Source organism: Pseudophryne corroboree, chromosome 8 (genome assembly GCF_028390025.1).
Source record: "Pseudophryne corroboree isolate aPseCor3 chromosome 8, aPseCor3.hap2, whole genome shotgun sequence".
NCBI lineage: Eukaryota > Metazoa > Chordata > Amphibia > Anura > Myobatrachidae > Pseudophryne > Pseudophryne corroboree.
Genome location: NC_086451.1, coordinates 49,024,094 through 49,096,182, shown reverse-complemented (window position 1 = coordinate 49,096,182; position 72,089 = coordinate 49,024,094). Strand labels below are relative to the sequence as shown.

The following is a 72,089-nucleotide window of genomic DNA, read 5'->3' as shown; positions in this document are numbered from 1 at the left end:
TGCGGACAACAGGTGTCAAGCCGTGTGTTCCCTTTGTCAAGCTGTAATAAGTAGGGGTAAGGACGTTAACCACCTCGGAACATCCTCCCTTATACGTCACCTGCAGCGCATTCATAATAAGTCAGTGACAAGTTCAAAAACTTTGGGTGACAGCGGAAGCAGTCCACTGACCAGTAAATCCCTTCCTCTTGTAACCAAGCTCACGCAAACCACCCCACCAACTCCCTCAGTGTCAATTTCCTCCTTCCCCAGGAATGCCAATAGTCCTGCAGGCCATGTCACTGGCAAGTCTGACGAGTCCTCTCCTGCCTGGGATTCCTCCGATGCATCCTTGCGTGTAACGCCTACTGCTGCTGGCGCTGCAGTTGTTGCCGCTGGGAGTCGATGGTCATCCCAGAGGGGAAGTCGTAAGCCCACTTGTACTACTTCCAGTAAGCAATTGACTGTTCAACAGTCCTTTGCGAGGAAGATGAAATATCACAGCAGTCATCCTACTGCAAAGCGGATAACTGAGTCCTTGACAACTATGTTGGTGTTAGACGTGCGTCCGGTATCCGCCGTTAGTTCACAGGGAACTAGACAATTTATTGAGGCAGTGTGCCCCCGTTACCAAATACCATCTAGGTTCCACTTCTCTAGGCAGGCGATACCGAGAATGTACACGGACGTCAGAAAAAGACTCACCAGTCTCCTAAAAAATGCAGTTGTACCCAATGTCCACTTAACCACGGACATGTGGACAAGTGGAGCAGGGCAGGGTCAGGACTATATGACTGTGACAGCCCACTGGGTAGATGTATGGACTCCCGCCGCAAGAACAGCAGCGGCGGCACCAGTAGCAGCATCTCGCAAACGCCAACTCTTTCCTAGGCAGGCTACGCTTTGTATCACCGCTTTCCAGAATACGCACACAGCTGAAAACCTCTTACGGCAACTGAGGAAGATCATCGCGGAATGGCTTACCCCAATTGGACTCTCCTGTGGATTTGTGGCATCGGACAACGCCAGCAATATTGTGTGTGCATTAAATATGGGCAAATTCCAGCACGTCCCATGTTTTGCACATACCTTGAATTTGGTGGTGCAGAATTTTTTAAAAAACGACAGGGGCGTGCAAGAGATGCTGTCGGTGGCCAGAAAAATTGCGGGACACTTTCGGCGTACAGGCACCACGTACAGAAGACTGGAGCACCACCAAAAACTACTGAACCTGCCCTGCCATCATCTGAAGCAAGAAGTGGTAACGAGGTGGAATTCAACCCTCTATATGCTTCAGAGGTTGGAGGAGCAGCAAAAGGCCATTCAAGCCTATACAATTGAGCACGATATAGGAGATGGAATGCACCTGTCTCAAGTGCAGTGGAGAATGATTTCAACGTTGTGCAAGGTTCTGATGCCCTTTGAACTTGCCACACGTGAAGTCAGTTCAGACACTGCCAGCCTGAGTCAGGTCATTCCCCTCATCAGGCTTTTGCAGAAGAAGCTGGAGGCATTGAAGAAGGAGCTAACACGGAGCGATTCCGCTAGGCATGTGGGACTTGTGGATGCAGCCCTTAATTCGCTTAACAAGGATTCACGGGTGGTCAATCTGTTGAAATCAGAGCACTACATTTTGGCCACCGTGCTCGATCCTAGATTTAAAGCCTACCTTGGATCTCTCTTTCCGGCAGACACAGGTCTGCTGGGGTTGAAAGACCTGCTGGTGACAAAATTGTCAAGTCAAGCGGAACGCGACCTGTCAACATCTCCTCCTTCACATTCTCCCGCAACTGGGGGTGCGAGGAAAAGGCTCAGAATTCCGAGCCCACCCGCTGGCGGTGATGCAGGGCAGTCTGGAGCGACTGCTGATGCTGACATCTGGTCCGGACTGAAGGACCTGACAACGATTACGGACATGTCGTCTACTGTCACTGCATATGATTCTCTCAACATTGATAGAATGGTGGAGGATTATATGAGTGACCGCATCCAAGTAGGCACGTCACACAGTCCGTACTTATACTGGCAGGAAAAAGAGGCAATTTGGAGGCCCTTGCACAAACTGGCTTTATTCTACCTAAGTTGCCCTCCCACAAGTGTGTACTCCGAAAGAGTGTTTAGTGCCGCCGCTCACCTTGTCAGCAATCGGCGTACGAGGTTACATCCAGAAAATGTGGAGAAGATGATGTTCATTAAAATGAATTATAATCAATTCCTCCGCGGAGACATTGACCAGCAGCAATTGCCTCCACAAAGTACACAGGGAGCTGAGATGGTGGATTCCAGTGGGGACGAATTGATAATCTGTGAGGAGGGGGATGTACACGGTGATATATCGGAGGGTGAAGATGAGGTGGACATCTTGCCTCTGTAGAGCCAGTTTGTGCAAGGAGAGATTAATTGCTTCTTTTTTGGGGGGGGTCCAAACCAACCCGTCATATCAGTCACAGTCGTGTGGCAGACCCTGTCACTGAAATGATGGGTTGGTTAAAGTGTGCATGTCCTGTTTTGTTTATACAACATAAGGGTGGGTGGGAGGGCCCAAGGATAATTCCATCTTGCACCTCTTTTTTCTTTTCTTTTTCTTTGCATCATGTGCTGATTGGGGAGGGTTTTTTGGAAGGGACATCCTGCGTGACACTGCAGTGCCACTCCTAGATGGGCCCGGTGTTTGTGTCGGCCACTAGGGTCGCTAATCTTACTCACACAGCTACCTCATTGCGCCTCTTTTTTTCTTTGCGTCATGTGCTGTTTGGGGAGGGTTTTTTGGAAGGGACATCCTGCGTGACACTGCAGTGCCACTCCTAGATGTGCCCGGTGTTTGTGTCGGCCACTAGGGTCGCTAATCTTACTCACACAGTCAGCTACCTCATTGCGCCTCTTTTTTTCTTTGCGTCATGTGCTGTTTGGGGAGGGTTTTTTGGAAGGGCCATCCTGCGTGACACTGCAGTGCCACTCCTAGATGGGCCCGGTGTTTGTGTCGGCCACTAGGGTCGCTTATCTTACTCACACAGCGACCTCGGTGCAAATTTTAGGACTAAAAATAATATTGTGAGGTGTGATGTGTTCAGAATAGGCTGAAAATGAGTGTAAATTATGTTTTTTGAGGTTAATAATACTTTGGGATCAAAATTACCCCCAAATTCTATGATTTAAGCTGTTTTTTAGGGTTTTTTTAAAAAAACACCCGAATCCAAAACACACCCGAATCCGACAAAAAAAATTCGGTGAGGTTTTGCCAAAACGCGGTCGAACCCAAAACACGGCCGCGGAACCGAACCCAAAACCAAAACACAAAACCCGAAAAATTTCCGGCGCTCATCTCTAGTCTATATAAGGGGCACTACCAGTACAGTGGACATTGCATAATGAGCGCTACAACTGTGGGCATTGTATAAGAAGCGCCACCTCACATGCACCGAAGCCGCACGCAAATGTACTTCCCCTTCCATGGTGCCCCCCCTATCATTTTCTTCTGGATCCGCCCCTGCTGCCCACCCCTCATAAACATTGTTCTGTTAAAATACTTCAAATTGTCTCCCCAGGTCATGTTCCCCATATAGATATTTTCCCAAAGCATATCCCGCTATTTTGTTTTTTTCTAATGACGCCTCATGTTCACAGAGTCAGTTTCTGCTGCTTGACTGAGGGTGCAGAAGAGGCATCGGAAGATCTCATTCTTGTGAATATGCCTCCATAGGCTTGAAGCAGTTTACACCATCTGAAGAAATCTTGAAACAGTTCTGCTGAATCTTGTATGGTTGGGAGCTACCTGATTGCACCACACTCTGCATAATGTACTTACCTGCAACACCTGGAATTTATTTTCAAATGTTAATAATTATATTAGTACAAGGAAACACTCAACACTTACTTTCAAGCTGAAGAGGAAGTCTTTCCAATGTGAAGAGAAGGAAACTGACAACCACGGCCTCCATCATAAGGGTTAGAAGAATCAGGACTGTATTAGCATAAGAAGCTGGATAAAGGGAAAAATAAAACCTTCAGATTTGGCTATTATAGAGGCAGGCTCATATGATGGCCATTAGCATTGAAACACAAGTTGCTTGTCACAGAGAAGCTATTCATTTCATTCATATCATATTTGCCTTCTCTACTCGACCCTTGGGAGAGCAGGAAACAGTCTTGGAACCCACCTCCATCGCCTCCCTAATGTAGTAGTTGGGATATGGGTTTCATGACATGATATGCTGCAAAGACCCTTCCCCGACATCATGATCACAAGACAAACAGTATTATGACTGGAATCACAGAAATCATATTGCCAGCCCCCTTGCAGCCACTTGAACTCCCCTTCTGAGACATTTTTATTACCATTTGCTGTTCTTTCCAGTGCAAATGATTGTTTTACATTACCAGGTATTTTATACTAGGAAGACAGTGGCTGCAATGAGCTCCCATGGACTGGAAGTCTGCTATGTGAAAATAATAATAATAAATCACCTCAATAATCCCAGCCTCACCTATATACAGTATATCCTGCTTACTCCTAAACGTAGCCCCAATTTACTATTTCCTGCAGATGCAAATTATTTTTAAATTGCACTTACCAATGGCAACTAAAAATATGTTGACTATTAAAAAAGCAATTGCACCGACTGTGAATCCTCCATCATTATTTGTAGCGATTCCTAGCAAAGAACCTAGGAAAAATAATATATATTAGGCTTTAGAAATCACAGAGAAAGATCATTGGAATTAGTCCTTGCAGTGTTCTCCATATTACACTAATAATAAATACTATATAGATTCCAGGAGACTTCTCTTTTAAATTTCTCCACAAAGTTACAATGAAATGTGAAAACTACGATGGTATTTAGATATTATTTGATATTACTGATTCATTCTTCACAGAAAATTGATAGCCTGGCTGGCAATTAGGGATGAGGAAACTTTATAGATGATACTTAAAGGAATTGATTTAGTGTATAGAATTGAAGTATATAAATCTTATAGCATGTATTCATTATGCCATGGGCTGTTTATATGTAGAAGAGTTGATTACATTGCGTTTACTTATAGATTTCTTACCTGCAAAACGCAGCCATACCCATGTCGCCCAGATAGCAGCATAACAAAATGGCAGAACTGATCCAAATCTTCGACCTCCTTGGACATCAATTCTACAGACATACAGCTGCATAATAGCACCAGGTATAAGTACCCAAGGAATAGACAAATGTGCTTGGATTGTATGGTCCAATGAACTCTGGATGGCCGCCAGTGCTGCTAATCCATTGCAGATGTAGAACAGGGGATCTGAGGAGCGGGAGCGGAGATTTTCCTTCATGTCCAATTCCTGCTCAGACTTTTGCAGGTTTCGTCTGCACCAAAACAAGGCATCCTGAAACTTGGCACTTGATATCACGATGTTCCCAATGGGTATTAGTACTTTCTCTGCAATTGAATTAACAAGACTGGCAAATGATGTGTAAAGGGAAACTACAGTAAATATGCTGCAAGTCACTCCAAAGAATATGTAAGCAGCTGCACTTGGTATCTGCTGGATTGTGGATATAGTCATGAGGGCAAATGCAGTATTGTGAGTCACTTCTAGAATGTCTTTATTTAATGATAAAAAGCAGAACACACATGCCGCAGCCAGAAAGAACCAGTCACCAACCATCAACTGTCTGCTATTGGAGACATTTCCAGGTGTGAGAACAACTGTAACGGTAAACTCTTCCCATGACTTCACCAGCCAGAAGGTACCATGGAAAGCAAATTTAGTAGCATGGTAAACATCATCCCGTAGATAACTGTAGTAGCTAGAACACAACTGAGAGATGACAATGATGCTGATCCATATGGAACCTACATAGAATGTCTTCATGTATCCAAAGCAGTAGAATGCCATAATGAAAGGAGAAATGGAGTCACACAGGTAACCTAGTGCCATTGGTTCAGCATACTTTGTATTTTTTTTCTTTTCTTCTCCGGTATTTTTTGAAGAGTTGCGATTGGCAGAACCCAGCAGCAGGACATTGAAAAGAGAATTACCAAAGCCTGGAAGAACATATTTCTGAGTGATGCCTTTCAGTAGAAGAGCTCCTGCCCCATAAAGTCCACATAGCACTATTATTAACTCCAGTACACCAGAGACTACCAGGGCCCAGCGACCAAACAGCCCTATCGCCTCAAAGATCAGTGTTAGTGTAAGGGCCCCAAATACAAAAGGCATAATATAGTTGACCGTCGCTGAGCAGAAAGCCAGGATGAACGCAATGAAAATATAAGCTACCAACCCAGCCACTGCACCCTCATTAACTGGAATCTGAGGAAGGGTTGGCACAGCTGAGCTATTGTGAGAAACTGATTCTGAGCCCACAATGATACGAGTAGCCCCATAGCTGCTCCACAAGGCAGAGAAGGCCAGGAATGAGGTGCCACTTAAATGGTCATACTTTCGAAAGGACAGGAATCCCGCAATGAGCTGAGTTACACCTCCAATTAGGATCAAGTGAACACCTGCAAGGTTAAAATGAGAAAGGAAATGACATTTTAGATTATATATGAAATGCTTACTGCTGTCTGAAGCCTTTCAGAGACTCCATAATCTAGAACGTGTTAGTCTCACAGAAATATTTCATGAATATTATTATTTAAAAACACGGACTTTACCTGTCTTTTTCAGTGCTGGTTTTAGAGGCAGAGAATCACTTAGAATATGATTATAGTGATAGTGTTAATCTGATAGTGATCTATATAGACAATGCCTGAAAAGTCTCTAAACGTGGATACTGAGTAGAGAGGCTCAGACTTTTCATGCCAATTTGAAATTTGATTGAAAATCCAGGACCTGGAGCGTCAAGATTGGGTGTTTGGCACGACTGAAGCCACAGTGAGGGAGATTTATCAAAGCTTGGAGACAGATACAGTGGAGAGAGATAAAGTATCAACCAGACAGCTCCTGTTATTTTTCAAACACAGCCTGTAAAAAGACATGTGCTAATTGGTTAGGACTTTATTTCTCTCCACTTTATCTCTTACCATGTTCTGATCATTCTCCTCCTGTGCATGAAAACACACCAGTATAGGGTGGGCTGTAGATTCAGGGGGCATAGTTTACTGGTCCCTCCATGTACAATAATACACAGTACTTAGAATAAATATGGTAATCATTCTTTTACAAAATGATATAGTAGTCCAGAAGAACTAAGGGACAGATGTATTAAGATTGGAGAAGTGATAAAGCAGTGATAAGTGGAAGGTGATAATGCACCAGGCAATCAGCTCCTAACTGTAAATTTACATATTGGAGCTGATTGGCTGGTGCGTTATCACCTTGCATTTATCACTGCTTTATCACTTCTCCAGGCTTAATACATCTGCCCCAATATCACTAAAGAAACAGACATATACGAGAGACAAAAAAAATCTATATTAGTAGGATTCAGAAACAAAAAAGAATACACAAACACCTAGATTACATTTTAGTATTTCCATTTCATGTAAATCATCCAGCTGGAACCTTACCTGCGAGAATGTTTTCCACTCCTCCAGCAGTAATAGAGGTGTTAAACAGAGAGAAGTTTTGCATACAAACGAGGAAAGCACTAACGGCATTTGCAAGGAGCCCCAACGCAGCAGGTTCACTGTAAAATACTGCAGGAAATCCCTCCATGATAATATGCTCTATTGAAATGACTTGCTGAAAACTGTTCTTCACCAATATATATATTCATCCAAATATGTATTCCATTAAATGTCCTGGGAAAAAAGGTTTGATCCATCATTATTACCATAAGCCAGCATTATATATTAGCTGTTCTGTAGAAATGTGTTTATATGCATACAGTCAGGAAAAAATACTGTATCAGCAAATATGTTGTATTTTACAAATTCTTAGAAATTATTTCATAAGCATGGTCCTTTACATTCCTATTGCTGCTATCATTCTAGAGGCTAGCAGGTAGGAACTGAAGGTGATGCCTCCATCATTATGGGATCTCTTTACCAATGAGCAACAGCACATTTCTGTTATATCAGGGGTGCCAATAGGGGAGGGTACCAATTACCTGGGCCCAGGTCTGATGGAGGGACCCTGAGGGCTCCCCGCCCCTTACCTGGCAGGAGCAGCTGCAGCTTTTCTCCTCAGCCCAGCACATGCTGCTGTCTGCTAGGCTGCAGTGTGGCCAAGAATGTGCTTCAATATATATATATTTTTTTCTGTATTTTTCGCTCCTCCTGTGAGTAGATCACACACCCTGAAAAGTACCTGGGCCCAGCCTGGCTCTCTACTGCCCTGGATATCACATGGCAATAGTTGTCAAAAAAGTTTGGAAACCACTGCCTTATGGTATTTTGAATCATGGCGCCCTAGAGTATCAGAAGTTTTTTCACGGCATTCGTATGCCAAAAGTTTGTTACGGAGAAATTCAGAAATAAAATGAAATAAGTTGTGTTTATATGACATCCTTAGCTACAGTTATATGGTAAGGAATAGGATTGTTCACGTATTTATGATTGGAAGTCACAAGCACTTCATTTTCCTGCTACATTGAGCATAAATGATTTGAATTCGTTCTGGACCACCAGCCCAGTGCGCCCCTGCAACTGCCCCGAGGCACCCCAGGGTACTATGGCACCCAGTTTGGAAGCCACTGTCATACGGATACAAGACAGGAGTAAATGATTGTTCTATGTACAGTTATGATATACTGGCTACTACAGATGGAACCCTGCTCATCTAACCCTTTACTAGGAGTAACTGAGACTGGGCAGTCAGACTTAATCCCCTGCTGTAATGACCTAATCCCCTGCTGTATTGTTCTCTCTGTATTGTATTGCAGCTGAGAACAATAGATATGCTAATAATCCTTGGTGCACCTAGGTACAGCAGAGGCTAGATGAGCAAGGCTCCATCTGTAGATATATCATCGCATATTTGGAAACTCATTATCAGCAGATCCTTTGTCTAACTTGTTCACAAGACAGGTGTCCCTGCAATCACTTAGACTGTCAGCAGACAGACTATTCTATGTGACATGTAATAAGTAAAACGTTCTAATATCTAGTATAAGTTTGCTGGTCACCTCCCTGTAGTAGCACGTTGTACATGGTTATTTTTACTGACCAATGTTTTCATTTTTTAACTATTTTATCAAACACAACCTCCAGGCATACACTTTAGCATCCTTCATTTATATTTACATTCTTCTAGAGTATTAATATGTGAAACTGAACATGGAAGGAGAAATATAACCAGTGAGAAAATCTAGCATGAGGAAATATGTGTGATATTCCAGAGATTTGTTTTACTTTGGATTTCAGGTATATGATTTTGGGAGCTATTTATCAAAGCTCGAAGAGAGATAAAATTGTGAGAGATAAAGTACCAACCAATCAGCTTCTGCATTACACTTTACAGACAATGGGGTAACTTTACTAAGATGGGAGTTCTATTTAAGATGGGATGTTGCCTTTAGCAACCAATCAGATTCTACTTCTCATTTATCTAGCACCTTTTAGAAGATAATACCTGGAATCTGATTGGTTGCTGTGGGCAACATCCCATCTTAAATAGAACTCCCATCTTAGTAAATTTACCCCAATGGGTCTATTTTACTAAGTGGACAGAGATAAAGTACCAGCCAGTCAGCTCCCTAATGCCATGTTACCAGGGAATACGTACTGCTTACTGGCAGATTGGATCCCGGCTGTCATGATCCCGACAGCGGGATCCCGTCCGGCAGTATGCCGGCAGCGGGGCAAGTGCTAGAAAGCCCCTTGCAGGAACGGTGTCTCGCTGCACTCACCACAGATTATATTCTCCCTCCATGGGTGTTGTGGACACCCACAGAGGGAGAATAGCCTGTTTAGCCGGTATTCCGGTGGCTGCATTTAACCGCATGTCAGGATTCCGGTGTGTGGTTAAATGAGCCATCGGAATCTGAACTGGCGGTATCATGATTGTCTCCCGCTACTGGCTGTGTTTGAAAAATGACAGAAACTGGTTGATTGAACTTTATTCCTCTCCAAGACTTAGTAAATAGATTCATGTGTTTGAAAAATGACAGGCGCTGATTGGTTGGTACTTTTATCTCTCACAAAACGTATCACTATCCAAGTTTTGATAAATACTTTGTCTTGAATTACACACATGCTGTATGATTTGTATTAGTTAGTTCAACCAAATGAAGTAATTATCATTTTATATGGTGGTAACTAGTGCAATAGATTGCTGCATGATTTGACCTGTGAATTGCAGGAGCCCTCATCTACACTCTGACCCTCATTCCGAGTTGTTCGCTCGTTAGTTTTTTTCTCAACCGAGCGATTAGTCGCAAACTGCGCATGCGCAATGTTCGCAGTGCGCCTGCGCCAAGTAAATTAGCACAAAAGTTTGTTATTTTACTCACGGCCTAACAAAGATTTTTCATCGTTCTGGTGATCGTAGTGTGATTGACAGGAAGTGGGTGTTTCTGGGCGGAAACTGGCCGTTTTATGGGTGTGTGCGAAAAAAACGCTGCAGTTTCTGGGAAAAACGCAGGAGTGTCTGAAGAAACGGGGGAGTGTCTGGGCAGGGCTGGTTCAAGGGCGCAGAGCGCCCCGGGCAGGAAAGGGGCGTGGCCTAATACAGGGGGCGTGGTGAGTCACGCCCCCTGTACATTGAAAGCGCCGCTTGAATGCTGAGCGGTGCGCGATGACGTCATCGCGCACCGCACAGCAAAAGGTCCTATCCACGAAGAGAAACTAGACGCTATGCGTCTAGTTCCCTTCGTGGAGAGGACCTTTGCTGTGCGGTGCGCGATGACGTCATCGCGCACCGCTCAGCAGTTACTCTCCACGAAGGGAAACTAGACGCATAGCGTCTAGTTCCCTTCACAGGAGGCGCCGAGGACGGGGACGGCAGCGGGCAGCGGAGGCGGACGGGGGACACAGCGGGCAGCAGTGGCGGATCTTGCCACGGTGCGGCGCCCTCCGGATGGCGCCAGCGCCCTCCGGAAGGCGGCGCCCCGGGCAAAAGTCCTGCTTGCCCGTGGCAAGAACCGCCACTGTGTCTGGGTGAACGCTGGGTGTGTTTGTGACATCAAACCAGGAACAAAACTGACTGAACTGATCGCAGTGTAGGAGTAAGTCTCGAGCCACTGAGAAACTGCTAAGAAATTTCTATTCGCAATTCTGCTAATCTTTCGTTCGCAATTCTGCTATGCTAAGATACACTCCCAGTGGGCGGCGGCTTAGCGTGTGCAAAGCTACTAAAAGCAGCTAGCGAGCGAACAACTCGGAATGAGGGCCACTGAACCAGTATTTGCAACAGGGCATGAAGCCGATCATTTCAGTTTGGTCACTCACTGATCTGGGGGGAAATTTTTGAAAAAGCAAAAAATCCACATATTGCTCATAAAAAGAAACATTTATGTAATTGCGCCTCCATTTTGCAAGCTGTATATGGAAAATGTCATTTTATAAAAAAGATTTTGATAAGGAGCTGCCTTGTTTAGATGGTAAATTCATTACATATTTGTAACTATTTGCACTGAAATAGCAACAGTAATTATTCACTTGCTTTACCCAACATTGTTTATTCTCATCTGAGCACAAACAGAGCCATTTTAATTACAGGTCAAAAGATGCAATCTTCCACTCCCCATACTAGGAATATTACTGCTCCTAGTATTTAGGAATAATTAATAATATGGTACAAGACACACAACAGATAATAGGGAGACGCTCCTCTTTCACACTGGATTTAAAGGTAAAAAGGCCAAACAAAATATATTATAGGCTGTGTCTTTAAATATAAATACTATCACTTACATTGCTCTAACAGCAGCCCAAAGCCATAGGTCTATATCTAAGTGCAGCTGTAACCTTAACAGAAACATATATGACATAAACCTAACTGAGGCTGTAGATGTTTTTGGAACCTTTGGGGTATATTTACTAAAGTGCAGGTTTTTAGAAGTGGAGATGTTGCCCAGAGCAACCAATTAGATTCTAGCTATTATCTTCTAGAAGGTGCTAGATAAATGATAAGTAAAAGCTGATTGGTTGCTATGGACAACATTTCCACTTCTGAAAAACCTCACCTTAGTATATATACCCATTAATGTTCTCTGATCTCTCACTACAGAATAATCTGTAGCAGTGGAAACAATATTGCTCTCCATATAACTCAGAACTTCTTACTTTTGGGAAACCATTGCAGCAGGTGTATGTGTTCTTGCCTCAGAATTGTGGAGAAACTAATGTCACATTGGTCTTGACCAATGAAAGTCTTAAAGGAGCCTTGACCACAAGTGCACCACTGTCCTGTCACACTGCCTGAGAATGGGGCACACTATACTGTTTCTGCCACACCATGCAAGCTTTTTCTCATTACTGGTATCTATATTTTAATATATATTAATCCCCAAATACTTTCATAAAAACAGTAACTGAATCAAAACTAAAGGCAGACACACCAGGTCATACAAACAATTTGTCAGGAAACATTGCAGTTATGTAATTTGAACATTGCACATATATACATAGCAATACACCAATAGCAAAGTCCTACCTTAAAATGCAAGGTGCAGAAATGTATTTGGGACCTGTTTTCCAGCCACTGCTTGCTGAGTGACTGTGCTGGAGAGACTGGTTTTATAGTCTCTACTACAGTATCTCTGAGGGTGGAGACTTTCTTAACTCATTAGAATTTCCAAAGTGTTATTGTTTCCTGCTGCAGATAACCTTACTCAGTAATATATCTCCATAGACTTCCTCATACTGTGTGACTATGCTAATCTATGATATCACCTGTATCAGGAGTTATTTATAGTATTATAGTTCTATTCTGGGAGAGTCAGCAATTAAATGAGGCAATGATGGGTTTATTTTTAATATGATTTTTTTTTTCCATTTCCTTACCTATTTCATAACCTAACATATGTTTATCATTACATAAATAAACCTTGTTGGTAATCACAACTACCATATAACATAGAAACAAAAATTAGAAGAGTAAATGGATGTGTGCAAAATTAGGTCAAAATGTTGTTCCTCATTCCCTGTACGTTATATATTTGGTGGTGTACTCAGGGTTACACAGTACCTGGTCTTTTTTGGCGGGATCCAAATTAAATTCTCTGATATAATTTCAGAAATGGATAACAAATGTATATGTATATTTAGCCAGGGTGTGGATCTTACTATGGATCTTGGATCAAATTGTATCTGTAGGTACTGTAAGTAGTGGCACCTTTTCCTCATAGAAAAAAACACTGTTTATACTATATAATTATGTATTAATATTCACTGAACAATAATAATAATAATAATAATAATAATAATAATAATAATAATTATTATTATTATTATTATTTTCTTTATAAAGCTCAATGTAGTTCTCAGTACTGTACATTGTGATATAAACAAATACAGTAAACTTGCAATGACATGAAAGAAAAGATAAAGATGACCTTGCCCAAGTGACCTTACAATCTACAGTAAGTATCAGTTGAAGCTTTGGTATGTACAGTAGCGGACTATCCTGTCATTGTTTTGGTATGTACAGTAGTGGACTATCCAGTCATTGTTCTTGGATACAACCACTGTGCTATTTCTTGCCTCCAGGCAGTTGTCACATACAAGTACAGTACTAGTCCTGGCTTTGGGAAATTGAGAACCACAGACAGCACAGCAGTTCCTGGCAGTAATTACAGGTGTAATGCTAGTTTCTGGTTGGTGGGAGTTAATTATTACAGGCATCGTGCCAGGTTCTGGTAAATTGGTCATTTCAGGTATAGTACCAGTTTCTGGCTCTGGGAATTTGGGAATTGCAGGCATTGTGCAAGGTTCTAGCTGAGGGGAGTTGGTAATTACACACTTTGTGCTAGGTTGTGGGAAGTAAAGGCATTGTGCAAGGTTCTAGCTGAGGGGAGTTGGTAATTACACACTTTGTGCTAGGTTGTGGGAAGTATAGGCATTGTGCAAGGTTCTAGCTGAGGGGAGTTGGTAATTACACACTTTGTGCTAGGTTGTGGGAAGTATAGGCATTGTGCAAGGTTCAAGCTGAGGGGAGTTGGTAATTACACACTTTGTGCTAGGTTGTGGGAAGTAAAGGCATTGTGCTAGGTTCTGGCTTTGGGAAACTGGCACTGTATAGCCATCTATAGTACTAGTTGGTAAATATAGACATTGCTGGTTCTGAGAAGTTGATAACTCCAGTTACTAGTACAATCTGTCGAAGTCGGAAAATATTACAGTACACACATTACGTACAAACTCCACACAGATGGCCTCTGTGTGCGTACTTGTTCTGCCGTGCGTGTGCATATTCGCAAGTTGCGTATGACCGCTCACACGGTCCTGCGTATTAGCGCGTGGTATGAGTAATTACAGTAGCATTTGTATTCGCATGGAAAAGCCAGAGAGACATATCTCATTTTCTTTCTTCTTTTTTATATAACAATTTTTATTGAAGAGAAGGCACAGTGGGTCATACAAGCATTATTTGATTGAAGACAGATCACATGAAAAGACATGATGTGAAGTTGTTTTGAACAGGATCGTCGTGAAAAGGAAATGGTTCAAAGTGCGGTATATAAGTGGGCACATAGGGGAGAAAACGATATATGTCAATCATAAAGAACATGTGGCTCCATTACCCATTGAGTGCATCTTGCATAATAAATCACGACAGTTACATCAATTACATCATATGGGCCTGAGGGAAACGAATGAAAAAAGAGTCAGACATGCCCCCTTATGTCGAGAGTTATAGGCGCAACAGAACAATAAATCAATCAACACTTGAACATTTTCCACTAGTAACCCATCCCCCAATATTAATTTTCTATTTTTATAGAAGACAAATATTAAACGAAATGTACAACAATTAAATTGCAAAATAGAGAAAAGTAAGGGGGGGGGGGGGATGAAAAGGAGACTAAGAAGCGAGAGATGGGAAGAGGAAGGGGTGGGGGAATAAACACAACCAAGACAAAGACATTATGTATCATAAGTCCCGAGAGGCACAGTAATCCTGCAGAGTGGTGAGAATCACCCATATTCAATAAATAATAATAATAATAATAATAATAATAATAATAATAATTTTATTTATATAGCGCTCTTTCTCCAACAGGACTCAAGGCGCTTGGAGTTATACAGTTTAAAAATATAAGGTCACATTGTACATACATCATTGGGAGTACAGTATTCAGGTAATCTGTCTAAGCAGGAACCAGGTAGTGGACTCAAAGATCTTTTAGATCCTGAGTTGAGTGGACTCATTATAACTCTGTAAAACAGCATCCCATTTCCCATAAAATCTAGGAGCTCCTGATTCTATGTCAGGCACTATAGCTTGTCTTTCGTAGAAAATATTATTCAGTAAAGATGCCTTCAATTCAGCAATAGAAGGAGAGTGTCTATGCAACCAGTGAGTAAGAATTCATTTCTTAGCTATGGTAAGTATAACAGTTAGAGCAGGGACGCTGCTCTTGCCCTTGACTATAGATCTTTTCTGGCTCTTTGCCTCTGACTGGTTGGCCACCCCTGGCTGAGGGCTAAATTTGAGTGCAAGAGGGGAGTAAGGGGGTCAATATCAGAATCAAGAGACATTGCAGTTGGTAATGAATATGCAAAATGGCGAGATTGTAGATACATAAAGAAATGACAATTTGGTAAATTATATTTATTAATCAGGGTAGAGAAGGGGTATATTACACCGCCTGGGTCAAAGATATTTTGTATAGATGAAATGCCCTTTTCCTTCCATGTAAGGTAAGTATGGTTATCAAGGCCAGGAGTAAATTGGGGATTACCCCAAAAGGTAGTGTGGGTGGAGTTAGCAAAATTCCTATGTAGACGCTTATTAATAGATTTCCATGCTTTATACTGTAAGTGTCGCAGAAGAGTACATTAGACTTTAAATGTGGGGGGATCAATGAGGCGGGTGCATGAAGTAAGGCAGCTGGAGAAAAGGGGTAAAAAAGGTGTTCCTCTACATCAGGGAGATGGTATACCGAGCCGCCAGAAAACCAGTCTACAATGTAGCGAAATATAGCAGCATTCGAAAAAGCAGAGATGTCTGGCATCCCAAAGCCTCCCTCCACCCTTGGCAATCGTAACGTGTGGCGAGATACTCTAGATTTCTTCCCTGCCCAAATAAATTTTGTAAAAAGAGAGTCAAATCGTTGGGTATCAGGCTTAGATAACTGCAGTGGGAGCATTTGGAGAACGTAAAACATTTTGGGAAAAACAAAATTTTTGACAACCACCACTCTACCGGATAATGACAAGGGTAAATCCATCCACCCCTTCAATATCTTTTCGGAAGAGGAATAGATATGATGAAAATTTGCAGAATAAAGGGCGTTTAGGGTAGGGGGAATCATAATGCCTAGATATTTAAGCGAAGAATGACAAATTGTAAATTGTGTCATGGAAGAGGATAGGGGGGTCGAGGAATTGTTAGAGCCCAAGGGGAGGAGCCGGGATTTATCATAGTTTACTCTAAAGCCTGAGAAGGAGCCAAAGTGTTCTATAATATGTTTTATAGCAGGGATAGAAGATTGGGGCTGTGAGATAAATAGTAGCATGTCATCAGCAAACAAACTGAGATTTATCTACGTTGCTCCAACAGTAATACCAGAATATAAGGGAGTTGTACGCAAGGCAATGGCCAGCGGCTCTATGGCTATAGCAAATAAAAGAGGCGAAAGAGGACATCCTTACCTGGTTCCCCTGTGAAGAGGAATCTGGGAAGAAAGATACCTATTAGAAAGAATTTGGGATGAGGAATCAGTATACAGAAGCTGGACCGCACGGATGAAGGCATCCGGGAATCCAAACCTGTGCATTGTATTAAACAGGTGGTCCCAGGTGACTAAGTCAAAAGCTTTTACGGCGTCTAAAGATAAAAGGGCATAAGACTCTCGACTCTCCGAATCCTCCAGCTACTGCATGATAGCCAGTACCTTGTGCACATTTATCGTAGAATGATGGCCCCATATAAATCCTGTCTGGTCTTCCTGGATAAGGGAAGGCAAAAAGGGCTTTACCTGATCCGCCATAATTTTTGTGTAAAGTTTGTAATCCGTATTTAATAGGGAAATTGGTCTATATGAGGTGGGAAGTAGGGGATCTCTGCCTGGTTTATGGAGAATTTTCAAATTGCGGAATTGAATATAGAGGGGGAGGGGACCCTGTAAGAGTAGGTTGAAAAAGGCGCAGAGGGGTTTGACTATGTGGGGAGCTAAAAATAAGATTTTAAACCTACCGGTAAATCTTTTTCTCCTAGTCCGTAGAGGATGCTGGGGACTCCGTAAGGACCATGGGGTATAGACGGGCTCCGCAGGAGACATGGGCACTCTAAAGAACTTTTAGTATGGGTGTGCACTGGCTCCTCCCTCTATGCCCCTCCTCCAGACCTCAGTTAGAGAACTGTGCCCAGAGGAGATGGACAATATGAGGAAAGGATTTTGTAAATCCAAGGGCAAGATTCATACCAGCCCACACCAAACACACCGTATAACCAGGAATATACACAACCAGTTAACAGTATGAACAAAAAACAGTATCAGTCAATGACCGATCTTAACTGTAACATAACCCTTATGTAAGCAACAACTAAATAAAAGTCTTGCAGATTTAGTCCGCACTGGGACGGGCGCCCAGCATCCTCAACGGACTAGGAGAAAAAGATTTACCGGTAGGTTTAAAATCTTATTTTCTCTTACGTCCTAGAGGATGCTGGGGACTCCGTAAGGACCATGGGGTTTATACCAAAGCTCCAGACCGGGCGGGAGAGTGCGGATGACTCTGCAGCACCGATTGAGCAAACACGAGGTCTTCCTCAGCCAGGGTATCAAACTTGTAGAATTTTGCAAAAGTGTTTGAACCCGACCAAGTAGCTGCTCGGCACAACTGTAATGCCTAGACGCCTCGGGCAGCCGCCCAAGAAGAGCCCACTTTCCTAGTGGAATGGGCCTTTACTGAATTTGGTACCGGCAATCCAGCCGTAGAATGAGCCTGCTGAATCGTGTTACAGATCCAGCGAGCAATAGTCTGCTTAGAAGCAGGCGCGCCAACCTTGTTGGCTGCATACAGGACAAGTACACAGTTAATCGACGTGTGTGGTAGAACCCACAGCTCACCGATAAAAGAAAATTCCTTTGTTTGGAGCACTCTTTTTAGATAATATGTATGTGATGATGAAATATTTATTCAAGATTAAAACGTAACCATTATTTTTCAAATTTAGACTATAAAATACATGGGGTAATACAATTCAAATAGTATTTAAAGAATTCCCCTAGAAATATAATGTTGGACATAGAATTTGTCCTTGTGGCAAAAATTAATCAAAAATCATATGTAATCATAAAACTTGAGCCTATAATTCATACACAGCTCAAAAGACAGTCATCAGGCGGCATCAGGGTTCGCCTAACACCACAAATGGGACCACGAGCCGCCGCCTGTCTTCTCTCTTTGTTTTCAACGGCACAGCCCGCAGTCTCACTCTCATCCGTCTTCCGCTTTCTGATGAGGTCAGATAGCAGAAGGGACTTTCGGACTAGAGTGCCTACTGTTTTCTTTTCTCACTGCTCACAATACAGTTACCCACACCCCATTGTCTATATACTAATGGGATTTGTTCCCTCTGATATGTTAACAATTAGTGGTTTACTCAATGTGTAAACATCAGTATTTATTTGGCATCATATATTCAGTTGACATTGCCATGTAAGAGAAACTGTGCTGTGGGAACGTAATTTAATTATCTCTAATATATTTTCTATGCAATTACACCTCATTGTTTCAATAAGCGAATTGTGTGCACTTAATTGGTATCCCATTCAGCCAAAAATAACGAGGCTGATTTGGGTTTTTCTCTATATCATTCTTTTCCCTTCTCTTTCTCTTCTACACTCCATATGTACATATATCCCTTTTCCAGTGGCGCATTTGGACCCTGCAATGCCGTTTTGGCATCAAGGTTCACCTAACACCACGTGAGGAATTTAGGTTTTTGTCCATCTGTAATTTTTCTGGACACAGCTCACCTTCCCACTCTCATCCGTCTTCCGCTCTCAGATGAGGTCAGACAGCAGATGGGATTAGTGAATAGAGTGCCCACTTATTCTATTCTTCTGCACAATCTGTGTTTTTTTTTTAAACAAATTTTGTTAATGGTTACAACCCTGTGTGATACCTTGTGACACCAACATTTAGATACATACTTTGAGGTTGTTACAATGTTATCCTTATATTGCTTTGCCCAAGGAATACTCTGCTATGTGTATTATGAATTACATTGTTTATGATATACTTAGCCACATGGCTGGGTAGCCACTCATTATTTGAACTTTATACAGTGTATTACTAATACTATTCTTACTGGAGATATAACAGAGGAGTCATGCCGATGTAATTATCATATTTTTGTTATTTAAGCTGGGATTTAGGAGGATATGTTAGTTTCATGTGCAGACTTTCTTCAGCCACAGGATCTGATGACTTACAATGTATTATGTATGCTGCCTGCTGGAAGTTAGACAGATGACTGTCTTTTGAGCTGTGTATGAATTATAGGCTCAAGTTTTATGATTACTTATGATTTTTGATTAATTTTTGCCACAAGGACAAATTCTATGTCCAACATTATATTTCTAGGGGAATTCTTTAAATACTATTTGAATTGTATTACCCCATGTATTTTATAGTCTAAATTTGAAAAATAAAGGTTACGTTTTAATCTTGAATAAATATTTCATCATCACATACATATTATCTAAAAAGAGTGCTCCAAACAAAGGAATTTTCTTTTATCGGTGAGCTGTGGGTTCTACCACACACGTCGATTAACTGTGTACTTGTTACATTATTCCTGGAGCACCTCCAACATAACGGATAGCTATCCATTGGGGTCTATTTTGTATTAGTTGTTTTTTTCTGAGTAATTTCTATATTTTAGTCTGGTGCGGGATAATCTCTAGTTTATTTGCATACAGGACAAACAGAGCCTCTGTTTTCCTAACCCTAGCCGTCCTGGCTACGTAGATTTTTAAGGCCCTGACTACATCCAGGGACTGGGATATTTGTGTGGCAGGTTAAACCAGTTCAGTCTGTGTAATATAACACACCTCTCATTATTTCAGCATTCAATCCTTGTTCCACTGACTTTTCTTACTGCCTGCCTTCTTGTTTTATTGTTAGTAAATAGCTTGTCTGGTTGGATACAACTTTGTATTATACGGCGCAAGAAGATCTAATTTTGCAATTTATAGAGCAAGAATTAACATTGAAAATATGACAGCCACTGAGTCTAAAGAAATGTTACACATGGATTAAACTTTTAATTTTAAATTAGTTTCTTACATTAAAACGTATAATTTATCTGCCAGTATGTGGACACATTATGTGGGATTTATATAGGACATTTCTTCCATCCTTTGCACCTTTTTGGTGTGATATCATTTGCCAGATTCTGTTCCTGACTCTCAGCTCTCAAGTGCGTTAGAATACAAAGCATACACTAGTGTCCATGCTATCTACCTAGCTAGTGATTAAACAGTAGCAGCTGCAGTACAGCCCAGGTTTGAGCGCATTACGTCATTTGTATCATTCACATTGCAAGACCAGGAAAGTAGAATAAATTATTGCACTTTATTTAAAATCATACAAAATATGAGCAAAAAAATTAATTCTGAAAAATATTTTTTTCAACTTAAAATAGGTGTCAGAATTTATAGTTGTGTTTCATTTTATATTATATTTTAAAACAATCACATTAAGGTAAGTATAAACTGTGCGGAATATGTCTGTGCTATATAAATAACTGGTAATAAATAATAATAAATAATATATCTTATGATGCTTGTTATTTAATAGTACAGTATGTAGCACTACAATGTAGAACAATGTACCAGCATACACACTATATGATCCGCTGTACAGAGGTGCAATGTATGGCTAGATGCTGCATGTAACTACACTGTGACGGCCATGGAATCACATAATTGGGCGTGCAGCACATCCGATAGGATGATTCAATGAACGACGCCTGGGAACGATGGATTGAGGGTACACACTATCCATGGTGTACACTATATCGCTCTGATCCACGTCAGACAATATATTGGACGATAAAACATATATAGTGTGTAAACAGCTTTAGACTGCTGATAATACTGTGTTATATGCTACAGTAACTTAAATAGCTTAAATAGTAAAAACGCTTAAAAAACAACAACTCTTCATTTTCCAATTTACAATGTAACAATATACACAGTGCGCACACAACGTTTTCACACATATATAAACATACAGTATTAACATACGGTAAAACATTTCTGAGTCCCGCCTGCGGGACTTGTAGTACAAGTTAATAGGTAGGTGACTAATGCAGCATTTATTTCCATGTTACTACAGCACATCTTCCTTCATGTTCTTAGCACGCTCAAACAGCTGCATAATCCTAGCAGCCGGCACACAGCCTTCCCGTAATATACTGATAGTCCCTGGAAAGGAATATATATGTTAGCAGATACCATAACGTAATTGAGTGATGATGTTCTAATCTAAGTTATTAGACAGTTAATTGAATGGCAAGCACTGTTAAGAATATGTGTTAGAAGACAAAAAATAATAAATGAACATGAGACATATAAACGCATAAAAACAATATGCTGTGTTTGCAGCTCTTTTTTGGCTTATTTGTGGGGATGGATATGAATTTAGGCGATGTACAAGATACTTCTGGGGAGCGTTGGTGTCACAGTGCGGCCCTCATTCCGAGTAGTTTGCTCGTTGCCGTTTTTAGCAGCGCAGCGATCAGGCTAAAAATGGGCTGTTCTGCGTGTGCATACGGGCCGCAGGGCGCACGCGCTCAGTACTTTCACAAAAAAACTTTGCAATTTTACACAGGGCCGAGCGGCGCTTTTCAGTCGCTCTGCTGATCGGGGAGTGATTGACAGGAAAGAGGCGTTTCTGGGAGGTAACTGAGCGTTTTCTGGGAGTGTGCTAAAAAACGCAGGCGTGTCTGGGGAAACGGGGGGAGTGGCTGGCCGAACGCAGGGTGTGTATGTGACGTCAAACCAGGAAACAAACAGTCTGCAGTGATCGCAAGCTAGGAGTAGGTCTGGAGCTACTCAGAAACTGCAGGGAAATATTTAATAGCAGAACTGCGAACCTTTCGTTAGCAAATCTGCTAAACTAAGATACACTCCCAGAGGGCGGCGGCCTAGCGTGTGCAATGCTGCTAAAAGCAGCTAGTGAGCGATCAACTTGGAATGAGGGCCTTTATTCTTAACAGCGCTTGCTATTCGATTAACTATCAAAATGTATTTTGCATACAAGCTGCTCACATTTATTAGCGCTAGATGTTACCCTGATTTCTAAGTTATTAGACAGACTGAGATTTGGAAGAGTATTTTGTTTCCATTTGGTAGATTTTATGCATTGAAATAATGAAAGTTGTTTGCCTGGTCTGTCTATTGTTATAATGCAGAAATATAACCTGTAATAGTGATAGATTTGCAGAGAGAGTTACAGATATTTGAAGTCTGTGTAAGATAAAAGTATTCACCTTCATCTATTTTGGTGCAGATTACTACAGTTGATCCCACAAGTTCATTGGAACATCCATCACACAGAATCGCATCCAGTTTGTGGCTCAGGCGTCTGTAAAAAATGACATTTATAGTGTAATCATTGCACTGTATTGAGCAATGACTGAAAGTGCATTAGACATGCTAGAATACAATGGCAGATTGTCTCTCTTATCTATACTTATAATAAAACGGTGAGGGTTGTATCTGTGCATTGCAGACATATACTACTAGGTACTGTTTATGAACTATGGAGACAAAACAAAAATTCAGAATTTTTGTGTCTGTTCATGCCGGCATCACACAAAAACTACTGGAGGAATTTGGATCATGTATTTACTATTGTATGGCTTAGTGACCTAGAAAGAAACTAATGTGACATCAGAGAGAGGAGCAATAAAGGAAAAACCAGACACTTGGCGCTCGGTGCGAGCATTGTGAAGGCTCCTCAAGTTCAAAATGACTATATGTAATGCAGTAAGTACATATATATATGTATATATATATATATATATATAATATATACATAAATTGCATACCCTGCAAAATCCTCAGGGCTGCAGGCGGAGATCTTGGGACCAGCTGCTTCTCCCATGGGCAGCTTTACATGGCTTACTCACAAGTTAGTAGCCCCAAGTATCTTTTTGTGTTAATCCCTAAAGGAAAACTGCAAATATTGTTTACAAAGAAATGTTGTGATCAGTGTATACAATATAAAACATAGATCATAATATTAGATGGCACTACTGTCACTGTAAACTTAGTTCCGATCAGTAATATCAGACATCCACATGAGCAACGTCACAGGCAAATGATAGTCTCTAATGCAGGGATCCGGTCTCTAGATCGACAAGACTTAGGTCGACAATGTCTAGGTCGGCAACTATTGGTTGACAGTAAGTAGGTCGACATGGTTTCTAGGTCGACAGGGACTATAGGTTGACATGTACTAGGTCGACATGACAAAAGGTCGACATGAGTTTTTCACTTTTTTTTCTTCATTTTTTGAACTTTTTCATACTTTACGATCCATGTGGATTACAATTGGGAACGGTAACCTGTGCCGAGCGCAGCAGTAGTGGAGCGAGGCACCTTACCCGAAGCGAGGGGACACAGAGCACTAATTGGGGTTCCAAGTCACTCTACGAAGAAAACAACACCAATAAAAGTAAAAAACTCATGTTGATCTTTTTTCATGTCGACCTAGTACATGTCAACTTAGAGTCCCTGTCGACCTAGAAACCATGTCGACCAATAGTGGTCGACCTAGACACTGTTGACCAAAGTATAGTTTATCTAACATACCACAAACCCAGGTTCTACCAAAATGTATCATTTAAAGGGTTACTAAATATTCCTGTGTTTAATTGTGTTCAGGAGAGTTGCTCTCATCCATTAGCAGATTTCAATTCCAACCAGCCAGATCTGACAGGTAAATCTTTAGGTGTATGACCAGCTTAAGATGATGACAGGTAGTAAGTAAAAACTGTGTCATTAAAGGAAACTAAACATTACAATATGTGAGAAAATGTAACAGGAGGCTATTATTAGAAAGAGCTGGTCTGGCAAGTGCAGGTAGTTGCCAAGTTGATTAATTAGTTTTTTTTAATTATTATTGTTGTTATTATTATTATTATTATTATTACTAGGAAACATATGTGTCATTTTGCTATAAAAGGCTTGCTCAGTTGGAAACAATGTACATCACTTACGTTATCACATGGTCATGGTGAGTACTATCGCTTTCTCCACTTGGATTGGCTGAGGTGATTGCTAAAGGCCCTGTCATGTCAGTAAGATGGGCTGTGACAGAGTGATCAGGAACTCTGATCATTATGGAGTCTTGGGTTCCAACATAATCATAGGCAGGCCCCACACCTAGAACACACAGAAAATCTGGTAACGGCGCTGTTAAGGTTCTACCATTCACCTAGTATAAAGCACAGACGTCATGTGTAAGGATTGTTCCATTCCAGTTACTGGCTACATTAGCAAAACTTCTACCATCAACCCCATCTCAGTACTAATGTGAGATATCACTGTTCTATTACTGAGAATGTGTATTCTGTCTCTGCTCTCTCAGGATGGGACAACCGGCATTTTAATGATTTGTAACTAAATGCAAAACATCGGATTCATTTATTAATGTAAATAGGGAAAAATGAGGCTTAATAGGATAAATGCATAGGTAATGGGACGGAGGGAAGGACGGAGATACACAATGGACAATGGTCTTTTTTCAACCTTAATAACTATGTAACTATGTAACACAGACATATCTGGAAAAGAGATGGGACTATAATAAGTGATGCAGAGTTTTGGTACCAGACTATGAGGTCACTGGTCCATACCCATGATCTTAATTCTTTCATCTGTAAATAAGAGGTCTATTTACTAAGCCTTGGAGAGAGGAAGTGGACGGAGATAAAGTACCAACCTACCAGCCCCTAACTGTCATGTTACAGGCTGTGTTTGAAAAAATTGCAGTTAGGAGCTGGTTGGCTGCTACTTTATCTCTGTCGACTTTATTTCTGTCCAAAGCTTAGTAAATAGATAAGTTTCTATGTGTGACTATATTGTCCTCAGGGGTGTCAGAACGTTTTTTTGGTTTGGAAGGCCAAGATAAAATCTCAGTTTGGCGCCCCTAGCTCCTGGCCACCTTAGGCACCTTAAGTCTCTTGCTTCTTTATGGAACTCTATGGAGCAGCTGGGAGTTGCCCCTTGTACACATTACACCTGCTAGAGCCCCTTATACACATCATGCCAGGTAGAACCTACTACACACATTACGCCTGGTAGAGCCCATTATACACATTACGCCTGGTAGAGCCACTTGTACACATTATGCCTGGTAGAGCCCCTATACACATTAGGCCTGGTAGAGACCATTAAACACATTACACCTGGTAGAGCCCATTACACATGTTACACAATACACCTGGTAGAGTCCACTATACACAATACGCCTGGTAGAGCCCATTACACATGTTACACATCACGCCTGGTAGAGCCCATTACACATGTTACACATTACGCCTGGTAGAGCCCAATACACGTTACACATTATGCCGGGTAGAGCCCATTATGCACATCTGCTAGGTAGAGCGCCTCCTCCTTAGTGCTACTCTCCCTATTCCTTCCCCACAGCGAGCAGCTATGCTGCTGTTACCTCTGCTGTTACACGCAGCACGTCTCCGCAGAGCGCAGACACTGTAGGCTTACGAGGTGGGGGGTGGAGCACATGGGGAAGCAGTGTCAGATTAAGGCCATGGGGTCCCGGGGCACTTCAGACAGTAAGGCTCCTAATAAAGAGCAGACAGATTAATTATGGATATATATATATATATATATATATATATATATACATACACATACACATACACACATACATACAGTGGTGGTCATTCCGAGTTGATCGCTAGCTGCATTTGTTTACAGCGCAACGATCTGCAGTTCTGTGCATGCGTATGTGCGTTCGTTGTGCCCATCGCGTATGGGCACAACGAACGATGCAGTTTTGCACAGGGTCTAGCGATGCATTTTAGTCGCACTGGTTGCCGCAGAGTAATTGACATGAAGTGGGTGTTTCTGGGTGGCAACTGACCGTTTTCAGGGAGTGTGCAGAAAAACGCAGGCGTGCCAGGAAAATCCCAGGCGTGGCTGGGCGAACGCTGGGTGGGTTTGTGACGTCAAATCCGGAACTGAATAGGCTGAAGTGATCGCAAGCGCTGAGTAGGTTTTGAGCTACTCTGAAACGACACAAATTTTTTTGTAGCCGCCATGCGATACAACCGTACGCACTTCTGCTAAGCTAAAATACACTCCCCAGTGGGAGGCAGCATTGCGTTTACACGGCTGCTAAAAACTGCTAGCGAGCGATCAACTCGGAATGACCCCCAGTATGCCTTCAGGATCCCGGCAGCCGTAATATCGACACCGGAGTCCCGCCATCCGCAAGAATACCGACACTGGATTCCCAAAGAGATCAGGATCCAGACGACGATACAGTATCCCGACAGCCAGGATCCGGAAGGTAAATATGAACTTCTGGGTTAGGTTTAGCGTGCGGGAGCGGGTATTAAGTTCAGGCACACGCCAGAGGGGTTAGGGTTATGCTGCAGGGTAGGGAAGGTTAGGGCTAGCCTGCCGAGAAGGGGGTTTAGGGTTAGGCACTATGGGGGGAGGTTTGGGTTTAGGCTGCGGGAAGGGGGGGTTAGGTTTAGGCAACATCGGGGAGAGGTTAGGGTTAGCCACCAATAGGGGAGGTTAGGGTTAGGCTGCGGACAGCAAGGGTTAGGGGGTATGGGAGGGTGGTTAGGGTGCCCTGTGCAACCGTCTGCATTGCCGCGATCGGGATGCCGGCATCGGTATACTGATCGCCGTCATCCCGACAGCTGGCTTTTCATACTGAACCCATATTATATGTATTCATCTCTCTCTCTCTCTCTCTCTCTCTCTCTCTGTATGTATATATATATATATATGTATATATACACACTGTACATATATATATATATATATATATATACTGTATACACTCTCACACATTTATATATATATTTACACATATATATCTTCATATATATATATATATATATATATATATATATACACACATATATGTGTAAATAATACTGTCAGCCTTACTTTTACTTTTTATTGTTCTTTTTATGGCTCTTCAAGCAGCACACGCACCCAAACACCGCTGTATCCTGGCTCCAGAATCCACACGCTGCCTTCCCTGCAGCCTGCCCGCTCAGCCAATAACTGAGCGGCAGGCTGCTTCATTCATACATTATTGGACAGATGAGCCATCGTTGAGCTGTCCCGTCTGTGGCTGTGCTCTCTGCTGCCTGCGGCTAGCCGGCCGCTGCTGCAGTGGGGACGGAAGCGCAAACCACCCGCCCGCCCGCTCCTTAATCTAGCAGTGTGGGGAAGGCAGCTTCAGCGCTGCCTGCCGTGTAAAGTTATAGTACAGCAGCGTGGGTAGCGCTGAAGCTGGCCACTGTGTTGGCACCTCTCTCGTGTTTTGGGGGGGGGGTGAGCTAAACCCCTCCCCCCCCCCCCATTCCGACGCCCCTGATTGTCCTGTATGTGGGGCAATTGATAATTTTTCTGCGTGTATTACAAGAATCTGGGAAATTCTGCAAGTTAAAATAAATGATTTGCCAATCCCTATAATTTTTTGGTCAGGATTGGCAAATCGGTTAAACCAACATGTTGGAATTCACCATTTACCTAACCCAATGATTGGGGGATTAGAGAATTGTGTCAATCTGTTGCTAATGAATAGGCCCCTTACCCCAGGCATGATTTCATTCCTCTACTGTACTAGACATTACCACCTGTTTTGGGAAGCTATTAGACCTCTCTCTACTACTTTAAAGTACTCTGAACCCTACTACCCTCCAGATTTAGTGTATGATCACTGTTCTAATACTTTCCTCCATCTGTAGAAAACATCCTTATGTAGCTTCTCAAATTCTTGATACATCTTTACACTTCAAATATGTGTAAATACAAATGCGATTATTTCAGATTGGATGTAATTCTTACCATCTCATCTTATTCTTGACATGTAAGATAATCAGGGGTCCCGATGTGGGGGCACAGAAAGAGACCTGGCACTGCCAAGAGGCATTCACCATGCCATTTTCAGTGTAAGCAGAGGGAGCCTTATGTTCCCAATTGGGCATTATCATGACCCTGAATGCTTGGTCTCACTCATATAGTACAGGATTCTGACTTTTCTCATGACAGACCTGAAAATAATACTTGTTGCAATATACTAACGAAAGTACATTAGAAACATGATCAGTGATCATATAATGCTGAAATCCCAGGGTCATGATGCCCTCCTGTTGTGTACCATGTGCTTATTAGAGGCACCTACCTGCAGCAATGTGTCCCACTCCCTGGCCATTATATTGGATTATAATAGTATGCTTTCTATGCATATGTAGCAGTATAGCAGTGTACTACATACATGACTTACCTAATCTTTTTAGCCATTCCCCCTTCTTCACAATGCAGCTTATCCCTCCGGGATAGACGGAGTCCATGAACCGCCACAAGAGAGGACTGAATGGAGGATTTAACACCCGCAGCTGCTCCAAGTTAGAAATACAGATACAGATGGGTTTCTCTGAAGGACGTTCCTGCAGCACAAGGGTAGACATAATAACATTTCTACTAACTTCTTGTACAAATCAATACAGATTAACGGGATGCAGTCAATTTACCTACAATCAAAATCTCGACGGTCAATATACTGACAACCATTGACCGATGGTCAAAATCCCAACATGGTCAAAATCCCGACATGGCCAAAATACCGACTTTTAAAATACAGACAAGGTCAAAATACCGACATTCAAAATGTCAACATGTCTTTTTGATTGAAACTGACTTGTTCATACTTTACCATCCCAGTGGACCTGGAGGGGCAATATATTAGTGTGCAGAGTGCAGTGAGGCACCGTGCTCGAAGCACACTTATATGGTGTCGATGCCGACATACGTCGACATACACACAAAAATAATGACCCGCTTGTGCCGATTTTAAATGTCAGTATTTTGACCGTGTCTGTATTTTAAATGTTTGTATTTTGACATTGTCGGGATTTTGACCGTCGGGAATTTTGATTGTAGGTATTTCATACTAAACCCCAGATTAACAACTGTAACATAATGGCATTTCATCTCATTTTCCTTAATACAGTATGTTCCATTTATTTTCTACAATAAAAGAGCTGACCATAATCTTAGCGTTTATCTATTATATTCCTTGCTGTCCCATGCTGACAGTGTGTAGGTAATCTCTCTGCCTACAGAACTGTACACTGGCAGGTAAAATGTACTTTACAGTTATTACACATATTATGGGAATTACTGTAAAATCGCAACATGTAGGAAGAATGCTTTATATCAGAGGTATAGCCTGAATATACTGGGTCATGTGGAACATGGGCACCTGTCACAGCTCTGATTACCATGGGGACATTTTCCAATTCCTGGGTGACCCATATATATATATAGCATAGTCTCACCTTTATAGTATAAATCCTACTGATGGCTTCGGGGTGTTTGCAGGAAGCAGCCAGCGCATAGACTGTGTCTGTGGGAATTCCACACACACCTCCACTCTCCAGTATTGTCGCTATCGTTCTCAATCCACTTGTACGACGAGACTCAGGAAGGAGACATGAGCTGGGTACTTCTTCCTTCTCTAGCTCCAGTTTCTGTGGTTAAAGTGATCACAAATTACACTTATGATGATAATGTCTGATCAGATAAAAGTGAGCAGTCTGTATATGTGTACTGTTTCTTATATACACTCAGGGTCGGACTGGCCCACAGGGGTATGGGGAAACCACCGTTGGGCCCCACTGCCTGAGGCCCCACTCATTCCTCTAGGGATCAGGTTCCAGACTGTGCACTTGTATCATACATGGTAGATATGTTGCATTAAACTGCACAAGTCTATTGTGTATTTCAAGCCTCTGTGGAGGCTGGCCACACCCCTCTGTAGGCTGGCCACACCCCTAAGTATGGGCCCCTATCACTGCATCCCCCCGGTGGGCCCTTCATGCCCCAGTCTGACACGGTATACACTGCATGTGACAAGTTAATTGACCGTGTTGTGACAACTGCACATTGAAAATATCTGTGGTGTAAGCCTAATTTACCGTACAGCACCAACAGCTAATATGTGGCTCCTCCAGCTACTGTACGCTGACAAGGGTTGCTGGTACTTGTAGCTCCACAAAACTGTAGAGTCATTATTATATAAGCATGGTTTGCCATATACAGCTGAAGATTTCGATCATTTATTTTAGATTTAAGACCATTTTTAGCTGTAAATAGCTGTATTAGTAATGGTATATATTTATTACTTTACCTTGAACACTGAAGGTCCCAGTGGGATTAGCTCTTTGTTGAACAAACAGTTTGTCAGCGATGCCAGTAACCCGTAGAGACAAATAATGCTAAAGATGGACAGCACCGTTACTACAGGAGGGGAAATGAAGAGGTAAGGTCATTCATTTTGTATATTAACATCAAAGCATTTAAGGCTCCGTTATGAGTTTCACACACAGATAAATACCAGAGACAAGTCACATGGCAATGGAACCCTGATACCATGGTAACTAAACAAGTGCATCATACAGATGTGTCCTCATACATATGGTCTCAATACAGCATGCAGCGCAACTGTCCCTAAATTCCAGATTATAACAAGTTTTTTTTGGTCCCTGGATTCGTCCTTCTTTTTATAAAACTGACTGCCCAATACAATGCATCATATTCTGCATTCCGATGCGCTTTTCATTGTCTGCTGTTATTCTGTTGGTTTTGTAAATTAATGCCAACATACTGTATGAGATTATAACTACAATCAATAAACATTTAATGATGGAGATTGTAGTGTACTGCCCACCAGTGGCGGATCCAGGGGGGTCACTCGGGCCCTTGCCCCCCCTGTCATTTGTGGCCTCCGTCCCCCCCCCCCGCGCTTGTGTCACTGAAACATGCTGCCGCTCAGTCCGGGGGCAGCATGTCTCAGCTGTCAGGAGGAGAGCGCGGCTATGTCTGGCGGCATGTAGCAGACTTCAAACCAGCCGCCGGTTTGTGAGCCAATCAGAGCTCGTGGACTGGCAGCCAATCAGGAGCCGCCGCTGCCGGTCCGCGAGCTCTGATTGGCTCACGAACCGGCGGCTAGTTTGAAGTCCTACACGCCGCTGCGACCGGCGCCAGACATAGCCGCGCTCTCCTCCTGACACCCTCAGAGCCGGGCGGAGAAGCAGCTGCAGCACTGCTGTGGGGGCATTTGTATACCTTCTGTGGGGGCATTTGTATACCTGGCACTGTGAGGGCAATTGTATACCTGGCACTGTGGGGCATTTGTATACCTGGCACTGTGGGGGCAATTGTTTACCTGGCACTGTGGGGGCAATTGTATACCTGACACTGTGGGGGCATTTTTGGATCAGGCACTGTAGGGGCATTTTTGGATCTAGCACTGTGGGGGCATTACTACTGGAGGCTAAACTACAATGGGGCAAACTACAGGGGGGCATTACTACTGTTGGCTAAACTACAAGCAGGCAAACTACTGGGGGCATTACCACTGGGAGGCTAAACTAAAGGGGAGGTAAACTACTGGGGTCATAACTGCAGGGGCATTACCACTGGGGGCATAACTACTAGGGCGCTAAATGACTGCGGGCATTACTACAGGCAACATTACTACTGGGGGCAATACGGGCATTGCATAAGGGGCACCACTACTATGGGGTCTATATAAGGGGCACTACCAGTACAGTGGACATTGCATAATGAGCGCTACAACTGTGGGCATTGTATAAGAAGCGCCACCTCACATGCACCGAAGCCGCACGCAAATGTACTTCCCCTTCCATGGGGCCCCCCCCTATCATTTTCTTCTGGATCCGCCCCTGCTGCCCACCCCTCATAAACATTGTTCTGTTAAAATACTTCAAATTGTCTCCCCAGGTCATGTTCCCCATATAGATATTTTCCCAAAGCATATCCCGCTATTTTGTTTTTTTTCTAATGACGCCTCATGTTCCCAGAGACAGTTTCTGCTGCTTGACTGAGGCTGCAGAAGAGGCATCGGAAGATCTCATTCTTGTGAATATGCCTCCATAGAGAAGCAGTTTACACCATCTGAAGAAATCTTGAAACAGTTCTGCTGAATCTTGTATGGTTGGGAGCTACCTGATTGCATCACACTCTGCATAATGTACTTACCTGCAACACCTGGAATTTATTTTCAAATGTTAACAATTATATTAGTACAAGGAAACACTCAACACTTACTTTCAAGCTGAAGAGGAAGTCTTTCCAATGTGAAGAGAAGGAAACTGACAACCACGGCCTCCATCATAAGGGTTAGAAGAATCAGGACTGTATTAGCATAAGAAGCTGGATAGAGGGAAAAATAAAACCTTCAGATTTGGCTATTATAGAGGCAGGCTCATATGATGGCCATTAGCATTGAAACACAAGTTGCTTGTCACAGAGAAGCTATTCATTTAATTCATATCATATTTGCCTTCTCTACTCGACTCTTGGGAGAGCAGGAAACAGTCTTGGAACCCACCTCCATCGCCTCCCTAATGTAGTAGTTGGGATATGGGTTTCATGACATGATATGCTGCAAAGACCCTTCCCCGACATCATGATCACAAGACAAACAGTATTATGACTGGAATCACAGAAATCATATTGCCAGCCCCCTTGCAGCCACTTGAACTCCCCTTCTGAGACATTTTTATTACCATTTACTGTCCTTTCCAGTGCAAATGATTGTTTTACATTACCAGGTATTTTATACTAGGAAGACAGTGGCTGCAATGAGCTCCCATGGACTGGAAGTCTGCTATGTGAATAAAATAATAATAAATCACCTCAATAATCCCAGCCTCACCTATATACAGTATATCATCCTGCTTACTCCTAAACATAGCCCCAATTTACTATTTCCTGCAGCTGCAAATTATTTTTAAATTGCACTTACCAATGGCAACTAAAAATATGTTGACTATTAAAAAAGCAATTGCACCGACTGTGAATCCTCCATCATTATTTGTAGCGATTCCTAGCAAAGAACCTAGGAAAAATAATATATATTAGGCTTTAGAAATCACAGAGAAAGATCATTGGAATTAGTCCTTGCAGTGTTCTCCATATTACACTAATAATAAATACTATATAGATTCCAGGAGACTTCTTTTTTAAATTTCTCCACAAAGTTACAATGAAATGTGAAAACTACGATGGTATTTAGATATTATTTGATATTACTGATTAATTCTTCACAGAAAATTGATAGCCTGGCTGGCAATTAGGGATGAGGAAACTTTATAGATGATACTTAAAGGAATTGATTTAGTGTATAGAATTGAAGTATATAAATCTTATAGCATGTATTCATTATGCCATGGGCTGTTTATATGTAGAAGAGTTGATTACATTGCGTTTACTTATAGATTTCTTACCTGCAAAACGCAGCCATACCCATGTCGCCCAGATAGCAGCATAACAAAATGGCAGAACTGATCCAAATCTTCGACCTCCTTGGACATCAATTCTACAGACATACAGCTGCATAATAGCACCAGGTATAAGTACCCAAGGAATAGACAAATGTGCTTGGATTGTATGGTCCAATGAACTCTGGATGGCCGCCAGTGCTGCTAATCCATTGCAGATGTAGAACAGGGGATCTGAGGAGCGGGAGCGGAGATTTTCCTTCATGTCCAATTCCTGCTCAGACTTTTGCAGGTTTCGTCTGCACCAAAACAAGGCATCCTGAAACTTGGCACTTGTTATCACGATGTTCCCAATGGGTATTAGTACTTTCTCTGCAATTGAATTAACAAGACTGGCAAATGATGTGTAAAGGGAAACTACAGTAAATATGCTGCAAGTCACTCCAAAGAATATGTAAGCAGCTGCACTTGGTATCTGCTGGATTGTGGATATAGTCATGAGGGCAAATGCAGTATTGTGAGTCACTTCTAGAATGTCTTTATTTAATGATAAAAAGCAGAACACACATGCCGCAGCCAGAAAGAACCAGTCACCAACCATCAACTGTCTGCTATTGGAGACATTTCCAGGTGTGAGAACAACTGTAACGGTAAACTCTTCCCATGACTTCACCAGCCAGAAGGTACCATGGAAAGCAAATTTAGTAGCATGGTAAACATCATCCCGTAGATAACTGTAGTAGCTAGAACACAACTGAGAGATGACAATGATGCTGATCCATATGGAACCTACATAGAATGTCTTCATGTATCCAAAGCAGTAGAATGCCATAATGAAAGGAGAAATGGAGTCACACAGGTAACCTAGTGCCATTGGTTCAGCATACTTTGTATTTTTTTTCTTTTCTTCTCCGGTATTTTTTGAAGAGTTGCGATTGGCAGAACCCAGCAGCAGGACATTGAAAAGAGAATTACCAAAGCCTGGAAGAACATATTTCTGAGTGATGCCTTTCAGTAGAAGAGCTCCTGCCCCATAAAGTCCACATAGCACTATTATTAACTCCAGTACACCAGAGACTACCAGGGCCCAGCGACCAAACAGCCCTATCGCCTCAAAGATCAGTGTTAGTGTAAGGGCCCCAAATACAAAAGGCATAATATAGTTGACCGTCGCTGAGCAGAAAGCCAGGATGAACGCAATGAAAATATAAGCTACCAACCCAGCCACTGCACCCTCATTAACTGGAATCTGAGGAAGGGTTGGCACAGCTGAGCTATTGTGAGAAACTGATTCTGAGCCCACAATGATACGAGTAGCCCCATAGCTGCTCCACAAGGCAGAGAAGGCCAGGAATGAGGTGCCACTTAAATGGTCATACTTTCGAAAGGACAGGAATCCCGCAATGAGCTGAGTTACACCTCCAATTAGGATCAAGTGAACACCTGCAAGGTTAAAATGAGAAAGGAAATGACATTTTAGATTATATATGAAATGCTTACTGCTGTCTGAAGCCTTTCAGAGACTCCATAATCTAGAACGTGTTAGTCTCACAGAAATATTTCATGAATATTATTATTTAAAAACACGGACTTTACCTGTCTTTTTCAGTGCTGGTTTTAGAGGCAGAGAATCACTTAGAATATGATTATAGTGATAGTGTTAATCTGATAGTGATCTATATAGACAATGCCTGAAAAGTCTCTAAACGTGGATACTGAGTAGAGAGGCTCAGACTTTTCATGCCAATTTGAAATTTGATTGAAAATCCAGGACCTGGAGCGTCAAGATTGGGTGTTTGGCACGACTGAAGCCACAGTGAGGGAGATTTATCAAAGCTTGGAGACAGATACAGTGGAGAGAGATAAAGTATCAACCAGACAGCTCCTGTTATTTTTCAAACACAGCCTGTAAAAAGACATGTGCTAATTGGTTAGGACTTTATTTCTCTCCACTTTATCTCTTACCATGTTCTGATCATTCTCCTCCTGTGCATGAAAACACACCAGTATAGGGTGGGCTGTAGATTCAGGGGGCATAGTTTACTGGTCCCTCCATGTACAATAATACACAGTACTTAGAATAAATATGGTAATCATTCTTTTACAAAATGATATAGTAGTCCAGAAGAACTAAGGGACAGATGTATTAAGACTGGAGAAGTGATAAAGCAGTGATAAGTGGAAGGTGATAATGCACCAGCCAATCAGCTCCTAACTGTAAATTTACATATTGGAGCTGATTGGCTGGTGCGTTATCACCTTGCATTTATCACTGCTTTATCACTTCTCCAGGCTTAATACATCTGCCCCAATATCACTAAAGAAACAGACATATACGAGAGACAAAAAAAATCTATATTAGTAGGATTCAGAAACAAAAAAGAATACACAAACACCTAGATTACATTTTAGTATTTCCATTTCATGTAAATCATCCAGCTGGAACCTTACCTGCGAGAATGTTTTCCACTCCTCCAGCAGTAATAGAGGTGTTAAACAGAGAGAAGTTTTGCATACAAACGAGGAAAGCACTAACGGCATTTGCAAGGAGCCCCAACGCAGCAGGTTCACTGTAAAATACTGCAGGAAATCCCTCCATGATAATATGCTCTATTGAAATGACTTGCTGAAAACTGTTCTTCACCAATATATATATTCATCCAAATATGTATTCCATTAAATGTCCTGGGAAAAAAGGTTTGATCCATCATTATTACCATAAGCCAGCATTATATATTAGCTGTTCTGTAGAAATGTGTTTATATGCATACAGTCAGGAAAAAATACTGTATCAGCAAATATGTTGTATTTTACAAATTCTTAGAAATTATTTCATAAGCATGGTCCTTTACATTCCTATTGCTGCTATCATTCTAGAGGCTAGCAGGTAGGAACTGAAGGTGATGCCTCCATCATTATGGGATCTCTTTACCAATGAGCAACAGCACATTTCTGTTATATCAGGGGTGCCAATAGGGGAGGGTACCAATTACCTGGGCCCAGGTCTGATGGAGGGACCCTGAGGGCTCCCCGCCCCTTACCTGGCAGGAGCAGCTGCAGCTTTTCTCCTCAGCCCAGCACATGCTGCTGTCTGCTAGGCTGCAGTGTGGCCAAGAATGTGCTTCAATATATATATTTTTTTTTCTGTATTTTTCGCTCCTCCTGTGAGTAGATCACACACCCTGAAAAGTACCTGGGCCCAGCCTGGCTCTCTACTGCCCTGGATATCACATGGCAATAGTTGTCAAAAAAGTTTGGAAACCACTGCCTTATGGTATTTTGAATCATGGCGCCCTAGAGTATCAGAAGTTTTTTCACGGCATTCGTATGCCAAAAGTTTGTTACGGAGAAATTCAGAAATAAAATGAAATAAGTTGTGTTTATATGACATCCTTAGCTACAGTTATATGGTAAGGAATAGGATTGTTCACGTATTTATGATTGGAAGTCACAAGCACTTCATTTTCCTGCTACATTGAGCATAAATGATTTGAATTCGTTCTGGACCACCAGCCCAGTGCGCCCCTGCAACTGCCCCGAGGCACCCCAGGGTACTATGGCACCCAGTTTGGAAGCCACTGTCATACGGATACAAGACAGGAGTAAATGATTGTTCTATGTACAGTTATGATATACTGGCTACTACAGATGGAACCCTGCTCATCTATCCCTTTACTAGGAGTAACTGAGACTGGGCAGTCAGACTTAATCCCCTGCTGTAATGACCTAATCCCCTGCTGTATTGTTCTCTCTGTATTGTATTGCAGCTGAGAACAATAGATATGCTAATAATCCTTGGTGCACCTAGGTACAGCAGAGGCTAGATGAGCAAGGCTCCATCTGTAGATATATCATCGCATATTTGGAAACTCATTATCAGCAGATCCTTTGTCTAACTTGTTCACAAGACAGGTGTCCCTGCAATCACTTAGACTGTCAGCAGACAGACTATTCTATGTGACATGTAATAAGTAAAACGTTCTAATATCTAGTATAAGTTTGCTGGTCACCTCCCTGTAGTAGCACGTTGTACATGGTTATTTTTACTGACCAATGTTTTCATTTTTTAACTATTTTATCAAACACAACCTCCAGGCATACACTTTAGCATCCTTCATTTATATTTACATTCTTCTAGAGTATTAATATGTGAAACTGAACATGGAAGGAGAAATATAACCAGTGAGAAAATCTAGCATGAGGAAATATGTGTGATATTCCAGAGATTTGTTTTACTTTGGATTTCAGGTATATGATTTTGGGAGCTATTTATCAAAGCTCGAAGAGAGATAAAATTGTGAGAGATAAAGTACCAACCAATCAGCTTCTGCATTACACTTTACAGACAATGGGGTAACTTTACTAAGATGGGAGTTCTATTTAAGATGGGATGTTGCCTTTAGCAACCAATCAGATTCTACTTCTCATTTATCTAGCACCTTTTAGAAGATAATACCTGGAATCTGATTGGTTGCTATGGGCAACATCCCATCTTAAATAGAACTCCCATCTTAGTAAATTTACCCCAATGGGTCTATTTTACTAAGTGGACAGAGATAAAGTACCAGCCAGTCAGCTCCCTAATGCCATGTTACCAGGGAATACGTACTGCTTACTGGCAGATTGGATCCCGGCTGTCATGATCCCGACAGCGGGATCCCGTCCGGCAGTATGCCGGCAGCGGGGCAAGTGCTAGAAAGCCCCTTGCAGGAACGGTGTCTCGCTGCACTCACCACAGATTATATTCTCCCTCCATGGGTGTTGTGGACACCCACAGAGGGAGAATAGCCTGTTTAGCCGGTATTCCGGTGGCTGCATTTAACCGCATGTCAGGATTCCGGTGTGCGGTTAAATGAGCCATCGGAATCTGAACTGGCGGTATCATGATTGTCTCCCGCTACTGGCTGTGTTTGAAAAATGACAGAAACTGGTTGATTGAACTTTATTCCTCTCCAAGACTTAGTAAATAGATTCATGTGTTTGAAAAATGACAGGCGCTGATTGGTTGGTACTTTTATCTCTCACAAAACGTATCACTATCCAAGTTTTGATAAATACTTTGTCTTGAATTACACACATGCTGTATGATTTGTATTAGTTAGTTCAACCAAATGAAGTAATTATCATTTTATATGGTGGTAACTAGTGCAATAGATTGCTGCATGATTTGACCTGTGAATTGCAGGAGCCCTCATCTACACTCTGACCCTCATTCCGAGTTGTTCGCTCGTTAGTTTTTTTCTCAACCGAGCGATTAGTCGCAAACTGCGCATGCGCAATGTTCGCAGTGCGCCTGCGCCAAGTAAATTAGCACAAAAGTTTGTTATTTTACTCACGGCCTAACAAAGATTTTTCATCGTTCTGGTGATCGTAGTGTGATTGACAGGAAGTGGGTGTTTCTGGGCGGAAACTGGCCGTTTTATGGGTGTGTGCGAAAAAAACGCTGCAGTTTCTGGGAAAAACGCAGGAGTGTCTGAAGAAACGGGGGAGTGTCTGGGCAGGGCTGGTTCAAGGGCGCAGAGCGCCCCGGGCAGGAAAGGGGCGTGGCCTAATACAGGGGGCGTGGTGAGTCACGCCCCCTGTACATTGAAAGCGCCGCTTGAATGCTGAGCGGTGCGCGATGACGTCATCGCGCACCGCACAGCAAAAGGTCCTATCCACGAAGAGAAACTAGACGCTATGCGTCTAGTTCCCTTCGTGGAGAGGACCTTTGCTGTGCGGTGCGCGATGACGTCATCGCGCACCGCTCAGCAGTTACTCTCCACGAAGGGAAACTAGACGCATAGCGTCTAGTTCCCTTCACAGGAGGCGCCGAGGACGGGGACGGCAGCGGGCAGCGGAGGCGGACGGGGGACACAGCGGGCAGCAGTGGCGGATCTTGCCACGGTGCGGCGCCCTCCGGATGGCGCCAGCGCCCTCCGGAAGGCGGCGCCCCGGGCAAAAGTCCTGCTTGCCCGTGGCAAGAACCGCCACTGTGTCTGGGTGAACGCTGGGTGTGTTTGTGACATCAAACCAGGAACAAAACTGACTGAACTGATCGCAGTGTAGGAGTAAGTCTCGAGCCACTGAGAAACTGCTAAGAAATTTCTATTCGCAATTCTGCTAATCTTTCGTTCGCAATTCTGCTATGCTAAGATACACTCCCAGTGGGCGGCGGCTTAGCGTGTGCAAAGCTACTAAAAGCAGCTAGCGAGCGAACAACTCGGAATGAGGGCCACTGAACCAGTATTTGCAACAGGGCATGAAGCCGATCATTTCAGTTTGGTCACTCACTGATCTGGGGGGAAATTTTTGAAAAAGCAAAAAATCCACATATTGCTCATAAAAAGAAACATTTATGTAATTGCGCCTCCATTTTGCAAGCTGTATATGGAAAATGTCATTTTATAAAAAAGATTTTGATAAGGAGCTGCCTTGTTTAGATGGTAAATTCATTACATATTTGTAACTATTTGCACTGAAATAGCAACAGTAATTATTCACTTGCTTTACCCAACATTGTTTATTCTCATCTGAGCACAAACAGAGCCATTTTAATTACAGGTCAAAAGATGCAATCTTCCACTCCCCATACTAGGAATATTACTGCTCCTAGTATTTAGGAATAATTAATAATATGGTACAAGACACACAACAGATAATAGGGAGACGCTCCTCTTTCACACTGGATTTAAAGGTAAAAAGGCCAAACAAAATATATTATAGGCTGTGTCTTTAAATATAAATACTATCACTTACATTGCTCTAACAGCAGCCCAAAGCCATAGGTCTATATCTAAGTGCAGCTGTAACCTTAACAGAAACATATATGACATAAACCTAACTGAGGCTGTAGATGTTTTTGGAACCTTTGGGGTATATTTACTAAAGTGCAGGTTTTTAGAAGTGGAGATGTTGCCCAGAGCAACCAATTAGATTCTAGCTATTATCTTCTAGAAGGTGCTAGATAAATGATAAGTAAAAGCTGATTGGTTGCTATGGACAACATTTCCACTTCTGAAAAACCTCACCTTAGTATATATACCCATTAATGTTCTCTGATCTCTCACTACAGAATAATCTGTAGCAGTGGAAACAATATTGCTCTCCATATAACTCAGAACTTCTTACTTTTGGGAAACCATTGCAGCAGGTGTATGTGTTCTTGCCTCAGAATTGTGGAGAAACTAATGTCACATTGGTCTTGACCAATGAAAGTCTTAAAGGAGCCTTGACCACAAGTGCACCACTGTCCTGTCACACTGCCTGAGAATGGGGCACACTATACTGTTTCTGCCACACCATGCAAGCTTTTTCTCATTACTGGTATCTATATTTTAATATATATTAATCCCCAAATACTTTCATAAAAACAGTAACTGAATCAAAACTAAAGGCAGACACACCAGGTCATACAAACAATTTGTCAGGAAACATTGCAGTTATGTAATTTGAACATTGCACATATATACATAGCAATACACCAATAGCAAAGTCCTACCTTAAAATGCAAGGTGCAGAAATGTATTTGGGACCTGTTTTCCAGCCACTGCTTGCTGAGTGACTGTGCTGGAGAGACTGGTTTTATAGTCTCTACTACAGTATCTCTGAGGGTGGAGACTTTCTTAACTCATTAGAATTTCCAAAGTGTTATTGTTTCCTGCTGCAGATAACCTTACTCAGTAATATATCTCCATAGACTTCCTCATACTGTGTGACTATGCTAATCTATGATATCACCTGTATCAGGAGTTATTTATAGTATTATAGTTCTATTCTGGGAGAGTCAGCAATTAAATGAGGCAATGTTGGGTTTATTTTTAATATGATTTTTTTTTTCCATTTCCTTACCTATTTCATAACCTAACATATGTTTATCATTACATAAATAAACCTTGTTGGTAATCACAACTACCATATAACATAGAAACAAAAATTAGAAGAGTAAATGGATGTGTGCAAAATTAGGTCAAAATGTTGTTCCTCATTCCCTGTACGTTATATATTTGGTGGTGTACTCAGGGTTACACAGTACCTGGTCTTTTTTGGCGGGATCCAAATTAAATTCTCTGATATAATTTCAGAAATGGATAACAAATGTATATGTATATTTAGCCAGGGTGTGGATCTTACTATGGATCTTGGATCAAATTGTATCTGTAGGTACTGTAAGTAGTGGCACCTTTTCCTCATAGAAAAAAACACTGTTTATACTATATAATTATGTATTAATATTCACTGAACAATAATAATAATAATAATAATAATAATAATAATAATAATTATTATTATTATTATTATTTTCTTTATAAAGCTCAATGTAGTTCTCAGTACTGTACATTGTGATATAAACAAATACAGTAAACTTGCAATGACATGAAAGAAAAGATAAAGATGACCTTGCCCAAGTGACCTTACAATCTACAGTAAGTATCAGTTGAAGCTTTGGTATGTACAGTAGCGGACTATCCTGTCATTGTTTTGGTATGTACAGTAGTGGACTATCCAGTCATTGTTCTTGGATACAACCACTGTGCTATTTCTTGCCTCCAGGCAGTTGTCACATACAAGTACAGTACTAGTCCTGGCTTTGGGAAATTGAGAACCACAGACAGCACAGCAGTTCCTGGCAGTAATTACAGGTGTAATGCTAGTTTCTGGTTGGTGGGAGTTAATTATTACAGGCATCGTGCCAGGTTCTGGTAAATTGGTCATTTCAGGTATAGTACCAGTTTCTGGCTCTGGGAATTTGGGAATTGCAGGCATTGTGCAAGGTTCTAGCTGAGGGGAGTTGGTAATTACACACTTTGTGCTAGGTTGTGGGAAGTAAAGGCATTGTGCAAGGTTCTAGCTGAGGGGAGTTGGTAATTACACACTTTGTGCTAGGTTGTGGGAAGTATAGGCATTGTGCAAGGTTCTAGCTGAGGGGAGTTGGTAATTACACACTTTGTGCTAGGTTGTGGGAAGTATAGGCATTGTGCAAGGTTCAAGCTGAGGGGAGTTGGTAATTACACACTTTGTGCTAGGTTGTGGGAAGTAAAGGCATTGTGCTAGGTTCTGGCTTTGGGAAACTGGCACTGTATAGCCATCTATAGTACTAGTTGGTAAATATAGACATTGCTGGTTCTGAGAAGTTGATAACTCCAGTTACTAGTACAATCTGTCGAAGTCGGAAAATATTACAGTACACACATTACGTACAAACTCCACACAGATGGCCTCTGTGTGCGTACTTGTTCTGCCGTGCGTGTGCATATTCGCAAGTTGCGTATGACCGCTCACACGGTCCTGCGTATTAGCGCGTGGTATGAGTAATTACAGTAGCATTTGTATTCGCATGGAAAAGCCAGAGAGACATATCTCATTTTCTTTCTTCTTTTTTATATAACAATTTTTATTGAAGAGAAGGCACAGTGGGTCATACAAGCATTATTTGATTGAAGACAGATCACATGAAAAGACATGATGTGAAGTTGTTTTGAACAGGATCGTCGTGAAAAGGAAATGGTTCAAAGTGCGGTATATAAGTGGGCACATAGGGGAGAAAACGATATATGTCAATCATAAAGAACATGTGGCTCCATTACCCATTGAGTGCATCTTGCATAATAAATCACGACAGTTACATCAATTACATCATATGGGCCTGAGGGAAACGAATGAAAAAAGAGTCAGACATGCCCCCTTATGTCGAGAGTTATAGGCGCAACAGAACAATAAATCAATCAACACTTGAACATTTTCCACTAGTAACCCATCCCCCAATATTAATTTTCTATTTTTATAGAAGACAAATATTAAACGAAATGTACAACAATTAAATTGCAAAATAGAGAAAAGTAAGGGGGGGGGGGGGATGAAAAGGAGACTAAGAAGCGAGAGATGGGAAGAGGAAGGGGTGGGGGAATAAACACAACCAAGACAAAGACATTATGTATCATAAGTCCCGAGAGGCACAGTAATCCTGCAGAGTGGTGAGAATCACCCATATTCAATAAATAATAATAATAATAATAATAATTTTATTTATATAGCGCTCTTTCTCCAACAGGACTCAAGGCGCTTGGAGTTATACAGTTTAAAAATATAAGGTCACATTGTACATACATCATTGGGAGTACAGTATTCAGGTAATCTGTCTAAGCAGGAACCAGGTAGTGGACTCAAAGATCTTTTAGATCCTGAGTTGAGTGGACTCATTATAACTCTGTAAAACAGCATCCCATTTCCCATAAAATCTAGGAGCTCCTGATTCTATGTCAGGCACTATAGCTTGTCTTTCGTAGAAAATATTATTCAGTAAAGATGCCTTCAATTCAGCAATAGAAGGAGAGTGTCTATGCAACCAGTGAGTAAGAATTCATTTCTTAGCTATGGTAAGTATAACAGTTAGAGCAGGGACGCTGCTCTTGCCCTTGACTACAGATCTTTTCTGGCTCTTTGCCTCTGACTGGTTGGCCACCCCTGGCTGAGGGCTAAATTTGAGTGCAAGAGGGGAGTAAGGGGGTCAATATCAGAATCAAGAGACATTGCAGTTGGTAATGAATATGCAAAATGGCGAGATTGTAGATACATAAAGAAATGACAATTTGGTAAATTATATTTATTAATCAGGGTAGAGAAGGGGTATATTACACCGCCTGGGTCAAAGATATTTTGTATAGATGAAATGCCCTTTTCCTTCCATGTAAGGTAAGTATGGTTATCAAGGCCAGGAGTAAATTGGGGATTACCCCAAAAGGTAGTGTGGGTGGAGTTAGCAAAATTCCTATGTAGACGCTTATTAATAGATTTCCATGCTTTATACTGTAAGTGTCGCAGAAGAGTACATTAGACTTTAAATGTGGGGGGATCAATGAGGCGGGTGCATGAAGTAAGGCAGCTGGAGAAAAGGGGTAAAAAAGGTGTTCCTCTACATCAGGGAGATGGTATACCGAGCCGCCAGAAAACCAGTCTACAATGTAGCGAAATATAGCAGCATTCGAAAAAGCAGAGATGTCTGGCATCCCAAAGCCTCCCTCCACCCTTGGCAATCGTAACGTGTGGCGAGATACTCTAGATTTCTTCCCTGCCCAAATAAATTTTGTAAAAAGAGAGTCAAATCGTTGGGTATCAGGCTTAGATAACTGCAGTGGGAGCATTTGGAGAACGTAAAACATTTTGGGAAAAACAAAATTTTTGACAACCACCACTCTACCGGATAATGACAAGGGTAAATCCATCCACCCCTTCAATATCTTTTCGGAAGAGGAATAGATATGATGAAAATTTGCAGAATAAAGGGCGTTTAGGGTAGGGGGAATCATAATGCCTAGATATTTAAGCGAAGAATGACAAATTGTAAATTGTGTCATGGAAGAGGATAGGGGGGTCGAGGAATTGTTAGAGCCCAAGGGGAGGAGCCGGGATTTATCATAGTTTACTCTAAAGCCTGAGAAGGAGCCAAAGTGTTCTATAATATGTTTTATAGCAGGGATAGAAGATTGGGGCTGTGAGATAAATAGTAGCATGTCATCAGCAAACAAACTGAGATTTATCTACGTTGCTCCAACAGTAATACCAGAATATAAGGGAGTTGTACGCAAGGCAATGGCCAGCGGCTCTATGGCTATAGCAAATAAAAGAGGCGAAAGAGGACATCCTTACCTGGTTCCCCTGTGAAGAGGAATCTGGGAAGAAAGATACCTATTAGAAAGAATTTGGGATGAGGAATCAGTATACAGAAGCTGGACCGCACGGATGAAGGCATCCGGGAATCCAAACCTGTGCATTGTATTAAACAGGTGGTCCCAGGTGACTAAGTCAAAAGCTTTTACGGCGTCTAAAGATAAAAGGGCATAAGACTCTCGACTCTCCGAATCCTCCAGCTACTGCATGATAGCCAGTACCTTGTGCACATTTATCGTAGAATGATGGCCCCATATAAATCCTGTCTGGTCTTCCTGGATAAGGGAAGGCAAAAAGGGCTTTACCTGATCCGCCATAATTTTTGTGTAAAGTTTGTAATCCGTATTTAATAGGGAAATTGGTCTATATGAGGTGGGAAGTAGGGGATCTCTGCCTGGTTTATGGAGAATTTTCAAATTGCGGAATTGAATATAGAGGGGGAGGGGACCCTGTAAGAGTAGGTTGAAAAAGGCGCAGAGGGGTTTGACTATGTGGGGAGCTAAAAATAAGATTTTAAACCTACCGGTAAATCTTTTTCTCCTAGTCCGTAGAGGATGCTGGGGACTCCGTAAGGACCATGGGGTATAGACGGGCTCCGCAGGAGACATGGGCACTCTAAAGAACTTTTAGTATGGGTGTGCACTGGCTCCTCCCTCTATGCCCCTCCTCCAGACCTCAGTTAGAGAACTGTGCCCAGAGGAGATGGACAATATGAGGAAAGGATTTTGTAAATCCAAGGGCAAGATTCATACCAGCCCACACCAAACACACCGTATAACCAGGAATATACACAACCAGTTAACAGTATGAACAAAAAACAGTATCAGTCAATGACCGATCTTAACTGTAACATAACCCTTATGTAAGCAACAACTAAATAAAAGTCTTGCAGATTTAGTCCGCACTGGGACGGGCGCCCAGCATCCTCAACGGACTAGGAGAAAAAGATTTACCGGTAGGTTTAAAATCTTATTTTCTCTTACGTCCTAGAGGATGCTGGGGACTCCGTAAGGACCATGGGGTTTATACCAAAGCTCCAGACCGGGCGGGAGAGTGCGGATGACTCTGCAGCACCGATTGAGCAAACACGAGGTCTTCCTCAGCCAGGGTATCAAACTTGTAGAATTTTGCAAAAGTGTTTGAACCCGACCAAGTAGCTGCTCGGCACAACTGTAATGCCTAGACGCCTCGGGCAGCCGCCCAAGAAGAGCCCACTTTCCTAGTGGAATGGGCCTTTACTGAATTTGGTACCGGCAATCCAGCCGTAGAATGAGCCTGCTGAATCGTGTTACAGATCCAGCGAGCAATAGTCTGCTTAGAAGCAGGCGCGCCAACCTTGTTGGCTGCATACAGGACAAGTACACAGTTAATCGACGTGTGTGGTAGAACCCACAGCTCACCGATAAAAGAAAATTCCTTTGTTTGGAGCACTCTTTTTAGATAATATGTATGTGATGATGAAATATTTATTCAAGATTAAAACGTAACCTTTATTTTTCAAATTTAGACTATAAAATACATGGGGTAATACAATTCAAATAGTATTTAAAGAATTCCCCTAGAAATATAATGTTGGACATAGAATTTGTCCTTGTGGCAAAAATTAATCAAAAATCATATGTAATCATAAAACTTGAGCCTATAATTCATACACAGCTCAAAAGACAGTCATCAGGCGGCATCAGGGTTCGCCTAACACCACAAATGGGACCACGAGCCGCCGCCTGTCTTCTCTCTTTGTTTTCAACGGCACAGCCCGCAGTCTCACTCTCATCCGTCTTCCGCTTTCTGATGAGGTCAGATAGCAGAAGGGACTTTCGGACTAGAGTGCCTACTGTTTTCTTTTCTCACTGCTCACAATACAGTTACCCACACCCCATTGTCTATATACTAATGGGATTTGTTCCCTCTGATATGTTAACAATTAGTGGTTTACTCAATGTGTAAACATCAGTATTTATTTGGCATCATATATTCAGTTGACATTGCCATGTAAGAGAAACTGTGCTGTGGGAACGTAATTTAATTATCTCTAATATATTTTCTATGCAATTACACCTCATTGTTTCAATAAGCGAATTGTGTGCACTTAATTGGTATCCCATTCAGCCAAAAATAACGAGGCTGATTTGGGTTTTTCTCTATATCATTCTTTTCCCTTCTCTTTCTCTTCTACACTCCATATGTACATATATCCCTTTTCCAGTGGCGCATTTGGACCCTGCAATGCCGTTTTGGCATCAAGGTTCACCTAACACCACGTGAGGAATTTAGGTTTTTGTCCATCTGTAATTTTTCTGGACACAGCTCACCTTCCCACTCTCATCCGTCTTCCGCTCTCAGATGAGGTCAGACAGCAGATGGGATTAGTGAATAGAGTGCCCACTTATTCTATTCTTCTGCACAATCTGTGTTTTTTTTTTAAACAAATTTTGTTAATGGTTACAACCCTGTGTGATACCTTGTGACACCAACATTTAGATACATACTTTGAGGTTGTTACAATGTTATCCTTATATTGCTTTGCCCAAGGAATACTCTGCTATGTGTATTATGAATTACATTGTTTATGATATACTTAGCCACATGGCTGGGTAGCCACTCATTATTTGAACTTTATACAGTGTATTACTAATACTATTCTTACTGGAGATATAACAGAGGAGTCATGCCGATGTAATTATCATATTTTTGTTATTTAAGCTGGGATTTAGGAGGATATGTTAGTTTCATGTGCAGACTTTCTTCAGCCACAGGATCTGATGACTTACAATGTATTATGTATGCTGCCTGCTGGAAGTTAGACAGATGACTGTCTTTTGAGCTGTGTATGAATTATAGGCTCAAGTTTTATGATTACTTATGATTTTTGATTAATTTTTGCCACAAGGACAAATTCTATGTCCAACATTATATTTCTAGGGGAATTCTTTAAATACTATTTGAATTGTATTACCCCATGTATTTTATAGTCTAAATTTGAAAAATAAAGGTTACGTTTTAATCTTGAATAAATATTTCATCATCACATACATATTATCTAAAAAGAGTGCTCCAAACAAAGGAATTTTCTTTTATCGGTGAGCTGTGGGTTCTACCACACACGTCGATTAACTGTGTACTTGTTACATTATTCCTGGAGCACCTCCAACATAACGGATAGCTATCCATTGGGGTCTATTTTGTATTAGTTGTTTTTTTCTGAGTAATTTCTATATTTTAGTCTGGTGCGGGATAATCTCTAGTTTATTTGCATACAGGACAAACAGAGCCTCTTTTTAGATTTTTAAGGCCCTGACTACATCCAGGGACTGGGATATTTGTGTGGCAGGTTAAACCAGTTCAGTCTGTGTAATATAACACACCTCTCATTATTTCAGCATTCAATCCTTGTTCCACTGACTTTTCTTACTGCCTGCCTTCTTGTTTTATTGTTAGTATATAGCTTGTCTGGTTGGATACAACTTTGTATTATACGGCGCAAGAAGATCTAATTTTGCAATTTATAGAGCAAGAATTAACATTGAAAATATGACAGCCACTGAGTCTAAAGAAATGTTACACATGGATTAAACTTTTAATTTTAAATTAGTTTCTTACATTAAAACGTATAATTTATCTGTCAGTATGTGGACACATTATGTGGGATTTATATAGGACATTTCTTCCATCCTTTGCACCTTTTTGGTGTGATATAATTTGCCAGATTCTGTTCCTGACTCTCAGCTCTCAAGTGCGTTAGAATACAAAGCATACACTCGTGTCCATGCTATCTACCTAGCTAGTAGCAGGTGCAGTACACCCCAGGTTTGAGCGCATTACGTCATTTGTATCATTCACATTGCAAGACCAGGAAAGTAGAATAAATTATTGCACTTTATTTAAAATCATACAAAATATGAGCAAAAAAATTAATTCTGAAAAATATTTTTTTCAACTTAAAATAGGTGTCAGAATTTATAGTTGTGTTTCATTTTATATTATATTTTAAAACAATCACATTAAGGTAAGTATAAACTGTGCGGAATATGTCTGTGCTATATAAATAACTGGTAATAAATAATAATAAATAATATATCTTATGATGCTTGTTATTTAATAGTACAGTATGTAGCACTACAATGTAGAACAATGTACCAGCGTACACACTATATGATCCACTGTACAGAGGTGCAATGTATGGCTAGATGCTGCATGTAACTACACTGTGACGGCCATGGAATCACATAATTGGGCGTGCAGCACATCCGATAGGATGATTCAATGAACGACGCCTGGGAACGATGGATTGAGGGTACACACTATCCATGGTGTACACTATATCGCTCTGATCCACGTCAGACAATATATTGGACGATAAAACATATATAGTGTGTAAACAGCTTTAGACTGCTGATAATACTGTGTTATATGCTACAGTAACTTAAATAGCTTAAATAGTAAAAACGCTTAAAAAACAACAACTCTTCATTTTCCAATTTACAATGTAACAATATACACAGTGCGCACACAACGTTTTCACACATATATAAACATACAGTATTAACATACGGTAAAACATTTCTGAGTCCCGCCTGCGGGACTTGTAGTACAAGTTAATAGGTAGGTGACTAATGCAGCATTTATTTCCATGTTACTACAGCACATCTTCCTTCATGTTCTTAGCACGCTCAAACAGCTGCATAATCCTAGCAGCCGGCACACAGCCTTCCCGTAATATACTGATAGTCCCTGGAAAGGAATATATATGTTAGCAGATACCATAACGTAATTGAGTGATGATGTTCTAATCTAAGTTATTAGACAGTTAATTGAATGGCAAGCACTGTTAAGAATATGTGTTAGAAGACAAAAAATAATAAATGAACATGAGACATATAAACGCATAAAAACAATATGCTATGTTTGCAGCTCTTTTTTGGCTTATTTGTGGGGATGGATATGAATTTAGGCGATGTACAAGATACTTCTGGGGAGCGTTGGTGTCACAGTGCGGCCCTCATTCCGAGTCGTTTGCTCGTTGCCGTTTTTAGCAGCGCAGCGATCAGGCTAAAAATGGGCTGTTCTGCACGTGCAAACGGGCCGCAGGGCGCACGCGCTCAGTACTTTCACAAAAAAACTTTGCAATTTTACACAGGGCCGAGCGGCGCTTTTCAGTCGCTCTGCTGATCGGGGAGTGATTGACAGGAAAGAGGCGTTTCTGGGAGGTAACTGAGCGTTTTCTGGGAGTGTGCTAAAAAACGCAGGCGTGTCTGGGGAAACGGGGGGAGTGGCTGGCCGAACGCAGGGCGTGTATGTGACGTCAAACCAGGAAACAAACAGTCTGCAGTGATCGCAAGCTAGGAGTAGGTCTGGAGCTACTCAGAAACTGCAGGGAAATATTTAATAGCAGAACTGCGAACCTTTCGTTAGCAAATCTGCTAAACTAAGATACACTCCCAGAGGGCGGCGGCCTAGCGTGTGCAATGCTGCTAAAAGCAGCTAGTGAGCGATCAACTTGGAATGAGGGCCTTTATTCTTAACAGCGCTTGCTATTCGATTAACTATCAAAATGTATTTTGCATACAAGCTGCTCACATTTATTAGCGCTAGATGTTACCCTGATTTCTAAGTTATTAGACAGACTGAGATTTGGAAGAGTATTTTGTTTCCATTTGGTAGATTTTATGCATTGAAATAATGAAAGTTGTTTGCCTGGTCTGTCTATTGTTATAATGCAGAAATATAACCTGTAATAGTGATAGATTTGCAGAGAGAGTTACAGATATTTGAAGTCTGTGTAAGATAAAAGTATTCACCTTCATCTATTTTGGTGCAGATTACTACAGTTGATCCCACAAGTTCATTGGAACATCCATCACACAGAATCGCATCCAGTTTGTGGCTCAGGCGTCTGTAAAAAATGACATTTATAGTGTAATCATTGCACTGTATTGAGCAATGACTGAAAGTGCATTAGACATGCTAGAATACAATGGCAGATTGTCTCTCTTATCTATACTTATAATAAAACGGTGAGGGTTGTATCTGTGCATTGCAGACATATACTACTAGGTACTGTTTATGAACTATGGAGACAAAACAAAAATTCAGAATTTTTGTGTCTGTTCATGCCGGCATCACACAAAAACTACTGGAGGAATTTGGATCATGTATTTACTATTGTATGGCTTAGTGACCTAGAAAGAAACTAATGTGACATCAGAGAGATGAGCAATAAAGGAAAAACCAGACACTTGGCGCTCGGTGCGTGCATTGTGAAGGCTCCTCAAGTTCAAAATGACTATATGTAATGCAGTAAGTACATATATATATATATATATATATATATATAATATATACATAAATTGCACACCCTGCAAAATCCTCAGGGCTGCAGGCGGAGATCTTGGGACCAGCTGCTTCTCCCATGGGCAGCTTTACATGGCTTACTCACAAGTTAGTAGCCCCAAGTATCTTTTTGTGTTAATCCCTAAAGGAAAACTGCAAATATTGTTTACAAAGAAATGTTGTGATCAGTGTATACAATATAAAACATAGATCATAATATTAGATGGCACTACTGTCACTGTAAACTTAGTTCCGATCAGTAATATCAGACATCCACATGAGCAACGTCACAGGCAAATGATAGTCTCTAATGCAGGGATCCGGTCTCTAGATCGACAAGACTTAGGTCGACAATGTCTAGGTCGGCAACTATTGGTTGACAGTAAGTAGGTCGACATGGTTTCTAGGTCGACAGGGACTATAGGTTGACATGTACTAGGTCGACATGACAAAAGGTCGACATGAGTTTTTCACTTTTTTTTCTTCATTTTTTGAACTTTTTCATACTTTACGATCCATGTGGATTACAATTGGGAACGGTAACCTGTGCCGAGCGCAGCAGTAGTGGAGCGAGGCACCTTACCCGAAGCGAGGGGACACAGAGCACTAATTGGGGTTCCCGGTCACTCTACGAAGAAAACAACACCAATAAAAGTAAAAAAACTCATGTTGATCTTTTTTCATGTCGACCTAGTACATGTCAACTTAGAGTCCCTGTCGACCTAGAAACCATGTCGACCAATAGTGGTCGACCTAGACACTGTCGACCAAAGTATAGTTTATCTAACATACCACAAACCCAGGTTCTACCAAAATGTATCATTTAAAGGGTTACTAAATATTCCTGTGTTTAATTGTGTTCAGGAGAGTTTGGACTTAAAAATGATTGCTATTTGAAAACATCGACCAGACTTGCCGTCAGTTCTCAGTGTTACACTTACCCCATAAGGTTAGAGCATGGAATTTGTGTATTGATTGACATTGTCATATTAGAAACTTTAATGGTACAATCATTTATAATTGATTTTGTAAACTTCTCATAAAAATGTTTTAAAAAAAGTTGGATTACAATCACTTTAAAATATGATATCTTGATAAATACAACAAATAGACCCAAAAAAACCATGGCTGATTATGGAGCAGTACCTTGTACAAAATAAGTCAGCCCTGGAAAATGCTGTGTGGAGATGGTGTTATAGTCAGTGACTAAAGCTGGCCATAAACCTAAAGATGTATCTGTCAGATCTGGCTGGTTGGAATGAAAATCTGGTAATGGATGAGAGCAAATGACAATTACCATTTGCTCCCAAACACTGGAAAACAGACAACAATGGTCAATCAGACAAATTGGGTTAAATCCATTTGATTTAACCAATTTGTCTGAATGACCTTGTTTTACGGCATTTAGAAGCAAATGGTCAATTGTCATTTGCTCTCATCCATTAGCAGATTTCAATTCCAACCAGCCAGATCTGACAGGTAAATCTTTAGGTGTATGACCAGCTTAAGATGATGACAGGTAGTAAGTAAAAACTGTGTCATTAAAGGAAACTAAACATTACAATATGTGAGAAAATGTAACAGGAGGCTATTATTAGAAAGAGCTGGTCTGGAAAGTGCAGGTAGTTGCCAAGTTGATTAATGAGTTTTTTTTAATTATTATTATTATTATTATTATTATTATTATTGTTGTTATTATTATTATTATTATCATCATTATTATTACTAGGAAACATATGTGTCATTTTGCTATAAAAGGCTTGCTCAGTTGGATACAATGTACATCACTTACGTTATCACATGGTCATGGTGAGTACTATCGCTTTCTCCACTTGGATTGGCTGAGGTGATTGCTAAAGGTCCTGTCATGTCAGTAAGATGGGCTGTGACAGAGTGATCAGGAACTCTGATCATTATGGAGTCTTGGGTTCCAACATAATCATAGGCAGGCCCCACACCTAGAACACACAGAAAATCTGGTAACGGCGCTGTTAAGGTTCTACCATTCACCTAGTATAAAGCACAGACGTCATGTGTAAGGATTGTTCCATTCCAGTTACTGGCTACATTAGCAAAACTTCTACCATCAACCCCATCTCAGTACTAATGTGAGATATCACTGTTCTATCACTGAGAATGTGTATTCTGTCTCTGCTCTCTCAGGATGGGACAACCAGCATTTTAATGATTTGTAACTAAATGCAAAACATCGGATTCATTAATTAATGTAAATAGGGAAAAATGAGGCTTAATAGGATAAATGCATAGGTAATGGGACGGAGGGAAGGACGGAGATACACAATGGACAATGGTCTTTTTTTAACCTTAACAACTATGTAACTATGTAACACAGACATATCTGGAAAAGAGACGGGACTATAATAAGTGATGCAGAGTTTTGGTACCAGACTATGAGGTCACTGGTCCATACCCATGATCTTAATTCTTTCATCTGTAAATAAGAGGTCTATTTACTAAGCCTTGGAGAGAGGAAGTGGGCAGAGATAAAGTACCAACCTACCAGCCCCTAACTGTCATGTTACAGGCTGTGTTTGAAAAAATGGCAGTTAGGAGCTGGTTGGCTGCTACTTTATCTCTGTCTACTTTATTTCTGTCCAAAGCTTAGTAAATAGATAAGTTTCTATGTGTGACTATATTGTCCTCAGGGGTGTCAGAACGTTTTTTTTTGTTTGGGAGGCCAAGATAAAATCTCAGTTTGGCGCCCCTAACTCCTGGCCAACTTAGGCACCTTAAGTCTCTTGCTTCTGTATGGAACTCTATGGAGCAGCTGGGAGTTGCCGCTTGTGCACATTACACTTGGTAGAGCCCCTTATACACATTATGCCAGGTAGAACCTACTACACACATTACGCGTGGTAGAGCCCATTATACACATTACGCCTGGTAGAGCCACTTGTACACATTATGCCTGGTAGAGCCCCTATACACATTAGGCCTGGTAGAGACCATTAAACACATTACACCTGGTAGAGCCCATTACACATGTTACACAATACACCTGGTAGAGTCCACTATACACAATACGCCTGGTAGAGCCCATTACACATGTTACATATTACGCCTGGCAGAGCCCATTACACATGTTACACATTACGCCTGGTAGAGCCCAATACACGTTACACATTATGCCGGGTAGAGCCCATTATGCACATCTGCTAGGTAGAGCGCCTCCTCCTTAGTGCTACTCTCCCTATTCCTTCCCCACAGCCAGCAGCTATGCTGCTGTTACCTCTGCTGTTACGCGCAGCACGTCTCCGCAGAGCGCAGACACTGTAGGCTTACGAGGTGGAGGGTGGAGCACATGGGGAAGCAGTGTCAGATTAAGGCCATGGGGTCCTGGGGCACTTCAGACAGTAAGGCTCCTAATAAAGAGCAGACAGATTAATTATGGATATATATATATATATATATATATACATACACATACACACATACAGACAGTGGTGGTCATTCCGAGTTGATCGCTAGCTGCATTTGTTTGCAGCGCAGCGTTCAGGCTAAAAAACGGCAGTTCTGTGCATGCGTATGTGCGTTCGTTGTGCCCATCGCGTATGGGCACAACGAACGATGCAGTTTTGCACAGGGTCTAGTGATGCATTTCAGTCGCACTGGTTGCCGCAGAGTGATTGACAGGAAGTGGGCGTTTCTGGGTGGCAACTGACCGCTTTCAAGGAGTGTGCAGAAAAACGCAGGCATGCCAGGAAAATCCCAGGCGTGGCTGGGCGAACGCAGGGCGGGTTTGTGACGTCAAATCCGGAACTGAATAGTCTGAAGTGATCGCAAGCGCTGAGTAGGTTTTGAGCTACTCTGAAACGACACAAAATTTTTTTGTAGCCGCCAAGCGATACAACCGCTCGCACTTCTGCTAAGCTAAAATACACTCCCAGTGGGTGGCGGCATAGCGTTTACACGGCTGCTAAAAACTGCTAGCGAGCGATCAACTCAGAATGACCCCCAGTATGCCTTCAGGATCCCGGCAGCCGTAATATCGACACCGGAGTCCCGCCATCCGCAAGAATACCGACACTGGATTCCCAAAGAGATCAGGATCCAGACGACGATACAGTATCCCGACAGCCAGGATCCGGAAGGTAAATATGAACTTCTGGGTTAGGTTTAGCGTGCGGGAGCGGGTATTAAGTTCAGGCACACTCCGGGGGGGTTAGGGTTACGCTGCAGGGTAGGGAAGGTTAGGGCTAGCCTGCAGAGAAGGGGGTTTAGGGTTAGGCACTATGGGGGGAGGTTTGGGTTTAGGCTGCGGGAAGGGGGGGTTAGGTTTAGGCAACATCGGGGAGAGGTTAGGGTTAGCCACCAATAGGGGAGGTTAGGGTAAGGCTGCGGACAGCAAGGGTTAGGGGGTATGGGAGGGTGGTTAGGGTGCCCTGTGCACCCGTCTGCATTGCCGCGATTGGGATGCCGGCATCGGTATACTGATCACCGGCATCCCGACATTCATCTCTCTCTCTCTCTATATATATATATATATATACACACACTGTACATATATATATATATATATATATATATATATATATACAGTATATACTCACACACATTTATATATATATTTACACATATATATCTTCATATGTAAATAATACTGTCAGCCTTACTTTTACTTTTTATTGTTCTTTTTATGGCTCTCCAAGCAGCACACGCACCCAAACACCGCTGTATCCTGGCTCCAGAATCCACACGCTGCCTTCCCTGCAGCCTGCCCGCTCAGCCAATAACTGAGCGGCAGGCTGCTTCATTCATACATTATTGTACAGATGAGCCGTCGCTCAGCTGTCCCATCTGTGGCTGTGCTCTCTGCTACCTGCGGCTAGCCGGCCGCTGCTGCAGTGGGGACGGAAGCGCAAACCACCTGCCCGCCCGCTCCTTAATCTGGCACTGTGGGGAAGGCAGCTTCAGCGCTGCCTGCCATGTAAAGTTATAGTACAGCAGCGCGGGTGTTTTGGGGGGAGCGAGCTGCCCCCTTCCCTCCCCCCCCCCCCCCCATTCCGACGCCCCTGATTGTCCTGTATGTGGGGCAATTGATAATTTTTCTGCGTGTATTACAAGAATCTGGGAAATTCTGCAAGTTAAAATAAATGATTTGCCAATCCCTATAATTTGTTTGTCAGGATTGGCAGATCGGTTAAACCAACATGTTGGAATTCACCATTTACCTAACCCAATGATTGGGGGATTAGGGAATTGTGTCAATCTGTTGCTAATGAATAGGCCCCTAACCCCAGGCATGATTTCATTCCTCTACTGTACTAGACATTACCACCTGTTTTGGGAAGCTATTAGACCTCTCTCTACTACTTTAAAGTACTCTGAACCCTACTACCCTCCAGATTGAGTGTATGATCACTGTTCTAATACTTTCCTCCATCTGTAGAAAACATCCTTATGTAGCTTCTCAAATTCTTGATACATCTTTACACTTCAAATATGTGTAAATACACAGGGCCGTTTCTAGACAATTTGGCTCCCAGTGCGAGATTTCAAAATGCGCCCCCCCCCCCCCCCCCCCCATTGCTATAAAAAAAAATTGCGTGCCCCCCCCCATATAGCCAGAAAAAAAGCATGCGCGCGCCGGAGGCGCGCGCGCTCCCGACAAGGCTGTGTGGCCTGATTGAAATGGGCGTGGTCTCATTACAGTGGGCGTGGCCTCGTCTGATATCACGCCCACCACAGGGGGAAAAAATACAAATAAAAAAGTCCCCTTTTTACACATTACACCAGGCAAGTGTCCCCATATTACACAGCGCGGCAGGCAGGTGTCCCCATTTTACAAAGCGCGGCAGGCAGGTGTCCCCATTTTACAAAGTGCGGCAGGCAGGTGTCCCCATTTTACAAAGTGCGGCAGGCAGGTGTCCCCATTTTACAAAGTGCGGCAGGCAGGTGTCCCCATTTTACACAGTACGCAGGCAGGTGTCCCCATTTTACACAGTACGCAGGCAGGTGTCCCCATTTTACACAGTACGCTGGCAGGTGTCCCCATTTTACACAGTACGCAGGCACGTGCCCCCATTTTACACAGTACGCAGGCAGGTGTCCCCATTTTACACAGTGCGGCAGGTATCCCCATTTTACACAGTGCGGCAGGTGCCCCCATTTTACACAGTGCGGCAGGTATCCCCATTTTACACAGTGCGGCAGGTGCCCCCATTTTACACAGTGCGGCAGGTGCCCCCATTTTACACAGTGCGGCAGGTATCCCCATTTACACAGTGCGGCAGGTGCCCCCATTTTACACAGTGCGGCAGGTATCCCCATTTTACAGAGTGCGGCAGGTATCCCCATTTTACACAGTGCGGCAGGTGCCCCCATTTTACACAGTGCGGCAGGTATCCCCATTTTACACAGTGCGGCAGGTATCCCCATTTTACAGAGTGCAGCAGGTATCCCCATTTTACACAGTGCGGCAGGTGCCCCCATTTTACACAGTGCGGCAGGTGCCCCCATTTTACACAGTGCGGCAGGTATCCCCATTTTACAGAGTGCGGCAGGTATCCCCATTTTACAGAGTGCGGCAGGTATCCCCATTTTACACAGTGCGGCAGGTGCCCCCATTTTACACAGTGCGGCAGGTATCCCCATTTTACACAGTGCGGCAGGTATCCCCATTTTACAGAGTGCAGCAGGTATCCCCATTTTACACAGTGCGGCAGGTGCCCCCATTTTACACAGTGCGGCAGGTGCCCCCATTTTACACAGTGCGGCAGGTATCCCCATTTACACAGTGCGGCAGGTGCCCCCATTTTACACAGTGCGGCAGGTATCCCCATTTTACACAGTGCGGCAGGTATCCCCATTTTACAGAGTGCGGCAGGTATCCCCATTTTACAGAGTGCGGCAGGTATCCCCATTTTACACAGTGCGGCAGGTGCCCCCATTTTACACAGTGCGGCAGGTATCCCCATTTTACACAGTGCGGCAGGTATCCCCATTTTGCAGAGTGCAGCAGGTATCCCCATTTTACACAGTGCGGCAGGTGTCAAGTGGGGGGAGGGAGGGGGAGAGAGAGAGAGAGAGAGAGAGAAAAAGAATACTTACAACTTGCCGCTCTTCGGGTCCCGCGCGCCGGCCGCCTCCTCTGTAGATGGTTATCTCCAGTCCTCCTCTCCTCCCCCCGAGCGCTCCTGCTCGGGGGCGGGGCTTCGCGGAATGACGCGTTTGCGTCGTGACGTCACGACGCAAACGCGTCATTCCGCGAAGCCCCGCCCCCCGAGCAGGAGCGCTCGGGGGGAGAGAGAGGGAGGAGAGCAGTGGTCACAAAGTGCCGCGGCGGGCGCCCCGTGCGGTTGCACGGCTCGCCCGCCGCTAGAAACGGCACTGTAAATACAAATGCGATTATTTCAGATTGGATGTAATTCTTACCATCTCATCTTATTCTTGAAATGTAAGATAATCAGGGGTCCCGATGTGGGGGCACAGAAAGAGACCTGGCACTGCCAAGAGGCATTCACCATGCCACTTTCAGTGTAGGCAGAGGGAGCCTTATGTTCCCAATTGGGCATTATCATGACCCTGAATGCTTGGTCTCACTCATATAGTACAGGATTCTGACTTTTCTCATGACAGACCTGAAAATAATACTTGTTGCAATATACTAACGAAAGTACATTAGAAACATGATCAGTGATCATATAATGCTGAAATCCCAGGATCATGATGCCCTCCTGTTGTGTACCATGTGCTTATTAGAGGCACCTACCTGCAGCAATGTGTCCCACTCCCTGGACATTATATTGGATTATACTAGTATGTTTTCTATGCATATGTAGCCAGGGCCGTTTCTAGACAATTTGGCTCCCAGTGCGAGATTTCAAAATGCGCCCCCCCCCCCCCCATTGCTATAAAAAAAAATTGCGTGCCCCCCCCCATATAGCCAGAAAAAAAGCATGCGCGCGCCGGAGGCGCGCGCGCTCCCGACAAGGCTGTGTGGCCTGATTGAAATGGGCGTGGTCTCATTACAGTGGGCGTGGCCTCGTCTGATATCACGCCCACCACAGGGGGAAAAAATACAAATAAAAAAGTCCCCTTTTTACACATTACACCAGGCAAGTGTCCCCATATTACACAGCGCGGCAGGCAGGTGTCCCCATTTTACAAAGCGCGGCAGGCAGGTGTCCCCATTTTACAAAGTGCGGCAGGCAGGTGTCCCCATTTTACAAAGTGCGGCAGGCAGGTGTCCCCATTTTACAAAGTGCGGCAGGCAGGTGTCCCCATTTTACACAGTACGCAGGCAGGTGTCCCCATTTTACACAGTACGCAGGCAGGTGTCCCCATTTTACACAGTACGCTGGCAGGTGTCCCCATTTTACACAGTACGCAGGCACGTGCCCCCATTTTACACAGTACGCAGGCAGGTGTCCCCATTTTACACAGTGCGGCAGGTATCCCCATTTTACACAGTGCGGCAGGTGCCCCCATTTTACACAGTGCGGCAGGTATCCCCATTTTACACAGTGCGGCAGGTGCCCCCATTTTACACAGTGCGGCAGGTGCCCCCATTTTACACAGTGCGGCAGGTATCCCCATTTACACAGTGCGGCAGGTGCCCCCATTTTACACAGTGCGGCAGGTATCCCCATTTTACAGAGTGCGGCAGGTATCCCCATTTTACACAGTGCGGCAGGTGCCCCCATTTTACACAGTGCGGCAGGTATCCCCATTTTACACAGTGCGGCAGGTATCCCCATTTTACAGAGTGCAGCAGGTATCCCCATTTTACACAGTGCGGCAGGTGCCCCCATTTTACACAGTGCGGCAGGTGCCCCCATTTTACACAGTGCGGCAGGTATCCCCATTTTACAGAGTGCGGCAGGTATCCCCATTTTACAGAGTGCGGCAGGTATCCCCATTTTACACAGTGCGGCAGGTGCCCCCATTTTACACAGTGCGGCAGGTATCCCCATTTTACACAGTGCGGCAGGTATCCCCATTTTACAGAGTGCAGCAGGTATCCCCATTTTACACAGTGCGGCAGGTGCCCCCATTTTACACAGTGCGGCAGGTGCCCCCATTTTACACAGTGCGGCAGGTATCCCCATTTACACAGTGCGGCAGGTGCCCCCATTTTACACAGTGCGGCAGGTATCCCCATTTTACACAGTGCGGCAGGTATCCCCATTTTACAGAGTGCGGCAGGTATCCCCATTTTACAGAGTGCGGCAGGTATCCCCATTTTACACAGTGCGGCAGGTGCCCCCATTTTACACAGTGCGGCAGGTATCCCCATTTTACACAGTGCGGCAGGTATCCCCATTTTGCAGAGTGCAGCAGGTATCCCCATTTTACACAGTGCGGCAGGTGTCAAGTGGGGGGAGGGAGGGGGAGAGAGAGAGAGAGAGAGAGAGAAAAAGAATACTTACAACTTGCCGCTCTTCGGGTCCCGCGCGCCGGCCGCCTCCTCTGTAGATGGTTATCTCCAGTCCTCCTCTCCTCCCCCCGAGCGCTCCTGCTCGGGGGCGGGGCTTCGCGGAATGACGCGTTTGCGTCGTGACGTCACGACGCAAACGCGTCATTCCGCGAAGCCCCGCCCCCCGAGCAGGAGCGCTCGGGGGGAGAGAGAGGGAGGAGAGCAGTGGTCACAAAGTGCCGCGGCGGGCGCCCCGTGCGGTTGCACGGCTCGCCCGCCGCTAGAAACGGCACTGTATGTAGCAGTATAGCAGTGTACTACATACATGACTTACCTAATCTTTTTAGCCATTCCCCCTTCTTCACAATGCAGCTTATCCCTCCGGGATAGACGGAGTCCATGAACCGCCACAAGAGAGGACTGAATGGAGGATTTAACACCCGCAGCTGCTCCAAGTTAGAAATACAGATACAGATGGGTTTCTCTGAAGGACGTTCCTGCAGCACAAGGGTAGACATAATAACATTTCTACTAACTTCTTGTACAAATCAATACAGATTAACGGGATGCAGTCAATTTACCTACAATCAAAATCTCGACGGTCAATATACTGACAACCATTGACCGATGGTCAAAATCCCAACATGGTCAAAATCCCGACATGGCCAAAATACCGACTTTTAAAATACCAACAAGGTCAAAATACCGACATTCAAAATGTCAACAAGTCAAAAATCAATATTTTTTTTTGATTGAAACTGACTTGTTCATACTTTACCATCCCAGTGGACATGGAGGAGCAATATATTAGTGTGCGGAGCGCAGTGAGGCACCGTGCCCGAAGCACACTTATATGGTGTCGATGCCGACATATGTTGACATACACACAAAAATAATGACCCACTTGTGCCGATTTTTTGACCCGTCGACATTTTAAATGTCGGCATTTTGACCTTGTCTGTATTTTAAATGTTGGTATTTTGACATTGCCGGGATTTTGACCGTCGGGAATTTTGATTGTAGGTATTTCATACTAAACCCCAGATTAACAACTGTAACATAATGGCATTTCATCTCATTTTCCTTAATACAGTATGTTCCATTTATTTTCTACAATAAAAGAGCTGACCATAATCTTAGCGTTTATCTATTATATTCCTTGCTGTCCCATGCTGACAGTGTGTAGGTAATCTCTCTGCCTACAGCACTGTACACTGGCAGGTAAAATGTACTTTACAGTTATTACACATATTATGGGAATTACTGTCAAATTGCAAAGTGTAGGAAGAATGCTTTGTATCAGAGGTATAGCCTGAATATACTGGGCCATGTGGAACATGGGCACCTGTCACAACTCTGATTACCATGGGGACATTTTCCAATTCCTGGGTGACCCATATAAATATAGCATAGTCTCACCTTTATAGTATAAATCCTACTGATGGCTTCGGGGTGTTTGCAGGAAGCAGCCAGCGCATAGACTGTGTCTGTGGGAATTCCACACACACCTCCACTCTCCAGTATTGTCGCTATCGTTCTCAATCCGCTTGTACGACGAGACTCAGGAAGGAGACATGAGCTGGGTACTTCTTCCTTCTCTAGCTCCACTTTCTGTGGTTAAAGTGATCACAAATTACACTTATGATGATAATGTCTGATCAGATAAAAGTGAGCAGTCTGTATATGTGTACTGTTTCTTATATACACTCAGGGTCGGACTGGCCCACAGGGGTATGGGGAAACCACCGTTGGGCCCCACTGCCTGAGGCCCCACTCATTCCTCTAGGGATCAGGTTCCAGACTGTGCACTTGTATCATACATGGTAGATATGTTACATTACACTGCACAAGTCTATTGTGTATTTCAAGCCTCTGTGGATACTGGCCACACCCCCTCTGTAGGCTGGCCACACCCCTAAGTATGGGCCCCTATCACTGCATTTCCCCGGTGGGCCCTTCATGCCCCAGTCTGACACGGTATACACTGCATGTGACAAGTTAATTGACCGTGTTGTGACAACTGCACATTGAAAATATCTGTGGTGTAAGCCTAATTTACTGTACAGCACCAGCAGCTAATATGTGGCTCCTCCAGCTACTGTACGCTGACAAGGGTTGCTGGTACTTGTAGCTCCACAAAGCTGTAGCGTCATTATTATATAAGCATGGTTTGCCATATACAGTTGAAGATTTCGATCATTTATTTTAGATTTTAGACCATTTTTAGCTGTAAATAGCTGTATTAGTAATGGTATATATTTATTACTTTACCTTGAACACTGAAGGTCCCAGTGGGATTAGCTCTTTGTTGAACAAACAGTTTGTCAGCGATGCCAGTAACCCGTAGAGACAAATAATGCTAAAGATGGACAGCACCGTTACTACAGGAGGGGAAATGAAGAGGTAAGGTCATTCATTTTGTATATTAACATCAAAGCATTTAAGGCTCCGTTATGAGTTTCACACACAGACAAATACCAGAGACAAGTCACATGGCAACGGAACCCTGATACCATGGAAACTAAACAAGTGCATCATACAGATGGGTCCTCATACATCTGGTCTCAATACAGCATGCAGCGCAACTGTCCCTAAATTCCAGATTATAAAGAGGATTTTTTTGTTCCCTGGAATTGTCCTTCTTTTTACAAAACTGACTGCCCAATACAATGCATCATATTCTGCATTCCGATGCGCTTTTCATTGTCTGCTGTTATTCTGTTGGTTTTGTAAATTAATGCCAACATACTGATGGAGATTGTAGTGTACTGCCCACCAGTGGCGGATCCAGGGGCGGCACTCGGGCCCTTGCCCCCCCTGTTATTTGTGGCCTCCCTCCCCCCCCCCCCCCCGCTTGTGTCACTGAGACACGCTGCCGCTCAGTCCGGGGGCAGCGTGTCTCAGCTGTCAGGAGGAGAGCGCGGCTATGTCTGGCGGCATGTAGCGGACTTAAAACCAGCCGCCGGTTCGTGAGCCAATCAGAGCTCGTGGACCGGCAGCCAATCAGGAGCCACCGCTGCCGGTCCGCGAGCTCTGATTGGCTCACGAACCGGCGGCTAGTTTGAAGTCCTACACGTCGCCGCCACCGGCGCCAGACATAGCCGCGCTCTCCTGCTGACACCCTCAGAGCCGGGCGGAGAAGCAGCAGCAGCGGTAAGCAGCTGCAGCACTGCTGTGGGGCATTTGTATACCTTCTGTGGGGGCATTTGTATACCTGGCACTGTGGGGGCAATTGTTTACCTGGCACTGTGGGGGCAATTGTATACCTGACACTGTGGGGGCATTTTTGGATCTGGCACTGTAGGGGCATTTTTGGATCTAGCACTGTGGGGGCATTACTACTGGAGGCTAAATTACAAGGGGGGCATAACTACAGGGGCTAAACTACAATGGGGCAAACTACAGGGGGGCATTACTACTGGTGGCTAAACTACAAGCAGGCAAACTACTGGAGGCATTACCACTGGGAGGCTAAACTAAAGGGGGGGTAAACTACTGGGGTCATAACTGCAGGGGCATTACCACTGGGGGCATAACTACTAGGGCGCTAAATGACTGCGGGCATTACTACAGGCAACATTACTACTGGGGGCAATACGGGCATTGCATAAGGGGCACCACTACTATGGGGTCTATATAAGGGGCACTACCAGTACAGTGGACATTGCATAATGAGCGCTACAACTGTGGGCATTGTATAAGAAGCGCCACCTCACATGCACCGAAGCCGCACGCAAATGTACTTCCCCTTCCATGGGGCCCCCCCCTATCATTTTCTTCTGGATCCGCCCCTGCTGCCCACCCCTCATAAACATTGTTCTGTTAAAATACTTCAAATTGTCTCCCCAGGTCATGTTCCCCATATAGATATTTTCCCAAAGCATATCCTGCTATTTTGTTTTTTTCTAATGACACCTCATGTTCCCAGAGACAGTTTCTGCTGCTTGACTGAGGCTGCAGAAGAGGCATCGGAAGATCTCATTCTTGTGAATATGCCTCCATAGGCTTGAAGCAGTTTACACCATCTGAAGAAATCTTGAAACAGTTCTGCTGAATCTTGTATGGTTGGGAGCTACCTGATTGCATCACACTCTGCATAATGTACTTACCTGCAACACCTGGAATTTATTTTCAAATGTTAACAATTATATTAGTACAAGGAAACACTCAACACTTACTTTCAAGCTGAAGAGGAAGTCTTTCCAATGTGAAGAGAAGGAAACTGACTACCACGGCCTCCATCATAAGGGTTAGAAGAATCAGGACTGTATTAGCATAAGAAGCTGGATAAAGGGAAAAATAAAACCTTCAGATTTGGCTATTATAGAGGCAGGCTCATATGATGGCCATTAGCATTGAAACACAAGTTGCTTGTCACAGAGAAGCTATTCATTTCATTCATATCATATTTGCCTTCTCTACTCGACTCTTGGGAGAGCAGGAAACAGACTTGGAACCCACCTCCATCGCCTCCCTAATGTAGTAGTTGGGATATGGGTTTCATGACATGATATGCTGCAAAGACCCTTCCCCGACATCATGATCACAAGACAAACAGTATTATGACTGGAATCACAGAAATCATATTGCCAGCCCCCTTGCAGCCACTTGAACTCCCCTTCTGAGACATTTTTATTACCATTTGCTGTTCTTTCCAGTGCAAATGATTGTTTTACATTACCAGGTATTTTATACTAGGAAGACAGTGGCTGCAATGAGCTCCCATGGACTGGAAGTCTGCTATGTGAAAAAAATAATAATAAATCACCTCAATAATCCCAGCCTCACCTATATACAGTATATCATCCTGCTTACTCCTAAACATAGCCCCAATTTACTATTTCCTGCAGATGTAAATTATTTTTAAATTGCACTTACCAATGGCAACTAAAAATATGTTGACTATTAAAAAAGCAATTGCACCGACTGTGAATCCTCCATCATTATTTGTAGCGATTCCTAGCAAAGAACCTAGGAAAAATAATATATATTAGGCTTTAGAAATCACAGAGAAAGATCATTGGAATTAGTCCTTGCAGTGTTCTCCATATTACACTAATAATAAATACTATATAGATTCCAGGAGACTTCTCTTTTAAATTTCTCCACAAAGTTACAATGAAATGTGAAAACTACGATGGTATTTAGATATTATTTGATATTACTGATTAATTCTTCACAGAAAATTGATAAACTGGCTGGCAATTAGGGATGAGGAAAACTTTATAGATGATACTTAAAGGAATTGATTTAGTGTATAGAATTGAAGTATATAAATCTTATAGCATGTATTCATTATGCCATGGGCTGTTTATATGTAGAAGAGTTGATTACATTGCGTTTACTTATAGATTTCTTACCTGCAAAACGCAGCCATACCCATGTCGCCCAGATAGCAGCATAACAAAATGGCAGAACTGATCCAAATCTTCGACCTCCTTGGACATCAATTCTACAGACATACAGCTGCATAATAGCACCAGGTATAAGTACCCAAGGAATAGACAAATGTGCTTGGATTGTATGGTCCAATGAACTCTGGATGGCCGCCAGTGCTGCTAATCCATTGCAGATGTAGAACAGGGGATCTGAGGAGCGGGAGCGGAGATTTTCCTTCATGTCCAATTCCTGCTCAGACTTTTGCAGGTTTCGTCTGCACCAAAACAAGGCATCCTGAAACTTGGCACTTGATATCACTATGTTCCCAATGGGTATTAGTACTTTCTCTGCAATTGAATTAACAAGACTGGCAAATGATGTGTAAAGGGAAACTACAGTAAATATGCTGCAAGTCACTCCAAAGAATATGTAAGCAGCTGCACTTGGTATCTGCTGGATTGTGGATATAGTCATGAGGGCAAATGCAGTATTGTGAGTCACTTCTAGAATGTCTTTATTTAATGATAAAAAGCAGAACACACATGCCGCAGCCAGAAAGAACCAGTCACCAACCATCAACTGTCTGCTATTGGAGACATTTCCAGGTGTGAGAACAACTGTAACGGTAAACTCTTCCCATGACTTCACCAGCCAGAAGGTACCATGGAAAGCAAATTTAGTAGCATGGTAAACATCATCCCGTAGATAACTGTAGTAGCTAGAACACAACTGAGAGATGACAATGATGCTGATCCATATGGAACCTACATAGAATGTCTTCATGTATCCAAAGCAGTAGAATGCCATAATGAAAGGAGAAATGGAGTCACACAGGTAACCTAGTGCCATTGGTTCAGCATACTTTGTATTTTTTTTCTTTTCTTCTCCAGTATTTTTTGAAGAGTTGCGATTGGCAGAACCCAGCAGCAGGACATTGAAAAGAGAATTACCAAAGCCTGGAAGAACATATTTCTGAGTGATGCCTTTCAGTAGAAGAGCTCCTGCCCCATAAAGTCCACATAGCACTATTATTAACTCCAGTACACCAGAGACTACCAGGGCCCAGCGACCAAACAGCCCTATCGCCTCAAAGATCAGTGTTAGTGTAAGGGCCCCAAATACAAAAGGCATAATATAGTTGACCGTCGCTGAGCAGAAAGCTAGGATGAACGCAATGAAAATATAAGCTACCAACCCAGCCACTGCACCCTCATTAACTGGAATCTGAGGAAGGGTTGGCACAGCTGAGCTATTGTGAGAAACTGATTCTGAGCCCACAATGATACGAGTAGCCCCATAGCTGCTCCACAAGGCAGAGAAGGCCAGGAATGAGGTGCCACTTAAATGGTCATACTTTCGAAAGGACAGGAATCCCGCAATAAGCTGAGTTACACCTCCAATTAGGATCAAGTGAACACCTGCAAGGTTTAAATGAGAAAGGAAATGACATTAAACATTATATATGAAATGCTTACTGCTGTCTGAAGCCTTTCAGAGACTCCATAATCTAGAACGTGTTAGTCTCACAGAAATATTTCATGAATATTATTATTTAAAAACACGGATTTTACCTGTCTTTTTCAGTGCTGGTTTTAGAGGCAGAGAATCACTTATAGAATATGATTATAGTGATAGTGTTAATCTGATAGTGATCTATATAGACAATGCCTGAAAAGTCTCTAAACGTGGATACTGAGTAGAGAGGATCAGACTATTCATGCCAATTTGAAATTTGATTGAAAATCCAGGACCTGGAGCTTCAAGATTGGGTGTTTGGCACGACTGAAGCCACAGTGAGGGAGATTTATCAAAGCTTGGAGACAGATATAGTGGAGAGAGATAAAGTATCAACCAGACAGCTCCTGTTATTTTTCAAACACAGCCTGTAAAAAGACATGTGCTAATTGGTTAGGACTTTATTTCTCTCCACTTTATCTCTTACCATGTTCTGATCATTCTCCCCCTGTGCATGAAAACACACCAGTATAGGGTGGGCTGTAGATTCAGGGGGCATAGTTTACTGGTCCCTCCATGTACAATAATACACAGTACTTAGAATAAATATGGTAATCATTCTTTTACAAAATGATATAGTAGCCTAGAAGAACTAAGGGACAGATGTATTAAGACTGGAGAAGTGATAAAGCAGTGATAAGTGGAAGGTGATAATGCACCAGGCAATCAGCTCCTAACTGTAAATTTACATATTGGAGCTGATTGGCTGGTGCGTTATCACCTTGCACTTATCACTGCTTTATCACTTCTCCAGGCTTAATACATCTGCCCCAATATCACTAAAGAAACAGACATATACGAGAGACAAAAAAAATCTATATTAGTAGGATTCAGAAACAAAAAAGAATACACAAACACCTAGATTACATTTTAGTATTTCCATTTCATGTAAATCATCCAGCTGGAACCTTACCTGCGAGAATGTTTTCCACTCCTCCAGCAGTAATAGAGGTGTTAAACAGAGAGAAGTTTTGCATACAAACGAGGAAAGCACTAACGGCATTTGCAAGGAGCCCCAACGCAGCAGGTTCACTGTAAAATACTGCAGGAAATCCCTCCATGATAATATGCTCTATTGAAATGACTTGCTGAAAACTGATCTTCACCAATATATGTATTCATCCAAATATGTATTCCATTAAATGTCCTGGGAAAAAAGGTTTGATCCATCATTATTACCATAAGCCAGCATTATATATTAGCTGTTCTGTAGAAATGTGTTTATATGCATACAGTCAGGAAAAAATACTGTATCAGCAAATATGTTGTATTTTACAAATTCTTAGAAATTATTTCAGAAGCATGGCCCTTTACATTCCTATTGCTGCTATCATTCTAGGGGCTAGCAGGTAGGAACTGAAGGTGATGCCTCCATCATTATGGGATCTCTATACCAGTGAGCAACAGCACATTTCTGTTATATCAGGGGTGCCAATAGGGGAGGGTACCAATTACCTGGGCCCAGGTCTGATGGGGGGACCCTGAGGGCCCCCCGCCCCCACCCCTTACCTGGCAGGAGCAGCTGCAGCTTTTCTCCTCAGCACAGCACATGCTGCTGTCTGCTAGTCTGCAGTGTGGCCAGGAATGCGCTTCAATATATATATATTTTTTTATGTATTTTTTGCTCCTCTTGTGAGTAGATCACACACCCTGAAAAGTACCTGGGCCCGGCCAGGCTCTCTACTGCCCTGGATATCACATGGCAATAGTTGTCAAAAAAGTGTGGAAACCACTGCCTTATGGTATTTTGAATCATGGCGCCCTAGAGTATCAGAAGTTTTTTCACGGCATCCGTATGCCAAAAGTTTGTTACGGAAAAATTCAGAAAAAAAATAAAATGAAATAAGTTGTGTTTATATGACATCCTTAGCTACAGTTATATGGTAAGGAACAGGATTGTTCACGTATTTATGATTGGAAGTCACAAGCACTTCATTTTCCTGTTACATTGACCATAAATGATTTGAATTCGTTCTGGACCACCAGCCCAGTGCGCCCCTGCAACTGCCCCGAGGCACCCCAGGGTACTATGGCACCCAGTTTGGAAGCCACTGTCATACGGATACAAGACAGGAGTAAATGATTGTTCTATGTACAGTTATGATATACTGGCTACTACAGATGGAACCCTGCTCATCTATCCCTTTACTAGGAGTAACTGAGACTGGGCAGTCAGACTTAATCCCCTGCTGTAATGACCTAATCCCCTGCTGTATTGTTCTCTCTGTATTGTATTGCAGCTGAGAACAATAGATATGCTAATAATCCTTGGTGCACCTAGGTACAGCAGAGGCTAGATGAGCTAGGCTCCATCTGTAGATATATCATCGCATATTTGGAAACTCATTATCAGCAGATCCTTTGTCTAACTTGTTCACAAGACGGGTGTCCCTGCAATCACTTAGACTGTCAGCAGACAGACTATTCTATGTGACATGTAATAAGTAAAACGTTCTTATATCTAGTATAAGTTTGCTGGTCACCTCCCTGTAGTAGCACGTTGTACATGGTTATTTTTAGTGATCAATGTTTTCATTTTTAATTTTTTAACTATTTTATCAAATACAACCTCCAGGCATCCACTTTAGCATCCTTCATTTATATTTACATTCTTCTAAGAGTATTAATATGTGAAACTGAACATGGAAGGAGAAATATAACCAGTGAGAAAATCTAGCATGAGGAAATATGTGTGATATTCCAGAGATTTGTTTTACTTTGGATTTCAGGTATATGATTTTGGGAGCTATTTATCAAAGCTCGAAGAGAGATAAAATTGTGAGAGATAAAGTACCAACCAATCAGCTTCTGCATTACACTTTACAGACAATGGGGTAACTTTACTAAGATGGGAGTTCTATTTAAGATGGGATGTTGCCTTTAGCAACCAATCAGATTCTACTTCTCATTTATCTAGCACCTTTTAGAAGATAATACCTGGAATCTGATTGGTTGCTATGGGCAACATCCCATCTTAAATAGAACTCCCATCTTAGTAAATTTACCCCAATGGGTCTATTTTACTAAGTGGACAGAGATAAAGTACCAGCCAGTCAGCTCCCTAATGCCATGTTACCAGGGAATACGTACTGATTACTGGCAGATTGGATCCCGGCTGTCATGATCCCGACAGCGGGATCCCGTCCGGCAGTATGCCGGCAGCGGGGCAAGTGCTAGAAAGCCCCTTGCAGGAACGGTGTCTCGCTGCACTCACCACAGATTATATTCTCCCTCCATGGGTGTTGTGGACACCCACAGAGGGAGAATAGCCTGTTTAGCCGGTATTCCGGTGGCTGCATTTAACCGCATGTCAGGATTCCGGTGTGCGGTTAAATGAGCCATCGGAATCCGAACTGGCGGTATCATGATTGTCTCCCGTTACTGGCTGTGTTTGAAAAATGACAGAAACTGGTTGATTGAACTTTATCTCTCTCCGAGACTTAGTAAATAGATTCATGTGTTTGAAAAATGACAGGCGCTGATTGGTTGGTACTTTTATCTCTCACAAAACGTATCACTATCCAAGTTTTGATAAATACTTTGTCTTGAATTACACACATGCTGTATGATTTGTATTAGTTAGTTCAACCAAATGAAGTAATTATCATTTTATATGGTGGTAACTAGTGCAATAGATTGCTGCATGATTTGACCTGTGAATTGCAGGAGCCCTCATCTACACTCTGGCCTTCATTCCGAGTTGTTCGCTTGTTAGTTTTTTTTCGCAACCGAGCGATTAGTCGCAAACTGCGCATGCGCAATGTTCGCAGTGCGCCTGCGCCAAGTAAATTAGCACAAAAGTTTGTTATTTTACTCACGGCCTAACGAAGATTTTTCATCGTTCTGGTGATCGTAGTGTGATTGACAGGAAGTGGGTGTTTCTGGGCGGAAACTGGCCGTTTTATGGGTGTGTGCGAAAAAACGCTGCCGTTTCTGGGAAAAACGCAGGAGTGTCTGAAGAAACGGGGGAGTGTCTGGGTGAACGCTGGGTGTGTTTGTGACGTCAAACCAGGAACGAAACTGACTGAACTGATCGCAGTGTAGGAGTAAGTCTCGAGCTACTCAGAAACTGCTAAGAAATTTCTATTCGCAATTCTGCTAATCTTTCGTTCGCAATTCTGCTATGCTAAGATACACTCCCAGAGGGCGGCGGCTTAGCGTGTGCAAAGCTGCTAAAAGCAGCTAGCGAGCGAACAACTCGGAATGAGGGCCACTGAACCAGTATTTGCGACAGGGCATGAAGCCGATCATTTCAGTTTGGTCACTCACTGATCT

The 72,089-nt window shown here is 42.7% G+C and overlaps 3 protein-coding genes across 3 annotated transcripts in view; all 3 read right to left on the bottom strand.

Moving 5' to 3' along the window:
- Positions 1–6,469, bottom strand: part of LOC134947472 (uncharacterized) — a 21,428-nt gene extending 14,959 nt beyond the window's left edge. The window contains exons 1-3 of the mRNA XM_063935555.1: positions 5,032–6,469; positions 4,551–4,643; positions 3,854–3,958 (exon numbers count right to left, since the gene is read on the bottom strand). Coding sequence (XP_063791625.1) covers positions 3,854–3,958; positions 4,551–4,643; positions 5,032–6,181 — 1,348 coding nt within the window. The 5' untranslated portion in view covers positions 6,182–6,469. The remainder of the gene's footprint in view (positions 1–3,853; positions 3,959–4,550; positions 4,644–5,031) is intronic.
- A 14,284-nt stretch (positions 6,470–20,753) lies between these two features.
- On the bottom strand, positions 20,754–33,901 carry LOC134947470 (uncharacterized). The gene is made up of 9 exons (XM_063935554.1): positions 33,572–33,901; positions 33,091–33,183; positions 32,391–32,495; positions 30,448–30,557; positions 29,597–29,788; positions 28,543–28,705; positions 24,260–24,425; positions 22,526–22,620; positions 20,754–21,458 (listed from the first exon to the last, which is right to left on the bottom strand). Exons 1-9 carry the CDS (start codon positions 33,828–33,830, stop codon positions 21,364–21,366), a joined length of 1,278 nt encoding a protein of 425 aa, XP_063791624.1. The 5' UTR covers positions 33,831–33,901; the 3' UTR covers positions 20,754–21,363.
- A 15,314-nt stretch (positions 33,902–49,215) lies between these two features.
- Positions 49,216–67,685, bottom strand: LOC134947469 (uncharacterized). Its single transcript, XM_063935553.1, has 9 exons — positions 66,281–67,685; positions 65,799–65,891; positions 65,099–65,203; positions 63,192–63,301; positions 62,340–62,531; positions 61,255–61,417; positions 53,334–53,499; positions 51,010–51,104; positions 49,216–49,942 (listed from the first exon to the last, which is right to left on the bottom strand). Exons 1-9 carry the CDS (start codon positions 67,428–67,430, stop codon positions 49,848–49,850), a joined length of 2,169 nt encoding a protein of 722 aa, XP_063791623.1. The 5' UTR covers positions 67,431–67,685; the 3' UTR covers positions 49,216–49,847.
- Between the last annotated feature and the right edge of the window lie 4,404 nt (positions 67,686–72,089).

What these genes read in the sequence shown, in the direction of transcription:
- LOC134947469 (XM_063935553.1), bottom strand. Translation starts at nt 67,430, where the DNA reads ATGCCTTTTGTATTTGGGGCCCTTACACTAACACTGATCTTTGAGGCG. An exon ending in TGGGACCTTCAGTGTTCAAG is followed by an intron (nt 62,532 to 63,191) that starts GTAAAGTAATAA and finishes CTTTAACCACAG; the next exon opens with AAAGTGGAGCTAGAGAAGGA. An exon ending in CACCATGACCATGTGATAAC is followed by an intron (nt 51,105 to 53,333) that starts GTAAGTGATGTA and finishes CATTTTTTACAG; the next exon opens with ACGCCTGAGCCACAAACTGG.
- LOC134947470 (XM_063935554.1), bottom strand. Translation starts at nt 33,830, where the DNA reads ATGAAGGAAAATCTCCGCTCCCGCTCCTCAGATCCCCTGTTCTACATC. An exon ending in GGTATGGCTGCGTTTTGCAG is followed by an intron (nt 33,184 to 33,571) that starts GTAAGAAATCTA and finishes TATTTTTCCTAG; the next exon opens with GTTCTTTGCTAGGAATCGCT. An exon ending in GTAGGATTTATACTATAAAG is followed by an intron (nt 28,706 to 29,596) that starts GTGAGACTATGC and finishes CTTGTGCTGCAG; the next exon opens with GAACGTCCTTCAGAGAAACC.